Source organism: Sminthopsis crassicaudata, chromosome 2 (assembly GCF_048593235.1).
Source record: "Sminthopsis crassicaudata isolate SCR6 chromosome 2, ASM4859323v1, whole genome shotgun sequence".
In the NCBI taxonomy this organism is placed as follows: domain Eukaryota; kingdom Metazoa; phylum Chordata; class Mammalia; order Dasyuromorphia; family Dasyuridae; genus Sminthopsis; species Sminthopsis crassicaudata.
Window position 1 is genome coordinate 325,520,609 of NC_133618.1, and position 69,418 is coordinate 325,590,026.

At 33.6% G+C, this 69,418-nt stretch overlaps 1 protein-coding gene and 1 non-coding gene across 14 annotated transcripts; both read left to right on the forward strand.

Annotated features, from left to right (window-relative positions):
- Window positions 1-11,242: 11,242 nt before the first annotated feature.
- PCNX4 (pecanex 4) lies at window positions 11,243-59,445 on the forward strand. 13 transcript variants are annotated; one of them, XM_074290271.1, is made up of 13 exons: window positions 11,453-11,734; window positions 12,050-12,160; window positions 16,747-16,839; window positions 22,520-23,265; window positions 27,933-28,112; window positions 28,275-28,789; window positions 28,975-29,075; window positions 29,233-29,355; window positions 35,868-36,231; window positions 44,137-44,240; window positions 45,660-46,699; window positions 53,865-54,051; window positions 58,618-59,445. In XM_074290271.1, exons 4-13 carry the CDS (start codon window positions 22,577-22,579, stop codon window positions 58,867-58,869), a joined length of 3,555 nt encoding a protein of 1,184 aa, XP_074146372.1. In that variant the 5' UTR covers window positions 11,453-11,734; window positions 12,050-12,160; window positions 16,747-16,839; window positions 22,520-22,576; the 3' UTR covers window positions 58,870-59,445. The 13 variants fall into 13 exon arrangements, with proteins under 13 accessions (XP_074146376.1, XP_074146369.1, XP_074146372.1 ...); XM_074290267.1 differs by lacking the exon at window positions 16,747-16,839 and adding an exon at window positions 22,219-22,356; XM_074290269.1 differs by lacking the exon at window positions 16,747-16,839 and adding an exon at window positions 19,851-19,999 and having other exon boundaries at window positions 12,114-12,160.
- LOC141559178 (U6 spliceosomal RNA) lies at window positions 51,272-51,376 on the forward strand. Its single transcript, XR_012487260.1, has one exon. It is a non-coding gene; the product is annotated as a U6 spliceosomal RNA (small nuclear RNA).
- Window positions 59,446-69,418: the final 9,973 nt, after the last annotated feature.

Sequence of the window (69,418 nt, forward strand, 5' to 3'; positions counted from 1 at the left end):
GAAAAAAAAAGATTGAAATATTCTAGAACCATAATTAGAATCATATTAAAATCTACCAGTGGCTACATTAAAAGACTTCAGATCTTGGAACACTATTTATTGAAAAACAAAAGAACTGAGGCTATGGCCAATAATTTCATATTCAAAGTGAAACATAATCCTGAATGGAAAAAAGGATATTCAAAGAATTGCAAGACTTTCAGAATTTTTGTTGTAAAAAGGCCTGAATCTAATAGAAAATTTGACAAATAAGATCCAAGAGAAATAAGAAATAAACATCAAAGACTAATTACAAGGAACTCAATAAGAACAAATAGTTGACTTTTTATATGTGGAAATGTATAAGCCATATATCTAAGATTGTCATTAATAAAGAAAGATTGAGAGTAGAGTATAATGTGATTCTAAAACACAAAACAATGTAGGAAAAAGTAAGAAGAGTAATTATCTCATACAATGAGGTGCAAGAGGAAGAACTAACAGAATTAGATGAGGAGAGCTAATAGTTCTGGAACCTACTCTCATCAGGAATGGACTAAAGAATTAGAAATGCTAGCCTCGGCAATAAGACTCGAGAAAGAGATTAAAGGAATTAGAGTAGGTAATGAAGAAACCAAACTATCACTCTTTGCAGATGATATGATGGTATACTTAGAGCACCCCATAAATTCTAATAAAAAGCTATTAGAAATAATCCACAACTTTGGCAAAGTTGCAGGATACAAAATAACTCCACATAAATCCTCATTTTTATACATCACCAACAAAATCCAACAGCAAGAGATACAAAGAGAAATTCCATTCAAAACAAATGTCGAGAGTATAAAATATTTGGGAATCTATCTACCAAAGGAAAGTCAGGAATTATATGAGCAAAATTACAAAACACTTGCAATAAAAATAAAGTCAGATCTAAACAATTGGAAAGACATCAAGTGCTCTTGGATAGGCCCAGTAAATATAATAAAGATGACAATACTCCCCAAACTAATCTATTTATTTAGTGCTATACCAATCAGACTCCCAAGAAACTATTTTAATGACCTAGAAAAAATAACAACAAAATTCATATGGAAGAACAAAAGGTTGAGAATTTCAAGGGAATTAATGAAAAAAAATCAAATGAAGGTGGCCTAGCTGTGTCCAAAATTGTCTGTTCATATCCTTTGACCATTTATCAACTGGAGAAGAAAATTTTGATTACATCATATTAAAAAGCTTTTGTACAAACAAAACTAATGCAAACAAGATTAGAAGGAAAGTAACAAACTGGGAAAATATTTTTACAGTTAAAGGTTCTGATAAAGGCCTCATTTCCAAAATATATAGAGAACTGACTCTAATTTATAAGAAATCAAGCCATTCTCCAATTGATAAATGGTCAAAGGACATGAACAGACAATTTTCAGAGGATGAAATTGAAACTATTTCCACTCATATGAAAGGGTGTTCCAAATCACTATTGATCAGACAAATGCAAATTAAGACAACTCTGAGGTATCATTACACACCTGTCAGATTGGCTAAGATGATAAGGAAAAAATGATGAATGTTGGAGGAGATGTGGGAAAACTGGGACACTGATGTGTTGAGACCCAGTCAGGATAAGTAAAAGTCTTTATTCTTGGTCTTTTGGGGTCACTGTCAGGAGATCAGATATAGGAATCTCCACACCTCCTTCCTCTCTCTCTACCACCAAAGAATGAATCCTCTTTCTCCTATTCCACCTGCTGATCTCTCCTCCCTTCTCTCACCACACCCACAGATCTAGCCATCATAGAGCTGAGTAGGGTCATCCTCCAAACATATTAATAGAGAATTGTCCATTTGGTAATTAGCCTTAAGTGCTAGATTAAGTGCATCTGCTCAATTCTAGCCCTTTATACTGATACATTGTTGGTGGAGTTGTAAAAGAATCTAACCATTCTGGAGAGCAATCTGGAATTATGCCCAAAAAGTTATCAAACTGTGCATACCCTTTGATACAGCAGTGTTACTACTGGGCTTATATCCCAAAGAAATACTAAAGAAGGGAAAGGGACTTGTATGTGAAAAAATGCTTGTGGCATTATAATGGCAGGAAACTGGAAAATGAATGGATGCCCATCAATTGGAGAATGGTTGGATAAATTATGGTATATGAATGTTATGGAATATTATTGTTCTGTAAGAAATGACCAGCAGGAGGAATACAGAGAGGCTTGGAGAGACTTACATGAACTGATGCTGAGTGAAATGAGCAGAACCAGATCATTATACACTTCAATAACAATACTGTATGAAGATGTATTCTGATAGAATTAGAGATATCTTCAACAAAGAAAAGATCTAATTTACATCCAATTGATCAATGATGGACAGAATCAACTACACCCAGAGAAGGAACACTGGGAAATGAGTGTAAACTGTTTGCATTTCTGTTTTTCTTCCCAGGTTATTTTTACCTTCTGAATCCAATTCTTACTGTGCAAAAAAAAATCGGTTCTGCACACATATATTGTATCTAGGATATACTATACACATTTAACATGTATGGGAGCCTGCCATCTAGGGAAGGGGGTGGAGGGAAGGAGGGGAAAATTCGGAACAGAAGTGAGTGCAAGGAATAATGTTGTAAAAAATTACCCATGCATATGTTATAATTATAAAATTAATTTTTAAAAAATTGGCTTTCCCTGCTCCAGACTTTCTGGTAAAGGGACTGCCCCGCTTCTACAGAGAATAGAAATAAACTTTCTGTTTTGTATCATGCTTTTAAGCAGTCAATTTGAGTAAGGATCTTTGCATCCCACACACAAGGAATGGATAATTGAGTGGATGTCCTTTATGGGAACGCCTGAATAATTTATAGTATATGAATATAATGAAATGTTATTGTTCTATTAAAAATGATGAACAGGCTGATTTCAGGGAAAAAAAACGGAATTGATGAGTGAAGTGAGCAGAACCAAGACAACATTATATACAGTAACAACAAAATTATGTGATGATAGACTTAGTTCTTCTCATCAATGCGATCGATCCAAGACAATTCCAATAGTTAGGATAGAAAATGCTATTTGAATCCAGAGAGAGAACTCTGAAGACTGAATCTGGATCAAAGCTTACTGTTTTCACCTTTTGTTTGTTTTTTGTTTCTCATAGTTTTTCTCTTTTGCATTGATTTTTGTTTCACAACATGAATTACCCAATATGAAAACATGTTTAAAATGATGCTGCATGTATAATCTATATCAGATTACTTGCTGTATTAGCGAGGAAGGAGTTAAGGGAGAGAGGGAGAAACATTGGAACTCAAAAATCTTACAAAAATGATTGTTGAAAACTATCTTCACACGTAATTGGAAAAATAAAATATTGAGAAAAAATAATAAAATGGAAGTGTTGAATCCAGTGATCTCTAGGTCCTTTTCCATATTAAATCTATGATCTTATAATCCCAGATGAGTGATGCTGAATTATATTTCCCTTCACTTGGGAGAAAGATGATGGGCTATAAGTGAAGACTGAGACATATATTTTGATATACAAAATATGTGTGCATTTATTCTCCTGACTATACTTATTATAAGAAAAGCTTATTATTTGGGAGGTAGATGATTTATGAGAGAGGGGTATGGATGGGTTACATGAAGCAAAAAACATCATTGAAATATTTTAAAATGCATAAAAGTAAGCAGGAAAAATTCAAAAGATTATATGCATAAAGGACAATAAAATCTAATACTTAAAAAGTTGTAGTTAACAGATTTACTATTTCAAATGTAATCCTTTTTTTCCTCTTCCTTGTATATAGCAATGTTCATTTTTGTTCATTTTCAGTGAATTTCATAATTTATAAATAAATCAATAAATAAAATAATTATGATAAAGATAAATAATAAGTAGAAACGTTAATCCAGGTTTTGAATTCCCCTTCGATGCAAAAAGAAACAACCAATGCTATAAAATTGGCAACTAAAGACTGCTGTCTTAAACCATCTTGATATTCAGTATGAGTCAATCTTTTTCTCTTTTTAAGCCACTTCACAGATTGTAATCACATTATAATGGGAATGGTAGACAAAACTATCAAATTCTTTTCAAAGCAATCTTCTTGGTTCATCAGCATAGACAATCATTCCTTTCACTTCTGCAGTAATAGGGAAATTTTAAGCAATATCTTTTGATTGGAGTTGGTCTTGAAAATGACTTAGCTGGGGGGCCTTACTTTAAATGCAACAAGACTGAAATGTAAAATGCCATTTACCCTGCAGTCTGAAGAAAGAAAGAATGAAGCAAGCACTTGTCACAGTTTTCTTAATGGTCTCTGATTGCTGTTTGTGTAGCCTGGGCACTTCTCCTTCTTCAAAAATCATCTTTGAGGGTTCCAGTACTTTTTCTTGCTCTGTTTTTAATCAAAAGGGGCTAAAAGGGAAATCATTTGACCCTTACAACAGCAGGGGTCTTCACATTTCAAGGTCTGAAAATGTTGTTTATTTAACTGACCTTAAAGAAAAAAACCCTCAGAGTATAAAACAGTGACTTAAGGTGACTACTATTGTTAATATTGTGTGCTAAATCCTTGATAGAAATGATTATCATTAGAAAAGTGTTCACTTTCGGAGAACTACTATGGGAGTTATAATTAATTAATCATCTTTATTTTTAAGTTTGCTCTTTAAGAAGGTAAATATAATTTTTATGCTAAAAATAATGGTGTCTTAGAATAGAGGAAATAAAATGCTATACTCCACCAGCTGTACACATCCTTTTGTGACTTTGGCAAAGCTTTTATCCTTTATGAGTCTGGATCTTCTCATCTATAAAAGACTAAAAAATAATACCTACTTTATAAGTATTGTGAGCAAAGTACTTTGTAAATTTTAAAGTACCATATAGATGTGAATCGTTAGTATAATTAAACCTAAAATACATCTGTGGCTATATACATATATATGAAATAATGGATAATTAAGTGCACTTGGAGTGAGAAGATCAAGGTTGGGACTACCAGTTTTGTAGCTTACTATCTGTATAAATCTGTAAAGCTATTAAACATCTCTCTAAGACTTCTTTTCTCCATAAAATGTGACTAGAGGCTTGTGAAACAACAAAATGAAATAATATCTCTGAAGCATTTATACAAATGTTAGCAATTATTAGCATTTTTAGTTATAATACTTTTTAAAAATAGCTTCAATCTATTCCATAAGATGCCCTTTATTTAAACCCTTAGTATACTTCGCAAGACACAAAATCTAAAAATCAAAGTGATTTAGAGATCCTTTAGTCTAATTCCCTAATTTTACAGGTAAGGAAGTTATTTCTCTCAAAAGCTATCTATGGTTTACAACAGTCACATGGTAAATAAACAAGAGTTCTAGAATTTTAACTAGGTTTTTTGACTTCTATCCCATTGTACTTTGTACTATATGTCACAGGTAGATTAATAGCACTGCTTTCTTGATCTTTCCTTATTTATTTACATTTATTCCTTGAAAATAAATTAGGATTATTGGATTTCCTCCTAAAGAGTACAGGAGATTGAGATGGCTACCTTCTGGGGAGGCATGAAGAAAAAGCAGGTACAATAAAAGAAATAATGTAGAGAGAACCAAGTATCTCAGAATGGAAGTGATGTTTTAAAGAAGGACTTCTTTGGTCTCTGAAACAATTAGAATGTTTCTGCTGGGGGATGGGGAAAGGGAGCTTAGAATGCTGTGTGGAATTGCCTAGAATCAAATGAAGGAAGAAATCTATGGTTTGGGGGCCTATGTTGTTCTTTAAAAACATTTATTTTCTTGATGCAAGACCTGTTTTTTCTGTATTTGAGACAAGGAAAGGAAGAAAAATTACAAATCAGTATTTTTTTAATATGCTGTATTTTTAAAAATTTGTGATACACACATTAATTGAACTTTTGTGATAGGGAAAAGGGCATGGGAAAAAATGACAATAAGCAAAGTTCTGGAAATCTTTGTTTCCATAAAACATTTGAAAAATATGTAACCCTTGAGTTTCCTTAGCACAGTTTAGTACATTTAGACATCTTGATGTTGTACAAAGAAATTTGGGGAGTCAAATATCTCTACCTCCAAACCAATATGGATCATTCTTAATACAAATACTTTCATTTGGCTTTTGAAAAAATGAGCCTCAGTATTCAAATAGTTCTGAAATGGGTTGAGGTTCCTTTAAGAAACTGTATTTCCTATTGATCTGTGATTTCTTTCAGATTCCCAGCCCCTCCTGGCTGAGGCATACCCTCCCCAAACAAGTTGTCTTTCCAGGATGCCAGAGCCTTTGATTCAATTACAAATCCTGGTCAAAAGCATCCCTTTGAATTCCAATAGGAGATCCTGGCTTATCCCAGCCCCCACTGCATCTGAGCCAACTTGGGCTCTCCCAGTCCCCACCAAGACATCCAATATAATAAGTTTCCATCAACTAAAGTCTTTTCAGATGGACTTTGGCAGCTCCCTTTTCTGCCAGCACTTCTGTCCACTGAGAACTGCATTCTCAGTGCAAAACTCCATTTTCCATAGATCTGTCCACTGGAATATTCTTTTCCAGTGCCACCCTCTCTTTACCCTCACCTATTTCCCTAACCAGAATTTATGCCTTACTTCCAAACGCCATAATAAACCTTTTTATCAATCTAGGTTTTCGGGTCTGTAAATTCTTTTACAGAGAACCTCTGTGCCACCAGAAGGGAGACCCCCAAACTCCCTACTCTTGTGCTGAATCCCAAGGGAGTACAGGGGAGCCAAACCTCTCCATTTGGTTCCCTGAGCCCTGAACCTGCCACTAGATCTTATCATTAAAGTCCCTGACCATCAGAAACCCTAATCTCATTTTGGTTCCCTAAATCTAAACCTTATCAGTTTCATTAAATGCATGAAAAAAGAAAAGTATGCACCCCATCTCTTTAGAAGAAAGCTTCCTTGTGAATCATGTTTTCTTGAATATTTAACATGGAAGTGATAAATAATAGCAAGAGGAAAATTTCATAGACCATGATGTTGTCAAAAACAGAAATGAAAGATATTCTCCAAATATTCTCAAAATAGGATGTAACACGAATGTCCATGCAGATATTGTCCTTTCCTATGTGCTGTGTCCATTTTTGTTATTTTTGCAAGTTAATAAGAAAAAATTAAATCATTGTAAAAATCAAAATTTATGAATCTAAGTTAAAATGTGTACATACTAAAGACATTCTGCTAAAGGAAAACCATATCTTCCTAATTATGATAAGGACACAATATAATTTTAGTCATTAATGGTATATTAAAACATGATTCTTGCGTGATTTTATAAATCTTACAAAAGTAAATCCAGCATAGTGTTCATCACAATTTTATATATAATAACAGTACATCTAAAATAATACAATAAAAAAGCTTCCATATAAACTTCATTCCCTAATCCTCTGCAGAATTTGTCACCAACAATTTAGCAAAGGTTACTCTAGTCTATTAAAAAATTATTTCCAGGTTTAAAGAAGAGTCCTATTGATATTAGAGTGTAAAATTAAATTATTCAGCATTTGAGTATTTTTTCTCTAAACTCTTTAAAGCACATTAATCTGTCATACTACTATTTTTAATTGAGCTGCATTACTAATTCTAAGATGGTTGTAACCATTCTCCTACTCATTTGACTCTGTTAAATACTGATTTTATTAAGGCATTCATTTTCCAATGATTTTTCTCAATAAGAATCAATTATATTCCTCAAACTATTTTCTATAAAACATACTAGAACTATAAAAACCATATTATGTCTATACTCTTTCCTGAGTTAAGAGCTGAAAGACTCTAAAAATTGCATGGTTCCTTGCTCTAACTGTATAAGAGAAGGAAACTGAAATCTAGACAATGACTCTCCCAAAATCACACATTAAACTGAATTCAACAAACCTTTTTGTGCCAGGTATTGTAGTATTCAGGACAGCATGTTGGTGCTAGGTGGAATGAGCACTCAATGAAGAAGACTCATGTTCATCAGTTCCAATCAGGCCTCAGACACTTATTGTGGGACCTTAAGTAAATCACTTAACTTTGTTGCCTCAATTTCTTCATCTTAAAATGAGGAAATGGCAAACCACTTCCGGTATCTTTGCCAAGAAAACCCCAAATGGAGACCTGAACAGCTATACATGACAGAACAATAACTATGCTAGTCACTGCAGGTGGGAATTTGAATCCAACCTTCCAATTTCAAAAGAAGCACTGGATACTTGCTGCACTGGTTCCTGGAGATATTTTACACATAATGCTTTAAGAGAAAACCCTAGACATGAGATTAAAGCTTGTCTCAGAGCAAAAAACTAAAGAATGTGAGAAAAAGGGAATCTATCTCTACTTGCTTTGGAGGCCATGCTCTCCCAGAGCCAAAAGCAATTGTGCAGGACCTAGTAAGGCCTGTAGGTATCAAACAATTAGTTCAATAACAATTAGTTAAGGCCCTAAGTCAGTTTGATTATTCAACAATAAATAACCTTTTTTCTACTCCATGGCCCCCCTTTACTAGAACCCAATTGGATACGGTCTTGGGAGACTTGGTCATCCAAGTAGAGGTAGGCTCCCTTTCTTCACATTATTCAATTCTTGCCCTGGGACAATTACCTATAGTTAGACTATAATATTTACAGGTCTTCCTCAAAATCTGGGAGTAGAAAAGTACTCAAAATAAAAATGACTCAGGTATGGGACATACATTAATTTCCCACACACAAAAATAATACCATACAAGCACCCATTAACGATAGGAAATCTTCTGCTGACCAGCAGGGTTTAAGCTTCTTTTGGGAGTCACAGTTCTTTCCCACTTTAGGAAGGGAAGAAGCTAAGAGAAGAATTGGATTTGGGAAAGAGGGTAAGATATAGCAAGTGGGATCCCTTGAAAAGGAAAGAAGAAAAGCAATGTGGCTTCAAGTGTGACTGGTGGCAGACATCTGCAATTCCTTAATCAAATTTTAGTTTACAAGGAAGACCACAATGGTGAAAGAGACGAGTTAGAAGTAATTGGCTGGGAGTTTTTTTGTTTTATCTTTTGGATTTTTAAAGATTTTTTTTAATCAAGTTGGTAGAGCCACAAGAGAAAAATAGATATGAGGTGGTTCTTCTCTTGGCTCTTCCTCTTCTTTAAGTAAGGAAATGTCTCCTTTTATTCTGATTAAAGTAGAGCATCTGAATAATTAAGTTTTATTTCTCATCCACACAAGTGGCAGAGTAAGTTCTTGTTCATTTAAGATAAAGAAAAAACACAGAAGCAGAAAAGGCAGGCAGGCAGCAACCTACGTGCAAGGTATGCTGAATCATCATGTCCTTGTCCCCCAGAAATTCCCAAGGGATATACTGGATCACACTCCCTGAGATAATTCCTCTAAGACAATTCAACCTGTACTACACTTATCTCATTCCATCTTTGCAATTACTAAGTAAAATAGATGTCATAAATATTATTATTCCAACTTGACAATGAGAAACTAAGATTGAGAGAATCAGTGACTGGTCATGAAGTGAAAGGCAGGTTTGAATTTGGATCTCTCCTGACTACAAGTCCAATAGTCTTTCCACTATATCATATTTAGGTGGTTTTCTTATACTATTGCAGCATATTTATTAATTAATATTATTATGTATAAATATTATTATAAATATGACATATTGATTGATGTTGATATGTTAATATTATGCTAATAACATGACAATGATTAAATAATGTGACCTTTTTATTGATTTTCAAATCTGATTTTGAGTCAAATGAATTGAGTATCATTTAACATCATTGTGTTACTTCTGAACAAGTATTATATGTGACTGATGCTTCCTTTTTGCAAGTCCTAACTGGAAGGGAATCCCACAAGATAACCTGTAAGTTAAGTCAATGTAGATTTTACACAAATACACTAGAATAAATCATTGGAGAGGATCTTTAAATGAGCTGCAACTTCTTTATTCTATCTTTAAGCCAGAGACTATTTTGCTATTTACTATTTTATTCAAGTATAATAACTTCCCCACTAAATCACCAGGGCCCTTCCGAGACAGAAACACACATGTGGAAACATTTTACGTATATCAAATGAAAACCATAAAATATTACAAATAAATTTCCAGGAAAACCTCTTAGTTAGATTACATATTATAGCCATTTTGGTATTTAACCAAACTATTTCACAGATTGTAATGTTAAATTAAATGCAAACAACTGAAAAAAAAATATGTAATTCCTGCAACTTGCTGTTTTGGGATGTATATTAAACCTCCAGCACCTATCCAGCACACTGACATTAATGTAGAAGAAAAAGTACATGGGCTTCCAGCAATGTGATGGGGCATGAATGTATTCCCCAATAAACATTTTAGAAGAACAAGTACTTTACCTAAAGGCAGAGCTATTCACATAGCAGAAAAATTTGAAAGTAATGCTAAAAATAATAATTTTTAAGAAGACAAATCAAGTTTGAAACACATTAAATTTTAATTTTAGATTTAGACCACACCATTATTAGAAACAAGAGAAAGCATAGCTATTAATAGAACTGACAGAAAAAAAGGTTCAAGGATTGAAGAGAATTGTGCCAGGAACCATGAGGCTAGGGGTAGGGAAATTAAAAAAAAAAAAAAAAAGATAAAAGCATAAACGTGATGCAGTGTGTAAATGGTGTGACAAGTGTTCTATGGTAATACCACGAAGGAAGAAAACCTTTTTTCCCGCTGAAAGTCAAGCTTATCTCTACTGCCTAGCCTTTCAGCTAAAAGGGACTAAGGAAGGCTTCACGGACAAAGTGTCATTCAAGCAGATTCTTGAGGGGTGGGTGGGAGTTCAATAGGCAGAGATTAAATAATAATAAAAAATTGTGCGCTCCCGAAGGAAGTAAAAGGGAGAACAACGAACGAGGCCTCGGATCTGTTCTGAATAGAATCCACAGCATTTTGGTATAAAGACAAAATCGCCGCAGAATCTCAGATTTAGTCTGAGAGAGATTGATCGTAAAGAATTGTTGACTTTAGGAGCAATAAAGTAGCACGTAAATGTTACAAGTTAAGCGGCACTTTTTTCCCGTCGTGATTGTTCTGGATTTGGGCTTTGTTTGTTTGAGCTCGTGTGCAGTTTTTTGAACACCGCTGTCAGTCTGATATTTCTAAGTAAAAACACGCGGCGTTCAGGAGACGCTCAGCTCCCAGCGAGGTTCTCGGCATCCACGTGACTGGCACTGGGGAGGAGAAAAAAGGGGAGGGGAGCCACAGGAAGCATGGGGGGAGAAGGAACGTAGGGCTTTGTCTTCAAGGAGGTAACACTCTGAAGACAAAGCACCACTGAAGGAAACGAGAGGAGAAAAAAAAGAGCAGAAAACCTAGTCAGCAGAGGAAGGTGAGAGGCCGATAGATAGGAAAAGTAGGACATGGAGGCCGCAAATGTACCCGCCCAGCCTCTAGCCCCACATTAGGAAAACGTCGCAGTCGTCAGGGCAACGACGTCGTGGCGCGTCTGGGTGAAAGGTCAGAGCTGGCATCGTCACGGCCTCCTCGCTCGGCTGCGCCTTATCTCCGCCCCTGTAAGACTGTGACTCCCTCTTCACCCCCTGAACTCCCGGGGTGTGCACCCCACCGCGAGGCTGGGGCGGTAGGCAGAGAAACAGCCGGGCGGGGAGAGCAAGAGGGTGGGTCCAGTGTGTCTCCTCAGCCCGCCTCGGGTCTCGGGGAAGCGCGGCGGCGTCCAGGAGCTCGCTTCGTTGGCGGTGTGTGTGGGCTGTGTCTCCCGGGGATGCTACGGGATGGGGGCGGGGAGCGCACTCTGCCGGGACCGGAGCGTGGGCGCGGCCTCCCCGGAGGCTGGCGAAGGCGTGGCCAACGCTGCCCTGAAACCTGGCAACGCTTGGACGCGACCAGGGCCTAATCGAGGTTCAGTCTGTTTGAGCTATGGAAACGAAGCTCTTTTGGGGGATGGGCCGTAGAATTGGGGATGTTCCAGATCGTGTTGTTCGGAGTGTATTTGTGTCTGTCATGCGAAGTGTGCAGGGTTTCCCCTCCCCCCTTCTTCCTCCGCCCTGCAGGTCGTTGCTACCCGTGAGGTGAGAGCTCCCAACCCATCGCTAAAATTTAAATTTAAACATGCAGCCTCCTGGAGTCCTTGGCCATGCTTCTTCACTGGCATGAGAAGAGAGGTACGTTCCCTTCCACCCCCGTGGAACATACCTTTATCGCTTTTTTACTGAGCGGATGGAGAACCACACTGGTCCTGCCTTTTGGAATCTCCACTTCGCATCATTTGCGGCCTCTCATCCCGTTCCTTTCATAGATCTTGGTGCATATTTCATTTTTAAAAGAACGTGTAAAACCCGTTTCCTAATATAAATATAATTCCTGTGATTCAGGTGACTCTAGTTTTCATCCCATTGGTTTGCCAAACTCAGATTCATTAATTTGTTTCGTTCAACATGTGTTATTTGTCCAGTAATTATTTTCTTGACTTAGTTAAGTTTTAAATTTTGTTTGCAAATTTTTCGATAAAGCATTTAAACTGATCTTGCTGTTACAAATTTATTTTCCTCTGAGAAGCCTTCCATTGCAACTGTTTGTTTGGTTACTGACTCTTCCTTTTATAGACTCCTGTTTTTCTGCTTCTCGATTTTCACGTGCCATTTTCTTCATTAAGAAAACTCTCTTCTATTTTTTGCTTTTGGTCCTATCTTTCTTTGAAGGCCTAACTTAAGTCTCTGTTAGTGGGCATATTAAACACCTACCCACTCCAGGCTGAGAACTTTGCACTATATATACAGCAAATATACATATTTGCTGTATTCTAGGGATACAGATACTAAAATGAGATTGATTGTCCCTGCACTAGAGAATTTTTTTATCCTGCATGTTCACAGATAATTAAATACAGTATGAATACAAAACAACAAAAAAATTGACTTAGAAGGGGACACTATAACTTATCCTATGCTTACAAGGCAGTAAGTAGAGCCTAGATTCAAACTCTTTAATTTCTAATCTGATATCTCTTCTTTCCACTATTACGATTTTGCTTTCTCTGAACTCACTTATCTTTAAATTCTGGATTTTCTTAACTCCTATAGCATTATTTTCTGTATCAATCATTTGACCTGCACAACTCTATTGTGTTTATTTTTTTGTTATTCTCAAGTTGCCTGGCTCAATACTTAACAGTCAATAAATAATAAATATTTGAATTTTATTAAGATGTAGGCAACACAGAATTTCAAGTATAAGGACTACTGTTTTAATACTTGAATTGTATTACATTTGTATTCATCAGCAGTCCATGGTACTTGTTCTTATATAGAATAATTTTTAGAAGCACCAGATCTGTCTCTAGAAATTCCCTAGGGAATGTCGAAAAGCAAAAGAAAGTAAGTCTTTCTCATCTTTCAAGGAACCTGTCCCTATGGGCTAAGTTCTGCTCAGCCTCCTTGATCCCCTTTTTGGCGTCTGACCTTGAGACCTGTTCTTCCCCACTAAAATTTGTCCTGCTCCTCTCCCCCCTCAAATCCAAGCATCCTTTTCTCAAAAAGCAATATTTTGTAACAAAAAACAACTGTTAGAAATTGGGAAAAACTTGGCTTCTCATTCTAGTACTACCAGTGAGTAACTAGCAGTAATGAGTTTGGACCAGTCATGAAAACTCTGGATCTCATTTGCCTCATCTTCAAAATGACATTGGACCAAACGTTCTAAGTTTCCTTTCTACTCTATAATTCTTTGTTTGAAGTCTTAATCATGATTAGAAAGGCCTTTCTAGTCTTTCTAACCCATACAACTTGCCTGTATCTTAAGTTGTTCCTATTCCATTTTTCCACAGATAATCCGCTTGCCATAAATTTCTGGGCCTGTTTTGGAATCGTCCCACTTTCTACCTAACTAAAGACTAGAGTCTGCAACTACAATTTCATTAGCATTCTCCCTTTCTCTTGTCTTTTTTTTTTAACTTAATTTTTCTTGAGTTTTTATTTTCATTAGAGTGGGAGATCTATGTTTTCTTTCACAACTTTAATTTTATGGAAATGTTTTGCACATCTTCATCTAACTTCACTTTGCATAACTTTCTTAATTGTGGATAAGAATAAACGAGAATACCTAGAACTCAAAAATATTAAAAAACAAATGTAAAAGAAAAAAAATTTTTCAGCATAACTGGGGAAAATATTAAATAAGTCAGATATAAAATGAAACAATTTCATTTTAACTGATATAGCCCTTATGTAATTCCTAAGTCTTAAATGATTAATCAACAAACATTTATTAAACAGTTGCCATATGAAAGACGCTACACCAAACTCTGGGGATACAAAAGAAAATAGTAATAAAGCGTAATCTCTGTCCTCATGGAGTGTATATTTTAATGAATTAGACAACATATACATACATCCAGAATTAAATGGATAAACTTAGGGAAAAAAGAGTATTAGATCCTGAAAAGACGAGCAGAAGATATTACTTGAGCTGAATAAAGGAATCCAAGCATTTTGAGAGATGTAGTAGAGAAGAAAATGGTGTGAACTCCTACTTGTTTCTTTCCTTTCCTTTCCTTTTTTACTATACCTATATCCAGAATTTGGTTTTGTTTGTGATACTCTTCTTTTTTCTACTCTACCTACTATCTTAAATCCCACTCCTTTTACATTATTATATTTCTATACTATACTTTTTTGTTCCCTTAATCTTTTCTTCCCTGGCTCTAATACAAATGATGTTTTTAAGATTTCTGACTTCTCTCCTCCCCCCCAATTAAAAACTTTGCTTCTTCCCTCCTTTCCCCATCTTTTCCCTTTTAAACACACACATCCTCAGTCTGAGATTCTTCCTTATGTTCTTCAAGAGCTGTCTCTTATCTTCAGTTAAGATGTAAAGACTTCATTGTCATGTAGTCCTTTCACATTGCTTAAACTTGTTCATTTTCCTAGAATTTTTTCGTTTTCTCAGAAGTAATAATTGGAAGTTATCTCTTCTATTAAAGATTCATATTTTTTCCTTGTAGGATGATACTCTGATTTACAAGATAAATTATTCTTGGTTTTAGGTTTTTCTCTTTGCTTTTCAATACATTTTATTCCTAGTTTTCCTTTCCTTCATAACAATTGCTGCATAATCTTATAAGAGCCTGACTGGACCTTTGATCCTTTTTTCTTACTGCTTAGAAAATTTTTTTCTCTTTGACCTGAACACTTTTAGGAATTTGTCAATTTTGAATGTGTTAAATTTGAAGTTTTTTTCAGGTGGTAACCTTGTATGGATCCTTTCTGTTCCCTAGTTCTGAGTAGTTTTTCTCCCTTAAAATGTACTATTTTGATATTTATTTGGAATCAATAGAGTCTTAATTTAACTCTCCTTGCCCTGTTTTTCAGTTCATTTTTAAACAGCAAATCTACCTCATGTGTTCTATTATTTTACCTTTATTTGCATTCTAGTATTGTTCTTTCATTGGGTTTTGAGTTTTGTTTTCATTGTTCTTTTTATCAAAGTGTCAAAATTTTTTTCAACTTCTTGTTTTATTCATTTTCCTTTTTAAGTTTTTCCTCAAATGTCTCGATCTCTTCCTATATACCTCTCCTTTCCTCTCTCAGAGTCCTTGTAACCAATTCATATTTTCCCTCCTAAGGTCACACTTTTAATTATTGCTGAATTGTTTTCTTCTTAAATATTTTTTTTCTGGAATTTTATCTTGGGAATGTTGATCCATAGTATGTTTTCATTGTTTTAGGAGTTTTCTTCTATTTCCCTATAGTGTCATCTTCTCTGCTAGAGTTGACTGGCAAAAGGTCTGTCTCCTATCTATTTCTTTTGAACTTCCCTTTTCCTCTGCAATTTCTGGAGTTACTATTCAGATTCTTCAGTGCTGGACGAAGGATAGAAATGGATAAATTCAAGAAACCATTTCTTTCAAGTATTGGAATAGGTCAGCTAGCAAAACTGGTTCATAATAGTCTCTTAGCCATATGTGCTTTAGCATTTTTGTGATGAGGTTCTTCACAAGGCAGAGAGTTGTGGGAACCCCTTCTGATCAGCGCAGATCCTTCGTAAAATAATTTACGAACCCGAAAGCTAGACTGGCAAAAAAAAAAAAAGTTTATTGTTGGCACTGAGAAGTCAGCCTTTGCTAGGAAGATTGACTTCTTCAGTGGTAAGGTCCTGACAAAGATAAAGTTCCTAGCAGAGAAATCTTGGCAGAGAGAGATAAACAAGGGGTGTAGAGAAATCCTGACAGAGAGATAAAGAGGGGTTAATGCTGAAAAGAGAATGTCAATAATGAGGGAAAGGAAGGGGGGAACCTCGTTTGTCGGCGCATAGATAATCCCATGAGGCGAAGTGTCCCCTGTAAATGAATTTACAGGCCCGAAAACCTAGATTGATAAATAAAAGGTTTATTGTAGAAATTTGGAAGTAAAGTTCAGTTAGAAAGATGCCAGGGCCAGAGGTGGCCACTGGGCGGGCAGGAACCCTTACATGGCTGGAAGGATACCATGTGTTGGTGGGGAGGGCTTCTGCAAAGGGAGTGCTCCGGCTCGTTTCTTGTATACCTACAAGATGATGGGCGGTACCCCTAAGTTCTTGGCAGTCTTTTCAGTTAGCTCAGATCAGGTGAGGGCTGGGGGAAGCTGAGCTGATAGTGGGGGCTGGGCCCGGATATTCAAAGGGTGCTTTTGACCAGGATTTGTAAATCAAAGTCAGCCATGGGCAGTCAGCAATCTTAAAGGGACCTCAACCCCCATCATTTCTCATTGGACAGGAAGGAGGTCCTCAAAGGCAGCTATGCCAAGTAGAGGGAGAGAGGTTTCTTGGCATGGCATGTTCCTGCTTTTGGCTCTCTGCAAAGAATTGAGTGAGTACATGCCCACTTTATCTTGGCTTGGAGCTGGGGGTTGGGGCAGCTCTAGCCAAAATCAGACTGAAATCAGACCGAGATCTTCAAATGGAATAGAAATTTTTCAATTGAATGAGTAGTCCTAAACTAATCTTCAACTCACTAAAGGGTATAATCAGTGGTGAGTATAGTCAATGGGGGGACGTGGGGGTGGGGGGAGTTGTGGGCTCTGGTTTCCTCAGGATAACCGAATGAAACTACTTATCTTGATTCCCTGGGGTAGGTCCCTCCCAGAGGCAAGGGCTCAAGGAGAATTTCTTTCCAAGGAGTTTCCCAAGCACTCTACCTCATGGCTCCACGCCAAAGTCAGGGAGAGACAGTTTCAGGGATCCCCCATCATTTCATCCAGAATGCAGAAATGGAGATCATGGTCCAGATTGGGAGCCTAAGTCTGAGATCCTTTTGTTTGTGGCCTGTCTCCACTATATAGTACTAGACTGGCATTCTATATGGGAGCAGAACTTTTTTTTCCATTCAGAACCTCAGATGGTGTGGTTAAGCCTTGGCCCTCCCCCTACTACAGTCATGAATGGGTTGGAGGTTCTGGAAGCCAAGGTTTCCAGAAAAGACTCCTTTTGCCTAGAGTGGTCTTCTAAATATTGATTTAAATCTAGAGCTCATCATGTGGTCTAAAGTTTTAATTTTTTTTAGAGGAGTGGTGAATACCTCAGTGATATTTCTCTCACTATTCATTTGATTAGTTTGAAGATATTGTCAGTTTTTAGGTAATTATGAAGGAGTTGGGCAGAAGTTTCCCTTAATCAATTGTTTTCTTTCTAACCTTATCATTAAACCTATAGAAAACACTTAGATTCTGGTTTCATTTTTAAAATTGAATTTGGAAGAACTATTAATTTAACATTTCTTAAGGAGTAGTGAAAAGTAATATTTATTATCTTTGAATTAGCATAAAAGTTTGCATTTTTAATAGTATTTTAGCATTTTACATTATATTATGGGTGTGTGTGTGTGTGTGTGTGTGTCCTATCACCCACTGGACTTGGAGCTTTATGAGGAAAGATATAGCACTTAGAATGTTACTTTGCACATAGTATATATACTTGTTGGATGTGTAAATATATAGGGTAGAAAAAAAGGGGAGAGATGTGAGAGGTCTTGTAAATATAAAAACAAAATTTGGCAACTGGATATAGATAAAGGAGATCCTCAATATAAATAAAGCACCTTATTTATTCATATAATTTCCTCTGCCTTCTCCTATTACCCACTAAATTAGAAAAAAAAAAGAAGACTTATATAGGTATCTATGTTCTGTTTTTTTTTCTGGTAAATTTTACTTAAGAAAAAGAACCAATAAGTTGTCATTCCAAGCATTTATTAACAGTCTCCTATGTGCCAGGCACTGTACTAGGCGTGGAGGGTACAAATATAAAAAATAAAACAATGCTTGCCCCTCCAAGTAGAAAGATGTGTTAGGAGAAATAGACTTCTCCATTCACTCCTCACAGAAGCTTTTCTAAACCTTCTCTTTCCTCCTCAAGGCATCCAAACCTTTCCTTAACACTTCTGTTATAATTGAGGACCTTGCCTCTTACTTTAAAAAGTCTCTGACAAAAGGGGGTCCTTCTGGCCAAGGTTAATGTGTGGGCTTAATTTCTTCCCTTTCCTATCTTCCTCCAACTCATTGCCCCATCATACCTTACCTTTAGTCTCTAACCTTTCCCTATGTATTGGTTCCTCCCCTACTGCCCTGATATATACCTAAAATCTTTCTCTTATTTGAAAAAATGACTAGATTTTGCTATCCCTCCTAGCTATCATCCGTAACTCTCCTTTCCTTGAGAAAGCTATTCAGTACCTCCACTTATTTTTTCTTCCTTTTCTAACCTGTCTGAAATTTGCTTTCTGGCCTCATCATTCAAATGAAACTGTTCTCTCCCAAGTTGCTGATGATTTCTTAATTGCCAGATCTGTTTTCCTTTTTTCGTCTCATCGTCCTTTTTATCTGCTTTGTTTGAAACTAATGACTGCCTTCATTTAGTTTTCTGTATTTCATAACTTCTCTGTGTTTTCATCCATAACATGTTCCCTAACTATGAGTATTGCCTAAGGTTTTGATCCAAGTCCTCCTTTCTCTTTCAGGAATTCTTAACTTGGAGTCCATCAACTTGATTTTTAAAAATATTTTTAAACTGTATTTCAGTATAATTGGTTTTCATTATAATCCCTTGTATTTATTTTTAACGATTTAAAAATTCATGACAAAAAAATAGTCTCTCTCTGTCAGAAGAAGAGAAGAAAAGAGGAAGGGGATAATAAGTGTTTATGTAGGGCCTATGTTCAAGGAACTGTGTTAGCACAGTAGCTCTTTACAAATGTCTCATTTGATCCTCAAAACACCCCTGCAAGCAATGTACTGTTTTTACTCTCATATAACCTTTGAAGAGACCGAGGCAGGAGGCAGGGTAGGGGATAGAGCTTTAGAGACTATGTGGAAAAGACAGGTATAGAAGGAAGAAAAATGAAAGAAAAAAGAGAAAGAATATATTAAAGGGGGAAGAGAAAAAACAATATATATAGGATATAGACAGGTACAGTTGAAATTTGTTGTGAAAACATTTTTATTAATTTCATAATTATAACTTTTTTTTGACAGTACATGTGCATAGGTAATTTTTTTTTTTACAACATTATCCCTTGTACTCCCTTCTGTTCCGAATTTTTCCCCTCCTTCCCTCCAGCCCCTCCCCTAGATGGCAGGCATTCCCATATATATATATATATATATATATATATATATATATATATATATATATATATATATATAAAATATCTTATAGTATATCCTAGGTACAATATATATGTGCAGAACCGAATTTTGTTGTTGTTGTTGCAAAGGAAGAATTGGATTCGGAAGGTAAAAATAATCTGGGAAGAAAAACAAAAACAACAACAACAAAATGCTCACAGTTTACACTCATTTCCCAGTGTTCCTTTTCTGTGTGTAGCTGATTCTGTCCATCATTGATCAATTGGAATTGGATTAGCTCTTCTCTATGTTGAAGATATCCACTTCCATCAGAATACATCCTCATACAGTATCATTGTTGAAATAATGATCTTCTAGTTCTTCTCGTTTCACTCAGCATCAGTTGATGTAAGTCTCTACAAGTCTCTCTGTATTCCTCCTGTTGGTCATTTCTTACAGAACAATAATATTCCATAACATTCATATACCATAATTTACCCAGCCATTCTCCAATTGATGGACATCCATTCATTTTCCAGTTTCTAGCCTCTACAAAAAGAGCTGCCACAAACATTTTTTGCATATATAGGTCCCTTTCCCTTCTTTAGTATTTCCTTGGGATATAAGCCCAGTAGTAGCACTGCTGGGTCAAAGGATATGCACATTTTGATAACTTTTTGGGAATAATTCCAGATTGCTCTCCAGAATGGTTGGATTCTTTCTGTTGTGAAAACTTTTTAAATTCCTATCTAAATTTCTTTAAACTTAATTATGTGTCAATTGGCAAACATTTATTTTTTCTGATTTTTTTTTGTCATCGGAATGAACAACAAAAAAAGAAAGAAAAGAAAATCCTGGAGCATGGTTAAGCAAAGCCAATTTAATTATGTCCAAAAAATGTATCTGCATTTTAAGTTAATTACATTCAGGAGGGTTAGCATGTTTCAACATCTTTGGAATTGGAGTTTGTAATTGCATTGATAATAGCTCTGAAATCTTTAAAATTTTAATTTATAATATTTTATTATATAAATTGCTATTTTTCTGCTCATGTCATTCATCAGTTGACATAAACCTAGGTTTCTCTGAATTGTCCATTTTATCACTTATGAGTCAATCACATTCAAATATCCGTTTTATTTTTTATGGGTTAATGACATTCAAATATCATAATTTAGTTATACATTCATTCTACAATAGATAAACATCCACTTAATTTCTAGCTTTTGCTTACCATGAAAAACCTAAATAATAATCCTAGTAGGGGTAATCACTGGGTTAAAGAATATGCAAAGTTTAGTGACATAATTCTAAATAACTTTACAGAAAAGCTGGTCTAACTATTTATAATTAACCCAACTGTTAATTAGGCTGCCTGTTTTTCTGAAGCCTCCTACATTTGTCATTTTATCATCTTTGCCAGTTTGATAGGTATGAGAAAGTACCTCAAAGTTGCCTTAATTAAAATTTTTCTAATACCAGTTTTGAACATTTTATGATTATAAATATTTTGGATTTCTTTCCTTGAGAAATGCCTGCTATTATTCTCCAATTATTTGGGGAATGACTTTTGTTCTCATAAATGGAAGCAATTCCTTGTATAGTTTATATATAAGGCCATTATTGCAAATATTTTTCCAGGTTTCCCATTTTCCTTCAAAAGTTAGGTGGTTTTGTTTTGTTTGTGCAAAACTTTTAAATTTTAATAAAAATTGTCATTATTTTCTTTGATCCTTTCCCTTATTTGATCATGAATTGTTCATTTATGTATAGATAGATCCAAAAGAACATTTCTTCTTTGGTCTTCTAATTTGCTTAAATTGTTTCCATTTTGTCTGTCATGTATACATTGAAGTTTATTTTGGTAAAGAATATGATAATGATTTATACCTAATTTCTTCCAATTTACTTCCCATTTTTCTAAGCAGTTTTTGCAAATACTTAGTTTACTCTAATAATGAAAGTCTTGGAGTACATTGAATATAAAAAATTCTGTGTTCAAATGCTTGCATATATCATATACTTAATTTCTCTATTGAACACATTATTTTGAAATTTTTTTCAAACTTCAAATTTCCGTATTAGCCATATCTGAAAATGTATGTCTGTTTCTACATTTTAAATTCATTATTTCAACCAGGAAATGAGTAAGTTCCTTTTCATTCCTTTGGTCTCATGATTTATCATTGCATTGATCACAGTTTAAAGTCTTTTAAAGACTTTTCTCTGTGATGTTATTATATAAATTGGTCTCTCAATTGTTTTACTCATTCTGCTCTTCATCAGTAAAGATCAATAAGAAGAATCAATAAGAAATATCTTCTTAATTTCCTGTGAAATTTTCCATTTTATCATTTCTTATGACATGATGTTACCTCATTAAATTCATATACCACAACTGTTTAGCTCTTTCCTAATTAGAGAATACTCCCCACCTTAGTTTCCAATTTTATGCTCTTATGAAAAGTGGATATGGCCTTCCTTTAAATCTTTTTGATGGTTTGTGGATTCCAGTGCAACACTTGGTTTGTCTAGCTATTCTCTCTCCTACTTCCTACATGATTGTCATACCTCCTTTTTAAGTTTTATATTTCCTGATACCCTTCATACCACTTCTTTTTTCATAGTGTACCACTAGAAATATGTTGCAGCTGATTTAAACCTCATATTCTTCTCTCTGTTCTCCGTTGAGTTAAAAACCACTCTGATTCTTCAGCATGCTACTTCAAGATTTGCTGCCATACAGCATCACCAGGAGAACATTTGTAGGTTTTTTTTTAAAAAAGATTTTTAAGATATTGAATCACTTACTTTAGTACAATCTGAAATGATAAATATTATTAGAAAAATATATACCAATAAAAATTTAATTACTTTTAAAGTTACAAATATGAAATTTTCAAATATTGACCTTTTTTTCCCCCTCAGATTGTGTTCCATATGACTGGGAAGATGAGACTTTCACTATTTTTCTAAGTGAAAAGAATGGGTCCAGATGTACCTTTGCTGAACGATTACAAAAAGGACTTCTTTCTGAAGCGTTTTCCACAAACAGTTCTTGGAGGTCCTCGATTCAAATTAGGCTATTGTGCCCCTCCTTACATATATATTAATCAGATAATTCTTTTCCTGATACCATGGGTCTTGGGTGGAATAGGAACACTTTTGTACCAGTTAGACATTCTGAAAGACTATCATACTGCAGCACTTTCAGGTGGATTAATGCTTTTTGTTGCATTTGTCATCCAAATGACAAGTTTATACGCAAGAAAGAAATCAGTGACTGTAGAACGAATGCTGAATCCAGATATCTTGACAGATGAAGATGAATATGAATCTTCAGGTTGTGCAGATGCTGAAACAATCAAGTTTATAATTCCAGGAAAGAAGTATATAGTCAACACTGTTTTCCATTCTGTACTTGCTGGAGTCACTTGTGGACTTGGAACATGGTATCTGCTTCCCAACAGAATAACCTTATTATACAGTAATATAGGAGGCACTGTTGTGATATTTATCTTTGGATGGCTGACAGTATGCATAGGAGAATATTCATTAATCATAAATACAGCCACTGAGACTGCTACTTTCCAAACGCTTGACACTTATGAATTTACAGCTCTCATGAGGCCTCTTTATATTATTTTCTTTATTGCCGTGGATCTTGCACACAGGTAAAAAAAATTATAAGTTCTTTTATGCCATCAGTTGCTTTAGGCAGATAATATAAATTATAAAAGAGAAAATTTTAAATAATAATTCAAAAACCTTTATATGACCATAAAATTAGGTTGTAGACTAACTAAAAACCATTAAAATATAAAACCGGTCTTGAATAAAGAAATATGCTAGAATTAAAGTAGTTATCCATGTAATCATGGAAGAGGGGAAAAAAGGTTTTTTTTTTCATGATTTGATTAATTGCTTCAAATTTTTTACTCATCTCAATAAGGTGATTAAAATCTGTAAGAATTATTCATGTCATTTTAACATGAAAAGATGAATTATTTTTATTTTTGTTGGAATTTTTCTTAAACAATAGGTTCTTCAGTCTCTCTCAATATCTCCCTTTGTTCCCATTGAACAGAATTGTTGTGTTTTTTTTAAAAATCCTTTAATATATTGCTGCATAGTATGGCAAAATATTCCTACATTAGCCATGGCCAAAAATGTATGTTCCTTTTGACTTGTTAAAGTCATCACCTTTCCATCAGGAGATGGGTGAAGTGTTTTATCTTCATGCTTTTGGACTTATATTTTATCAGTGCATTGATTAGGGCTTTTTAAAAGTCAGTGTTGTTTTTCTCAATAATGTTAACATTGTAGTATTCTAACAATGCTCACTTTTCTCTGTACCAGTTCTTAAACATCTTATTTCCCTCTGAAATTGCCCATTTCATCATTTCTTGATGAACAATCATATCCCATTAAGTTCATATATCATGTCCTTGTATGTAGTTTCCAACTTTTGCCTCCCATGAAAAAACTGTTATAAATATTTGTGTTCATATAGATCCTTTTTCTCTTTCTTGGATTTTTTAGGGCCATAGGCCTAGTAATGGCATAATTGGGGTCAAAGGGTTTGCAGAATTTGGCAATTTTCTCACTTTAGTTCCAAATTGACACTCCAGCAACAGTCCATCAATATACCTGTTTTTTCAGAGCCCCCCAACCTTTGTCATTTTCCTTTTGTATAATCTTTGCCAGTTATAGTAATGGGATAATACTTCAAAATCGCTTTAATTTGCATGTCTATTAATTATTAGTGATATAAAACTTGTTATGTGATAGTTTGATGGCTTTAATTTCTTTGAAAACTTCCCATTCATATCTTTTTAACCATTTATCTATTGAGGAATAGTTTTTAGTCTCATAAATTTGAATTAATTCCTTATATACCTTACAAATAAGATCTTTATCAGAGAAATGTGTTACAAAGATTTTTTCTTGTTGACTTGTTTCTGTGTACAATATTTTCTTAAATAATGTTTTAAATAGATGAGATTTAAAATTGATAATGTAACTAATACCAATTTATAAAAGAGCTACACATGAATCTTTTGATGAAATTAGCTCTAATACACAAAAAAATGTGCTTAGTTCCCTATAATTTGTATGGAAAATTTACTAAACGATAATTATTTTTGCTTGTTCTCCCCTTAGCTTGACTCTTATTTCTCTGTTTCTATAGATTGCAGCTTTCTGTTCTCCAAGTTCATATTCAGGTAGAATTATAACAGGCATTTATATATTTTTAGTCAGTAAAATAAAACTGACTTACTCCTAGTGCCTTTCATTTTTTTTAATATAGTCACTCTAGTTATACTACATATGAACAACACTGACAATAGTATTTATATAGTCTTAACATCAAATATAATGTGCTAATGACTTTAGAAGAAAGCATGCTTACATGGTGGTCTCTTTTCTGGTGCTATGATTGCAAAGTTAATCAGATATATTGTACTTGAATACTCCTTTTAAAAAGTTGTGAAGAAATGGTGTTTCAACATATATCTGTATATATACTCCTTTAACCAAAAAAAAAAAAAAAAAAAAAAAAAAGGATTTTTTTTTTCTTTTAAAGAGGTTTTCTTTCCAGAATTAATAATTTACAGAACTGTTTTTTTTTTTCTTCTTTAGCCTATAACCCATTCCTTGTTTTAAAATAGTAATTAGAAACCTGATGACATATATCCTGATTTACATTTGGAAGGTCAGCTCCCTGAATAACATCCAGCAGAGATTTAGTGAAAGAAAAGTATAAGTATAACATGATTACTATTCTTCATGCCTTTTGCATATTACTTACTCTTAAACTAACATTAAGATAAATTTTTTGCTAAAAACTTGACTAGATTTAATAGCTAATGTACCTTTTATTAAATTAATTTTTTACTTTGACATATTTCTTTAAGGGAAAAAAAATTCAAAGAAAATCATAAAATACTTCCTCTACTATCTGTGTCAGTGGAAAGTAAAAATTAGCATAAATGTTGGTCATTTCTGCTTAGTTAATTAAGAGTTTTGGGAAATTAATAAACAAAAATGATTTTATGAGAATATTTTAAAATGTTGATTGATAATATTTTAATATTTAATAATTTTTTAATTTGCACATATCTCTTCAATTGAATGTTGTTGTTTTCTGAAGCACTCTCTCTTAAGATTTGATTATAGGACATCTGAAAAGCCAAAACAAATAATATTCCATCTCTTTTTAAGATACAAGTGATTGCTTTTTTTTTTTAATACTTCTTTACTGTCATCTTGTTTAATCATCCTAATTAGTAAGAACTGAATATTTTTTATCAGCTTAAGTTGATTGTTTTAAAGAATATCTAATTTTTTATCATTTTAAGTTGATTCAGTTATTTTCCATTGGTATATAAATATTATATATTTTTCCTTAAGTATGCCTCCAAGTTGTTTCATTTATATTTACATAGAATTCTGAGATTTACAAAGTCCTTTTTTTTTTCTCACAACAATAAAAAAATAGGAAGTACATGCTTTATTATCCTTTTTTTTTTTTTACAGATGAAGTAACCAAGCCCCAAGCAGCTAATTGGCTTAACCAAGGGCTAACAGCCAGTGAAGCAAGTTTCCTTATTCCAGATCTATTATTTTTTCTACTTCATATGACCCAGTTTGATACTTTTCCACAAGGTTAACAAATTTTCCCTTCCCGAAACATTATCAGAAATATTTTCTTGAGCGAATAAAAATAAAAACAAATATTTTCCCAATTAAAAAGAGAAAAAAGATATTACAAATGCAAATTATAATACAACTGAATTTCCTACTAAAATAGACTTAATTCATTATTAATTAGTCATAAAATTAATCCTGCTTCCACACATAGAGATGATCTTACCATGCCATCATTGGATATTTTTTTCCTTTGGTCTTAATATAAACAACATTGGATTAAGTCATGATCTAATATGTGTGTGTGTGTGTGTGTTATACACACATGCACAGAACACGACATTTTAAGTAGAATGGCTTTGAACAATATAAATAATTATTTTTCCTACACAACTATGCCTTTTCATTGACTTGTTTTAGATAATTTTGTTTAGATAATTTTAGATAATGTTTTTTTGTGACTAAAATGTTTTCTTCTAAGAACTAAATGAAATTGGTTTTTAAAAAGTTAGCACTGATGACTGCACTCAAATTGCTTTCCTTTTTCAAGAGGGAAGGTAAGGAGGCAGAAAATTTGGAACTCAAAATTTTAAAGAGCAAATATTAAAAAACTTTTGTTTACATGTAAAAAAATTGAACACCCATTCCCAAAAGATTTTAAATTACAACTATAGTAACTATTGACAAATAATTAAGCATTATACTGCTAACCTTAAGGTCATTTTTCCTTTGTTTAAAAAATACAAAGGACATGCATTCTTCTATTTCAGAGGAGGTGTTTTAATACTTGTGCAGTACACTCTTTCTTCCTCTCCTTCTATCTCCCTTCCTCCCTCCTTCCATTGTCTGCCTGTCTCTCTCTCTCTCTCTCTCTCTCTCTCTCTCTCTCTCTCTCTATCTCTCTCTCCTCACAAGAATGCATTTATTTCTATAATTTCTGTGTTCTTCAATAGTAGAATTAGTAGTGTTATCTTGGCTTTTATTCATTGAACTCAAGGTCTTCAAAACTCTGCTATGGTTCTCTTTCATGTTAAAAAACTAAAGGGAAAGGATCTCTTGTATTAGCATCTTTGCTTCGGAATTGAGCTCAATTAATTGACTTTTAAGAATAATCATTCATGAATAATTCATGTTAAGATTATTTATCCTTCTTAAATAATTGAATGGTGCTATATATGTAGATTTGAGGAAGATCTGCTACTGTTATTTGTATTTGGGTTTCTTTTTCTGGAAAGAGCCTTCATAATATACCTTGGTATAAGAGATCACCAAAAGATTAAGTAAGAGTCAGGACCTGAGTTCTAATTCTAATTCTAGCTCTGCAATTTATTGGTTCTGTGACTTCAATTAATATTGTAAGCTCCTTGAAGTCAGGGACTGTCTTTTGCTTCTTTTTGTATCCCCAATCCTTAGCATAGTTCCAGTTCTACAGTAGGTACTTTAAAAATATTTATCAAATGAATGAATGACCAATTCAGGTAATCTTATCAGAGTCTCTTCTATAAAATGAGAAGGTTGGAATAGATAATTCTAGATCAATTCAATTTAGCCAATAAGTGTCAACTACATTCTGGGTACTGTGATGGAGATACAAGACAAATTAAAGCCATTCTTACCTTCAAAGAACTTATATTCTGCTGAAATATCATGTAACAACTTATTTTGGTATAATTTTAAATTTTTTTTGTAGGTTTACAGTTAATTTGCCAGCTATAGAGCAAATCAATCAAATTTTGCACATCTTCTTTGTATTTTTGCCCATTCTATGGGCAATGGGGACTCTGCCCCCACCTGATGCACTTTTTCTGTGGGGAATGGAGCAGGTTTTGGAGTTTGTCCTTGGAGGTTCACCTATGTCAAGCCACCTAAGGTAAAAAAAAAAAATTTTTTTTGGAAAATGTTGGAAAAGCTATAACATTTTTTTTAATTTTATTAATGCTTTTAGCTTTTATGTTGCATTTATTTCCAAATAAATATGAACCTTCCTTTGGAACAAAAGTTACAGAAATCTTTTTTTTTCTTTTCTTCACAGGTTAATAGTAATGTTTCTTGTTTCTGCTGGAACAGCTATAGCATCCTATTTCATTCCCAGCACTATTGGTGTGGTACTTTTCATGACTGGATTTGGATTCTTACTAAGTCTTAATCTAAGTGTGATTGGTCATTCTGTGCTTTCAGGCAAAATCAGACAGAGAGCACCAGACAAATATAAGACTCTACATAATAATTCAAAAAAACAGTTTGGGTGGCGGGATTATCTTTTTTATTTCATTTTACTAGTTTTAGCACTAGTTGAAGCTAGCCTTCTGCATATCTTTGTTGGTTTTTCAGCCTTTACTAGAACCAGCCCCCAGACTATTGTTAGTTATATTCTGATGGTACTATTTATAGTAACGTGGCTGCTTAGGGAAATTCAGAGTGTATATATATTTGGAATTTTCCGAAATCCTTTCTATCCAAAGGATACAAGAACTGTGACTGTCTTCTTGGAGAAGCAAACAAGACTTGTGAAAGTTGGTGTTGTCAGACGAATATTGCTAACTCTAGGTAGGAAAATCAATTTAATAACACACTACTAAATTTCTGAATTTTATAATACTTGTTTAAACAATGATTTACTGTCATAATTTCTCAGTTACTTGAATTATGCAGTTATCTCAGTTTTCCAAATTAGATTATGATAGAAGGCATTTCCCATGGCTAAGTTTAATTTTTGTTCATTGTTATTTCAGTGTCACCTTTTGCTATGATCGCATTTCTTTCACTTGACAGTTCCTTACAAGTACTTCACTCTGTATCTGTTTGCATTGGATTTACAAGAGCTTTTAGAATGGTAACTTTTTTGTGTATTTGAAGTATTTTCCTTTTGCTATATTGAGGAAATGTTTGACTTCTCTAAATATGTATAACCAATGAAGTCAAGGAGATTGTATTTTTGTTTAGAAGTAGTAATTTTTTCCTATTAAAAATTGTCAATGTATTTACTACAGGTATGGCAGAATACAGAAAATGCATTATTGGAAATGGTAGTTGTATCATTGATGCAGTTACTCATATACAATAAGGACTTGTGGTGGAACAGAAACCTGGACACAGGAATCAGACTTCTTTTGGTAAATTTTATTGATTTTAATAACCTACAGCATGGTCCTTTTCTCTTTTTTTTTTCCTCTCAGTTTGAGAAAAGACATTATGTCATTTGACCAATCCTGTCTTTGATTAGAAGTTAGGTAATTTACTTAGGTTAAAAAGGTTTGAGAATTGTAAATTTTAAACTATTTAACTATTTAACTATTAAGTTAAAAAAAAAACAAGCAGTCTTGTGCACACCTTTAAATGAAGGTGGAGAAAATAAGAAAACTATGCTGATTAGGTCCACAACAAATTGTGTTTTACAACTTCATTTGGGTATTCATTACTAATCTTTCTATCTATATTTGCCACATAAACTTACTATCCCACTTTTCAGAGCAACTTTTCCAAGCCTTTTCATTCTTCAAATTTCCCATAGGTTCCTCCTCCCAAGATTCTCAGCTAAGAATTTTGCTTTATTTTTCACAGAAAAATTGAATTCTTTATCTTTCCCCTCCAAAAAAACCTTCCTCCTCCTGCTCTTTCTTTATTACTATAGAGGGCAATACAATCTTCCCAGTCCTTCAGGTTCTTAACCTAGATGTCATCTCCCATATGCACTATGTTGCCAAGACCTGTCAATTTTATTTCTGCATTGTCTCTTCTATATACCTCTTTCCTGCCTCTGACATGGTTACTACTCTAATACAGCCCTTCATCACACTTGGACTGTTGCCATAGTTTGCTGGTACTTCTACCTGCCTCAAGTCTCTCTATTTCAATCCACTTTCTATTCAGCCACCACAGTAATTTTCTTAAAGCATAAGTCAGACTATGTCAACAGTTACTCATACTCCTTTGATATTCTATCACTTTCAGGATCAAAGAGAGAATGCCTTATTTAGCATTCAGATCTCTCCAAAACCTATCCTTCTCCTATTTTTCAGTCTTCTTATACTTTATTTAAACACAAAATAGTTATAATGGCCTCTTGGCTGTTCATGAATTGCATGCTTTATCTTATGGCTGTTAGCATTTTCATTTTAAGCTGTCTTCCAGTTTATCATTTACATCCAGATAATTGAGGAACTTCACTATCTGATGTCACCCCAGGTAAAGTGAACAGTTCCTTTTGCAAGCATATGGTTTAGAAAATTCAAGATTTATTTACAAGTCCATGAAAAGAAATAGAAACTATATTAATTAACATTATCTACCAATGAATTTTTCCTCAGAGACCTGTATAGTACCATCTGCTTAATTATATACTAAGCAGAAGACCCAATAATATCTTCCATTTTATTCCAAGATAAGGAAATATTTATTTTCTGGGCAAACAAGATTAAGAAATTAGCTTTTACTTTGGGAATTGACTAAAAATAATAAAGCAGTAAATAAATAATTCTGTTGATTGACATTCATGTGCTCATAACTTGAGAAATTCAAGGGGGGAATTGAATGACCAATTGAAGAAGATGATTAAAGCAATGACTGCAAAGTTGTTTAGAATGAGAAAAGGTTTTTCCTTAGATTTCATATTTCATTTTCTCTATAAGGTCAAATAACTACAGCTGTTTCTCTCCCTTCCTAGCTTCAAACAGAAGTTTTAAGGATTAATGTAAAAACCCGGGGGCAGCTAGGTGGCACATTGGATAGAGCACCTGCCTTGAAATCAGGAGGACCTGAGTTCAAATCTGGTCTCAGACACTTAACACTTCCTAGCTGTGTGACCCTGGGCAAGTCACTTAACCCAGCCTTAGGGGGGGGAAATGTAAAAACCCACATAGTTTATAAAAAGGCATGTGTTACCAATATTCACTGTTTACTCAAGCATAACCTAGCAATAAACATTGAGAAGGGGAAAGAAGGAAAAGGAGAGAGAAAGGTTTCATTAGTGCTGTTATTTACCAGGTGCTTACCAATATTTGTGGTAGATGCTGGATCATCCCTAGTTTACCACTGAGGAAACTAAGGCAGATGGACTTAAATGATACTCAAAGGCTATTAAGTACTTGAGGATGGATCTGAGTTCAGGTTCTCCTGACTTCAGGCACAGTGCTTTATCCCCCGAGCCCCATAGCTGCTGATAGGAGGACAGACATAGAAACAGAAAAGCACTGTTAACTAGAACAAGCCTTAAAAAGTCTATTTTCATTTTGCTTTTAAACAATATCTGTGCATTTTCATGGCATAGTCCATCTAACATTTTTAGTACCTGTCTCCAGGAGAACAAGTAAATAGGTTTTAAAACAGTTCTTTTTTTCTCCTCCTTTATTTATTGTTTTTTGCTTTTAGTTTTTTTTTTTTTCAAAACACATGCATAGATAGTTTTCAACATTCACCTTGCAGTAGTTTTCAACATTCACCTTGCAAAATTCTGTTCCAAATATTTTCTGCCTCCTTTCCCCCATGTCCTCTCCTAAATGGCAAACAATCCAGTGTATGTTAAACATGCGCAATTCTTCTACACATATTTCCACAATTATCATGCTGCATAAGAAAAATAAGATCCAAAAGGGGAAAAAATGAGAAAGAAAACAAAATGAAAACAACAGCAAAAAAAAAAAAGTGAAAATGCTATGTTGTGATCCACAATCAATCTCCACAGTGCTCTTTCTGGGTGCAGATGGCTCTCTCCAACACAAGATCGTTGGAATTGGCCTGAATCACCTTGCTTTTGAAAAGAGTTACATCCATCAGAATTGATCATTGTGTAATCTACTTGTTGCTATTTACAATCTTTTCTAGGTTCTATTCACTTCACTTAGCTTCAGTTCATGTAAGTTTCTCTAGGCCTTTCTGAAATCATCCTGCTAATCATTTCTTATAGAACAATATTATTCCATAATATTCATATACCATAACTTATTCAGCCATTCTGCAACTGATGGGCATCCCACTCAGTTTCCAGTTTCTTGCTACTACAAAAAAGGGCTGCTATAAACATTTTTGCACATGGGCTCTTTACCCTTTTTTATGATCTCTTTTGAGATACATGTCCAGTGAGTAGATCAAAGAGCCCTTTGGGCATAGTTCCATATTGCTCTCTAGAATGGTTAGATCAGTTTACAACTCTATCAACAATATTATTAGTGTCCCAGTTTCCCCACATCTCTTCCTACATTTATCATTATCTTTTCCTGTCATTTTAGCCAATCTATGTATCCTAATTTGCATATCTCTGATCAATAGTGATTTAGAGCATTTTTTCATATGACTAGAAATAGTTTCAATTTCTTCATCTAAAATTTGTCTTTTCATATCCTTTGACCGTTTACCAATTATAGAATGGCTTGTATAGATTCAAGCCAATTCTCTATATATTTTACAAATGAGCCCTTTTTCAGAACCCTTGGATATAACATTTTTTCCCAGTTTGCTATTTCCCTTCTACTCTTGTTTGCATTGGTTTTGTTTGTATAAAAACTTTTTAGCTTAATATAATCAAAATTACCATTTTGCATTCCATAATGTTCTTGGCCACAAATTCCTTCCATCTCCACAGATCTGAGAGGTGAACTATCCTTTTGTTCTTCTAATTTGCATATAGTATCACTCTTTATGTCTAAATTCTGAACCCATTTCAACCTTATTTTGATATAGCATTTTAGGTGTTAGTCAATGCCTCGTTTCTGTCATACTAATTTCCAGTTTTGCCAGAAATTTTTGTCAAATACTAATTAGAAACTCTAATTAGAATTAGAGTTCTTAACCTGGGATCTATAAAACTAAAAAAAAAAAATTGTACCCGCTATTGTGTCTCAGTTAAATTTTAACTCTGGAGGGTGAGTATTGTTAATTCCAGGGTCAGCACTCTATCCACTGTGTCACCTAGCTGACCCTTGCCACTTAGCAGCCCCTTATATTAATTAATTATATTTCTTTCTATCAGTTAATATGTATCATGTTTTCTTGAATTTTTCATTTTCATGAAAGGTATAAGTAATTTTCTAGAGGTATAAGTAATATTCTATTACATTCTTGTGCCAAAGGTTGATTCATAATTTCTAGTTAATGGGTACTTGCTTTGTTTTCAGCACATAAAGTTCTGTTAGGAATATTTTATAAAGGAAGGATCTATATAAATATGTGGCCAGACCAATATTGGGCCAAATCTTAATAAGATCAAATTAAATAGATATAAATGTAATGTTTCACTTGTATAACTAGGTAGCAATTCATTTGACAACTTGTGAGCTCTCATGCACTCATATCTATTGTATCAAAGTTATATTACACCAAATAAAGTTCATGTGCTCATACATTACCATAAAATATAATTTCCAAGGATAAGAAGGCAAGGGTCAAGTCAACAAGCATGTATTACTTAATAAATATATTTGCTATGTGCCAGGCACTGTGTTAAGCAGTAGAGATAAAAAAGAAAGGCAAAAATAGTTCCTAGCCACTATGAACTCATGATTTGCTGGCTAAGTCAGCATATAAATAAAGCAACAGATACCCATACATGAATTGAAGGCAAATGCAGAGGGAGAACACTTATCATTGAGGGATGCCAGGAAAGTCTTCTTCCTGAAAGTAGGATTTTAACTGAGATTTTAAGGAAATCAGAAGCTAGAGAAGGGAAGAGAGAGAATTCCAGGCCTGAGAGGCAAGTAACCAGTGAAAATGCCCAGATTAGACAATGGATTATTTTATTTAAGGAGAGTGAAGTATAAGAAGATTGGCTTTAAAAGCCAAACAGAGGATTTTATATTATATCCTGGAAATAATAGGAAGCCACTGGAGTTGATTGTTAAAGGGGTGACAAAGTCAGAACTATGCTTTAGTAAGGTTATTTTGACAATTGGGTGGAGGATGGACTGAAGTAGGAAGATACACAAAACAAGCTATTGCAATAATTTAAGTATGAAGTGATAAGGAAGACATGTGCCAGGGTAGTAGCAATATAGGAAAGAAAAATGAATGTAAGAAAGATTTTAGAAAGGTAGGAACCACAGGAAGGGTACAGTAAAGCAAGGAGTCAAGGATGACACTTAGGTTAGGAGCCTGAGTAAGTGGAAAGATGGTGTGCCTTTAACATTAAAAAGAAAATGAGGCGAGGGAAAAGTTTAAAGAAAAAGTTCTATCATATGCTCTGTAACAGTTAGATCCTGTTAGATTGTACTACTCACGTAGCAGAACAACATTTAAGGAAAGGCATGTATAAGCTGGAGAATGTCTATGAGAAGGGTTCATTTTGGGTTGTATGGGACAGGAATATCAATATGCATGTTAAAGTCCCTGAGTGTGAGGCTAGAAGATAGAAAGGAGAGAAGAAATTCAAACTAGGCACTAGACTCATGGAGGAAGGAGAATGCCCTTTTGTTTGAGTTATAAATTTGTGTAGTATGAACTTCAAAGGAAAGGATGGCAGGAGAAGGAGAAACTGGAAGGAAGGAGCAAAGTAAAGTCTGGCATTTGGAAGGAATAAGAAAGGAAAAAGTATAAAAGAAAAGGAAATTAGATAATTATATCACTGGCATTCCAGAGAACTCAGAGGAAGGGGGAGACAGATTTGAAATGGGAATTAGCAGAGTAGAATTAAGATAGATAGACATAAAGAAGTTAAGAATTTACCATGGAGAAGGGGATTTGTATACTAAGAAGTATAAAGGAATAAAAGCATATTAACCATTGAGCAGTATAAATTTAGGGAAAGCAGAAAGAGGTCTGTTGAGGAACTCAGACATTACATTGTTTAAGGTTTTCCCTTGAGTTTCACAATCTTGGTAGGTGGTGGTAGTGTATTTTATGAGACTACCTACCTCTGAGCAGGCTGGGTGGAGTGGAGGAACCTCAGGAGATGGCAAAATAGCTTTCTTGTTCTGGAGAGGGCCTTGGGATACCTCCTCAGAAAGTGATTCAGATCTGGATGTAGTTCTAGGGCAGAGTCAAAAGAGAGAACTACACCCCATCCCCACCTTACCACAGACCCCTGTGGAAAAATCCTTTTTTTTTTTTAATTTTTTTCCCTCTAACCTCTTCTAAAATCCTAAAACCCTTGACACTGGGAAAAGTCCATTTACCTTCTGTGTTTTAAATGTTTAGTTTGTCTGTATAAAGAATGTTAACTACAGGCTTTTTTTGTGTGGTCATACTTTTTGAAAAGTGAAGCTGTGATGAACCAGTTACAGAGAAAATGACCACAGAGATGTGAGAGTTCTAACTGACATATTTTACTAGAGCTTGTCTCTGACTGGGATTGAAATTCAAAAGAAGAGGATTATAAATCTTTTGAAAGAACTTCCCATAACAAAGAAGGGCTTCTATACCAAGAAAGACATCTAAGTAAAAAGTCAGTGGAAAAATGGAACTAATAGGAGTAAAGAAACAATTCCGCTCCCCACAGCCAAGACTTGATATAAGAAAATAGAAACAAAGCCATCTAAAATGAAATGTGTTGCCTTGGAAAGTAGTAGATTCTCTCTAAATTGCAAATATTCAGGCAAAGACAGTCTGTTAAGTCTGAATTAGGCCAAATGTTCTCTGAAGTCTCTTCCAATTCTGAGATTCTGTCAAATAGTTTTTATATTTGTTTTTATATTTGCAGGTTGGCATGATTCGTGATCGAGTACTACAGTTTATCACCAAATTGCAGTTTGCTGTAGCTGTTCTCTTGACATCATGGACAGAGAAAAAACAGCGTCGAAAATCTACCACCACTTTAATTACCCTCAATATAGTGTTCTTGCCAGTTGTAATGTCCTTCATAGTTCTTTCTACACTACTTTCTTCTCCTTTGCTTCCTCTCTTCACCCTTCCTGTATTTTTGGTTGGGTTTCCAAGACCAGTTCAGAGTTGGCCGGGACCAGTAGGGGCAACAGCATGCATTTGTCCAGATACAGTTTATTATGAACAAATGGTTCCTAGTCTGAGTGCTGCACTTGGATCTGCAATGGCAGCTGGTAGTTTAGGTAAGTGATTTATCTGTATTTGAGCATTTTCATCTCTAAATTTAGTTTAAACAACATTCTAAAAAAAAGATTATCTTTCTCAAGGGGAAAAAAACCTTGAGCCTTTTGAATACACTAGCATGTAAAAATTAAATTAAAATAAAAATGATAGACCAGAAGCAAAAAAACAAGTTTACCTTTCCTTATTGAGATGAACAAAATTACCAAAGTGTTTAGCATCTTTATTTTTATTAAGATAACAAATGATAGTGGACAAATTAAAAGTATTCATCTTACTGATTGAAATTGATTTGTGAACTCTATCACAGTTCAAGATTCTGTCCTGTAATCAAAACACAAATATTTTTAAAAGATTTGCATGAATCTGAGGCAATAGAGAAATTAAAGTACCTGGGAAGAATTAGATTTTTAAAGACAATCAGCATGGTATTGAAAATTTATTCACTCAATCAGTGAACATGTTTTAAATATCTACTGTATGACAGGCACTGCATGCTAAGTACTGGGTCTATAAAAAGAGACAAAAGATCTTCACTGCCCTCAAAAAATAAAATATGAACAAACAAGCTATATACTAAATAAAAAAGGAAATAACTCAGAGAGGAGAAGTGTGAGAATTAAACTCCTGTAATTTGTAAAGGCTTTTTTGTAGAAGATGAGATTTTAGTTGGTATTTGAAGTATCCTCAAGGAATTGAGGAGGGAAAGTGTGCCAAGCATAGGGGACAGCCAGCAGACTTTCTCAGAGCCCGTAGATGGAATGTCTTGTTCATGGGACAATTAGGAGGCCAGTGTTAGTGGACTGAAGAACAACTGGCAGGAAGTTAGAGGTAGGAAGATTGGAAAGAGAGAAAGGGCCTAGGTTTTCAAAGGCTTTGAGTTGCCAATAAATCACTTTGTATTTGATCCTAGAAGTGATAAGGAACCTCTTGAGTTTATTGAATGTAGGTGGTGACATGGTCTGACCCATACTTTAGGAAACTCAATTTGGTAGCTAAAGCAGAGGATGGATGCAGGTGGGGAGAGACTTGAGGCAAGCAGGCCCACCAGCAGCCTATTGTCCAGCTATTTGATGATACTAATAGTCTCAGAGTTGGAGGAAAGAAGACAGCATTTCTAAGAGATAGTAGAAAGGTAAAATTGACAACAGTTTGGATACCTGCAAGTGAAAGTGAGGTGAGAGATGGTAAGGTTCCAAGATAACTCCTGGGTTAGGATCCTAAGGGACTGAGAGAATGTTGTTGCCCTCTACAGTAATAGGGAAGAGAAGAGTTTAGGGAGAAAGATAACAAGTTTGCTTTTGGACTTGAGTTTAAAATGTCTGTTGCACTTCCATTTTAAGATATCTAAAAGGCAGTTGGAAATGTGAGATTGCAGGTGAGCAGAGAGATTAGAGCAGGATAGGTGGATTTGAGATTCATCAGCATAGAAATAGTAATTAAAACCATAGGAACTGAGGAGATCACAAATTGGATAGTACTGAGGGAGAAGAGAAAAGGGTCCTGGTGTCCTGTCACATCTATGGTTAGGGTAAGTGTTCTATATGAGGATCTAGCAAAGGAAACAGTTAGATAGGTAGGAGGAAAATCAAGAGAAAGTAGTGCTTTGGAAACCCAAGAGAAGAGAGTATCAAGGAGGAGAGACTGCAGAGAGATCAAAGAGAATGAAGGCTGAGAAAAGATTTGGCAGCTATGAGATCATCAGTAATTTTGGAGGGAGCAGTTTGGGTAGTATGATAAGATCAGAAGCCGCATAAGAAGAGAGCAAGGGGATAAAAATGGAGATATCTATTGTAGCTAGCCCTTTCAAGGAGTTTAACCACACAAGCAGAACAGAGGATAAAAGTTAACAAGGAGGGTTTCTTCAGGATAGGAGAAACAGGCAGTTTTGTAGGTGGGAGGGAATGACCCATTAGACAATGAGATATTAGAAATCAATAGGAATGATAAAGAGGAGTCAGAATGAAATGGGATCACTTAAGTGAGTAGAGGGTTTAGTCTTGTTAAGGAATAAGGCCACATAAGGTAGAGTGAAGGAACAGAGATGGCAGAAAGCATAAGGGTTCCATGAGACAAGAGAAAAGAGGGAGCTTTTGGCAAGATGTCTTTGATTTTTTAAACATGAAGCAGTGATGCCAACTGAGAGTGTGGTGAAGGGGGGAGCTGTGGGAAGTTTGAGGAAAGCTGAAAAAGTGTGGAAGAGTTTGTGGAGTGGGGGATAGTGAGTGGACAAGGCAAGTATAAAGGGATTATCTAATGGCAGTGAGAGCCCCAGTGAGATGTAACATAAATGTGTAATGGACTCAGAACAGTCTTGATATTCTCTACCTTTGTACACTAGCAAATGTAAAGGAATGAATAGTAGTGATCCAAGATTGAGATTTGGAAGGGAATATAGTAAAAATTAGAGAATATAGTAAATATATTTCTATATAGAAAATATGTTCCTATATTACGAATATAGTAAAAACTAGGGCCAGGATACCAGGATAGAGTAGCAAGACAGTCTAGTTGGCCTAGAAGAAAACTTACTGGTTGAGGGATGGCCGCATCAAGAATGAATAAATAGCAGGGAAGCCAACGGGGAGCTGCCTTTGCAGTGAGGAAAAATGGAGAAGAGGGACTCATACTCATGGCCTTGTTTTTTTCTTATAGTTGAGTTGTGGTTGTGGAGTCAGGAAGATGTGGGTTCAAGTCTTCTGCCAGACATTTTGCTTATGGATAAGTCATTTAACTACTCTGAGTTTCTGTTTGTTTATCTGTACCTCACAGGGTTGTCATAAAGATAAAATAAGATTGTAGGTAAATGTTCCCTAAAAATATTATGTAAATATGAGTTTTTACTAGTATTGTTATTGTTATTTTAATGGGAAAGGAATGGGAACTGACCATATGTCATATTGAAAAATATAAAAAGTTTGTGTGACCAGGTTGTTAAGGGATGAAAAATAATGCTAAAGAAATAAAACTTCTTTTTAGGTAATTTTGTCCTTTGTCCTTAGCACTCCTATCCTGTCCCCCAAGTAAATATAATACTAAGAATAATGATTTTTAGGAAGAAAATTGAATATTTGGTGGAAATGACCTTATTATCCTCAGATAATATGGCTGCATTGCAGATTTTCCACCTTGTACTAATTGTACAATAATTCTCAAGTTCATTTTGAAGAAAAGATATAAGCTACTAGCAGATATGTAGGCTCATTATATTTAAATACTACTGCTAACTTTCTGGCAAGTTGATTTTAGGCATGAAAAGATAATATATTCTCTACTCTGGTGAAAAAATTACTTAAAATTTCTCTAATCATGTTGTAAAAGAATTTGGAAAAAAAAAAAAACTTATAGAGAAACAAGAACCAAAATCAGTCTTGGTATCAAATTGCTTTTGTCAAAAAAGAAAAAAAAAAAAAAGCTGAATTAATATAGTGATTGCCTACTTAATTTCCTTTTTAAAATATATTAACTCAGTTCCTACTTTGCTGTACAGTTTAAAAAGATTATCATTATAATAATTGAATAGTTCTGGGTAGGATCTTTAGTGATAGGATTGATAATAACAAAATGATAGGGTAGGGAGAAAGATAAGATTATATCGTCTAAGGTCCAGTTTTTTAAACTGTGGGTCATGAATCCATATGGGCTCTCAAATAAATGTGGGGGGTGCAAAATTATGATTCATTACCAGTAAATATTTGATTTGTATACTTACATAACATGGGATCAAATAAAAATTTCTTGGACAAAAAGGGTTGCCCGGGAAAAAGTTTTAAAAAGCCCTGCAATGGTTTCCAAACTTTATATCATGATAATTCCTCCTTTTTTATAAGAAAAAAATCATGCCCTCTCCCCATTTTTCATAAAAGAAATCTATAAAAATAATTTTCTTAGCTCATTTTTCATTTAAATAAATTAATATTTTACTACAAGTGTATAACATCAAACATTGAATATACCACAAAATAAGATACATAGATATTGTTAATAACTGAGCAGATAGGTGCTATAGTGCCTAGTTTCTTAAACTGTGATTTAACATGGAGTTGTAATCCCATGTGGGATCTTGTAACTAAATGTGGGGATTGCAAAATTGTGCAGTAAATGTTTTATCTGTATACCTATTTTATATCCCTGTATACCCATGATCACATAAAAATTTCTCAGGTAAAAAGGAGTTACAAATTTAAGAAGCCCTAGAATGGATAGACTTCTGGGCTTGGAATCAGAAAGACTCATCATCTTGAGTTCAAATCTATTCTTAGGGTTTTAATAGCAGTATGATCCTGGGCAAATCACCTAACCTTTCTCTTTGCCTCAGTTCTTCATCTTTAAATTGAACTGGAAAAAGAAATGGCAAATCACTCTAATATATTTGCCCCAAATAGGCTCTTGAAGAGTCTGACACAAACCAACTGAACAACAACATTTGTTAAAATCATTCATAATTTTTATATTTTATGGCAGTTATAGTAATGTTATTAATGTGATAGGTGGAATTTTTTTTCCCTTAACTGTTTCCCAAAACATGATATAATAACATTGCTCCTCATAATTCTTTTCCAAAAACTAATTAAGAACAATATTTTATCTTTCAAATAACTTTTTTATTTTCTTATTAATTTTATAATTATAAAATTTTTGACAGTACATATGCATGAGTAATTTTTTTAATAACATTATCCCTTTTATTCATTTTTCCAAATTTTCCCCTCCCTCCCCTAGATGACAGGCAATCCCATATGTAGTAAATGTGTTACAGTATAACCTAGATACAATATATGTGTGTAAATCCAATTTTCTTGTTGCACGTTAAGAATTGGATTTCGAAGGTATAAGTAACCTGGGTAGAAAGACAGTAGTGCTAATATTTTACATTCAATTCCCAGTGTTCCTTCTCTGGGTATAGTTGTTCTGTCCATCATTGATCAACTGGAAGTGAGTTGGATCTTCTTTATGTTGAAGATTTTCACTTCCATCAGAATATATCTTCATACAACATTGAAGTGTACAGAGATCTTCTGATTCTATTCATTTCACTCAGCATCAGTTCATGTAAGTCTCTCCAAACCTCTCTGTATTCATCCTGCTGGTCATTTCTTACAGAGCAATAATATTCCATAACATTCATATACCATAATTTACCCAACCATTCTCCAATTGATGGACATCCATTCATTTTCCAGTTTCTAGCCACTACAAAAATAGCTGCCACAAACATCAAATAACTTTTTAAAGGGAAAATATAGTGGGTGAAGTCATCTTCACAATGACTAATACAAGCGGGGATATAACATAATAAATGCTTGTGAAATGAATTTCATTGTTTATATCTAAACCAGAAAGATTACATGTGGGCCATAGCAAAGCTGTCTATAATAAACGCCTTCATGGTCCATATCAGAGTCTTAAAAAGTACTTTCAGATGTACTGATTGTAATGCTGGTAACATTTGATATCTGTAACATGATCAGTTAAGCTTTCAGCTATGTGCACTGCTAAATATAGTAATCTGAATGATATTTTTTAGGGCTTTCTATCAAACTATGTTGTAATTAATGCAATTATAATTGTTTACAGCTTTGGATAAATCATGTGTTTTATAGTTTGGAAATCAAGACCTAGAACAGAGATTTGAAATTGCTATTTAGAACACTTGCTCAATAGGAATTGATAATTGTTCTTAAAGTTTCCAATTCTGTGTGGTTTAATGACATACATTTCAACAACTTGAATCCCTTCCCAGACCTTCCCCCTGCCCCACTTCCCCATCTATTTCCACTGTTTGTCAAATGAAACACCTATTATTCCATGAGTTTGTCTAAGATTTCTGAAATATCTCTCAAATAATAATAAATTATCAAGTTCAATTTTCTGTCACAAGACAGAAATTAGACCAAAATTACTTTATATCCATAGCAAATAGATTCCTTTTTCATTTAGAAATATGTTGGCCTTTAAAGTAAAAATTGCTTCTATATACTAGTCAAGTGATAGCTGAACAAATATACTTTCTTGTTTCATTTGCAAGTCAAATACTTTTAAAATTGAAAATGAATTATATAAATTGCTAACTTTTCTAAAACTATCTTACTGACTTATAAGTATGAATTGGAGAATATTGAATTTATTTTAAATATTTAGCTCAGAAATATTCCCCAAACATGCAAACTTCAAGAGATTTTATACTATAAAAAGAAATTCCTTTATCTTTTATCTTTAATTTTATTGCTTTAAAAGGGGGCAGTTTCTTTCTTTTGCTTAAATACTCTTTGAAAGACTGGCTTAAGAAAGGCAGTATTTTTTCAATGATATAGAAGTACCTTGTGATATGCTCCCATATTTCCAAAAAGTCTTCCTTTTAATGCACCATTTTTAGAAGTTTATTACTTTTGTAACAATTTTAAAAACTGTATCTTCTTAGTCGTTTCTCAACACAGAAGACTGATTATTTATTAAGCATTCAATTTATCCAAATTATATTAGGGATTTTATTTTTTAACTAGTGCTATAGATTTGCATTTCATTCTAACAGTAATTGACATTGTTATTTTCTAGCCCAATGCAATTATTTTTTATATCATTTTCATTAAAATTCTGTTATATTGAAATTTTATTAGGATTTAGCCTTCTCAATAGTTTGCACAGTCCATCAGTAAGCATTTATTGTTTCCTTTTTGCTGAAAGTTTGGGCTACAAAGAAAACAAAAAATAGTTCCTGCCATCCTAGAGCATACATTCTAAAAAGGGGAGAGAACAACATATAAGTAACTATATTCAGACAAGATCTTTACAGAATAGATGGAATGTCATCTGAAAGAGAAAATGTTTTTGCATTAAAAACTGACAGGACTAGGGGAGGCCTGCAGAATGTGAGTCTTAAGACAAGCCTTGGAAGAAGTCAGGGAAACCAGGAGATAGAGGTAAGGAAGCAAAAGCACAAGAATAGGAGATAGAGTGTTCTTTTTTGAGGAACTTCAAGTTAAGTCTCTGTCACCAGATCTTGAGATGTCTGTAAGGGAGTAATAATGTGTAAGAAGATGGAGAGGGTCTGGTTCTAACAGGTGTTGGAATAGACTAGACAAGAAGCAATGAAATTGCTTCTTGGGTAATGGTTGTTTGAGTAGTTAGTCAATAAATATTTTCTGAGTTTGTGTGCCAGGCAGTCTACCAAGTGCTAGAGATAAAAGGAAGGCCAAAATTACAATCTCTATCCCCATTCTAGTGAAGGTAAATCACTATGAAACCTATCATAGTGGGCAGCCAGTACAAGGGCACTGAGAAGGAGATACAGTATTCTCTTTGGTAGCAGGTAAGTGGAGGGTGGTAGTAAGATGTAAGAAGAGAACTGGAAAGATAGGAAAAGCTCAGGTTATAAAGAGTTGTAAATGCCAAATAGAGGACTTTATGTTTCATAAGGTAATCAGGAGTCACTAGAATTCATTAAAGCAGGACATGACATAATCCAGCCTATACTTTAGAAAAAGAACTCTGGCAGTTACCTTAAGAGGATAGATTAAGAGTGGGGAGAGATTTAGAAGATTGTTAGAAGATTTTTCTAGTACTTCATGTGAGTATTGATCGACCTGAATTAGAGTTGTGACTTTGTAAATGGAGAGAAGAGGATGCATATAAGAAATGTAGTAAAAGATAGAAATTTGATACTTGCTTCTAGTTTTGTTTTGTTCCCTCTGGAAATTTGAAAACACTTTCATACATAGCATAATGGTAAATTAAATCATGTTTTAACTGATTTTAAGGCCTTTCCTTGTACAAAATAGTGGTTTATTTTCTATTTTTAACAAAAGGGTAGCAGGAGTTAAAAGTCAGTCTCCAAAACTCTCCCATAATAAAAATGAGCTATCTAAATTGCACATAAAAATAATTCACCTTTTTCTATCCTATTTTAGGTCTTCTTTTACCTGGGTCACATTATTTATGTCGCTTTCAAGATCGACTTATCTGGATTCTAATTCTAGAACGAGGATATACCTATTGCTGTATTAACATTAAGGTCAGACCACTAAGTTTCTCTTTAGAGTTAACATGTTACATGTAAAAATGTTTCTGTGATCAATTTAGTAGCTATTAAATACATAGCAACTTGGAATAAATCTGCTTTGTTTTTTTTTTAATTTGAAAATACATATTTTAAAAATGAGAAATATTGATATCATGTAGTGTTATCCGATTATTAGTTGGCAAAGAAGCTACATAGATAGTCACCTCTTTTCTAAGTCCCATTCTCTGTGATTTTTGTTCAACCAATCAGCTCTAGAGTATAATTCTGTAATAGTGTTTGGCTTAAGTAGACAAAGTAAACATTGTACAGAGAACAGTATAGTATGAGCTTTTTTTAACGTAATACAATAGGTTCAAAATGTTCCTGATTAAAACTGTCACTAACAACCTTATAAACAAGAATAAACAGAAAATCATGTCATAATATTAGAATAATTCTTCCTTCTTTGATGTACAGTTAGTATATGGTATTGAAGTATCATGTAATATGCTACTAGACCATTCTAAATAGAATTTCTTTGGCCTTAATTTTTTTTTACCAGTTAGACAATTATTTATGTTTTTTTATAGCAAAGTAAAAAGCTTCCCTATGCAAATAATTTGTTAGCTTAGCCTATTTGAAATCAGTATGTTTAATAGAGGGCATTGATTGTTTTGAAGAAGAAAAAAAGATTTCCAATACTAGAATATAATATTCTAGAAATTGAAGTTAACTATCTAGTTAAATAGAAATATGTATATGTATAAAATTAAATTATATTTAAATAATAAATGATATTTGAATGTTTAAATTAAATATATATGTAGAAGTTATTAAAAATATAATTGTGCTCCTTCAAATGTGGTCTTTCAAGTTTTTATGATTGTCATAAAAGTAAAATTGTTATTCATATTTCTCTTTGTTTGCCCATAATGTCCCTAAATACATGTAGGTGGAGAAACTAAAGCAGAGAGATTAACTGACTTACCTAAGGCCATACAAGTACTGAATTGTAAAGCTAGGATTCAAATCTGAGGTCTTCTAAATAAATCCCTATCTTCTTTTACCATATCTTGCTGTCCCTAAATTTAAAAAATAAAGCTCTTGATTTAGAAGTGATGCTATATTTTTATTAAGAATACATAAATATTTTTAAATTACTATCTTTTTATGAACAACCCAAAACCAATAACATTTTATTAAAAGCCTACTATGTGGGGATTACAAAAAAGATATTAAATGCAGTCTATGCCCTCAAGGAGCTTGTAGTCTAAAGGGGGAGACAACAAGCAAAGACAAAGAAATACATATAAAGAAATTATAATACAGGATAAATAGGAAAAAATAGAAGACACTAGAATTAAGAGGGATTGGGAAATGATTTTTGTAAATAGTGGAATTCACTCAAGAAGTTTTTGTTTCTTCTTTCAGGGATTAGAATTACAAGAAACTTCGTGCCATACTGTTGAAGCTAGAAGAGTTGATGAAGTTTTTGAAGCAGCCTTTGAGCAAGAGGAATATGCAAGAGCACTTCCCCTCAATGAACACTTTGGAAACATCTTAACACCCTGCACTGTTCTACCTGTGAGACTGTACTCTGATGCCAGGAATGTTTTATCCGGTATCATTGATTCTAATGAACATTTACAAGCATTTAAAGATGACCTCATTAAAGTACTTGTGTGGATACTTGTACGACATTGCTATAAAAGAAACAGAACACCAAAAAAACTTGATGAAACTAAAAATAATGGTATGCCACCTCTAATCAGGCAGCCTGAGTGGAATAATTCACCATACCCACAAGACCCCAATGATTCAGATAGTTTAAATTTAGAAACATTTGATGAGTGGTCTGATAATGACTTTTTTGATGATGAGTCCACCACCAAAAAAGACAAAAAAGAAAATGGGCAATTGAAAGTTTTGCCAAGTCCAGTTTTACCTATTCCAGGATCAGTGGAATCTCAGAGCACAGATGCTAATTCAACAGAGACAATTTCAGAAGATAAACTATTTAAAGCAGTTGCATTGGGCCTTCCTGCTGTTGACAAAGGAAAGCAAGTAGAGATGACACACTTTCCTCTGTTGGAATTTAGTTGTTCTCATTCACAGCTGTTAAGTATACCAGAAGAATGGAGGTCTAGTTGCTTGCCCAAATCCAGAATTAATGAGATGAAACAGTTATTTCCAGAAGACTGGTACAAGTTTGTTTTAAGTCAATTGGAATCTTTTCATCCAAAAGAAAATCTTTCTAATATACTTGAAGACATAACAAAGGATGAAGTTTTGAAAGACTTATATATTCATGCAGTGATGTCTTGTTATTTTAGTTTTTTTGGAATAGACAGTGTGGTCCCTAGCCCTAGCCACATATTTAGAGCTTACAATAGTGGCATTAATTGGTCACTTGGTTTGGACTGGCTAACTGAAAAACCAGAACTGTTCCAGCAAGCATTGAAAGCATTCAGGTAAGAAATAATTTAAGTTCCTTTATGCCATGGTATTCCTTGAGGTCCTATTCTGAGATGTTGTATTTGGCAAGTAGCCCAGTATTTTTTAATTCTATTAATGTTGTAGAAAAATAAGTTTTTAATTTTTTGGTTTAACATAAGACAGGTCCCACTAAACACCCCCAAATTCCTAAGAAATACATTTCTTAAAAAGATTTAAACAAAGCTGCCAAGTAATGTCATTGCTACTAACTTTATAAATCACTGTCCACTTTTAGAGTTTGCTGATTGTTAGAGGAAAGGAAGGGCATGTGCTTGAGCTTTGGTAACATGGATCAACTATCAATACAAGAAAATTCAAGTGGATGAAGAATACCTGTTGACATGTAACATGCATTTCAATGGACAAGCTATACAGTGTGTCAGTCATTAATATGCCTTGGACAGACACTGCAGATTTGACAGTGAGTTGGATGTTGAATTGTACAGGAAGAGATGGGCAAGCTGAGTTAGTGCTCTCGACTCAAGAGGCAGATGGCGGTTTAGTGGAGATAGAATGCTGGACCTGGAGTCAGGTTGAGTTTAAATTTGGCTATAGATATTAGCTGTGGGACCCTAGGCAAGTCACTTAACCTCTGCCTGCCTCATTTTCCTCCATCATAAAATGGGGATAATAATAGCATCTATCTTGTAGAGTTGTTGTGAAGAACAAATGAGATATTAGTATTTTAAAACATTTAACAGTGCCAGACACATAGGAAATATTTAAGATAATGTTGTTCAATGGAATATAGAGGTGCATGGTAAAAAGCCATGCACACTATAACACATTACAAATTAGAGGTAAAACAGGAAAAGCTATACGTAAAGCATAATCAGTTAATACAGTAATAACAGAAAAACAAATCTTGAAAGACTTGAAAGAACTTTGATCCATGAATTGGCCAACCATATAATTATACGTATTAAAACCAAAAACATCCAGAGCTGCATAATTATTTCAATAGACAGAAAAATATTTGACAAAATAAAATATTTATGAGAAAGTATATTTACTTATGCTAAGACAAAAAACCCTAACGTATAGACATAGAGGGGTCTTTTTTTTAATATCACAAAAATAGTTGTCTAAAACCAAAAGCAAACATTATTTGCTATAGGATTACATTTTCTACTTTTCCATTAAATACGATAATAAAGTAAGGATTCCCACTTTCTACTATTAATTGACCTAATTGTGGAATAATAGTAATAAGGATAAGAGAAGAGAAAGTTCAAGAACAAATAAGACTCCATGTTTCCTGCTAATATTATAGTTTACCTAGAAAATTCTATTTTCAAAGTGTTCTTTTAAAAAAATAACTGGAGTAGAGCAATATTCATTGCTTATGTCTGAGTCATGCTAATATATTAAAATGACAGTACTGTTAAATGTTAATAAAGTTAATCTTAAATTTTATGGCTATACCAGTGAAATTCTCACAAGAATACTTTATAGAACTTGATACAATAACAAAATTCATGTGGAGAAATCAGGGATCATCAAAGTAAATTAATAAAAAGATATAGGGATGAAAGGGGAATAGCCCTTCTAGACCTTAGACTATATATGAATGAAGCAAAATTATCTGACATTGGTTAAAAAATAGAGAGATAAGTGCATATAACATACTAGATAGAGAAAGAGGTAACATAAATTGTGGAATTCAACAAACTAGTTTCCAATAAACTAGAAAATGCAAATTATTTAGGATAGTATTTTCTGTTATCAAACAAAAAGTACTATTTTTTAGGAAAGCAGTCTGGCAAAAAATAGACTTAGATCAGGAAAAAAGCAGACCATAAGCTTTTCACATCAAAGTCTTACATGTTACATACATTTTAAAACTGTTTCCATGTATTAATCTTTTTATGCTTTTTAAATTTTTAAAAGAGATACTAAATTGTGGTTATGTTTTAAAAAGAAAATACTTCAATAAAATTTTATTTAAATAATAATAAATTAAAATAATAAATAAATAAATAGAAATTATTTTTATGCTTTGAAAAGCAAGTTCTACATCATGGGTACTCACACTTTCATATGAAATCCTCTCTAGACTATATATGGACATGTTCATTTTATTTGACGTTTGTTAACAACAAAAAATAAAATGGAGAGAAAAAATGAAAGAAATTACCTAAAGAATATCATTACATAAATATATGACCAGAAAAGAAAGAAGCTAGTCACAAAGCAAGAGTTATGGAAAACATATGGATAGACTGTTGTTATTTAATTGTTTTTCAGTTGTGTCTTGACTCTTCATGACTCCATTTGGAATTTTCTTGGGAAAGATTCTAGAGTAGTTTGCGATTTCCTTTTCTTTGTTTTACATTAGAGAATGGCAAATAGGGATAAGTGATTTGCCTCGTCTCATACAACTAGTAAATTATCTGAGCCATATTTGAACTCAGGTCTTCCTGACTCCAGACTCAACATTTATCCACTGTGCTAATTAATTGCCCTGCAGACAACCTATGACTCCTTAATTGTATGTGTACAATGTTAAAAGAACTCAAGGAAGGCCTCAACCCATCACATTGAATATATTCCCTGTGGTGTATTTATAAGAGGACAAAGACAGTAATTATGGTGTGGGCAGTGTTAAAAGTGGTATTTTAGGGGCAGCTAGGTAGTGCAGTAGATAGAGCACCAGCCCTGAAATCAGGAGGACTTGAGTTCAAATATGGCTTTAGACACTTAATAGTTCCTAGCTATGTAACCCTGGGGAAGTCACTTAATCCCAATTGCCTCAGGAAAAAAAAAAGTGGGATTTTAAGAGCCAAGAATGATTTGTTAAGAGCTATTTTGTTATCTATCTACCACTTTCATAAAGTCAAACTATACTTAAATATGAAAATATCTGTAATTCTTAAGAATGTTACCATTTAGTAAAGTATACCTAGATAGAAGACTTAGGAATGAACCTAAAGAATAAATAAAAGTTGGTATGGAGAAGTAAAATAGGGTAATGATCTCATACAAATGAGGTATGAATAGAAGAACTACTAGAATAGTGGGTGGGAGGAGGTAGAGGGCTGATAGTGGCAACCTTATTCTCCTTAGAATTGGTTTGAAGAGGCAATTTACATCTAGAAGGTATAAAAATCTTCTTAGCTTACAGAGAAATATGAGGGCAAGGGGATTGGATAAGTGAGGGACTCTTAGAAGACTGTATAGATCAAGAAATAAGAGGGTAAATGGAAAGGATAAGAGAAGGGTAGATAGAATAAGAAATAGGAACAAGGGGAGAGGCCAAAGGAGGAGTTCTTAGAAAGGATATGAGACAGTGGTCAGTAGTAAATTTGACTGAGTTAATGATGGGGTGAAAATAGAGGAATAGAAGGATAAATAAAGAGGAAAAACAGGATGGAGGGTAATACACAAATAGTAATTATAACTTTGAATGTGAATGAGATGAACTCATAAAATAAGTAAGTAATAAAATTAAAAACCAGAATCCAACAACATGTTGTTTACAAGAAGCACATTTAAAAATGAAAAATGAAAGATATGCATGAGTAAAAATAAAAGAGTAGAGTAAAATTTATTATACTTTAGCTGATACAAAAAAAATTACAGCAGGGTTAACAAATGATGTCAAAGTTAAAGCTAAAGTAGATTTTTAATTAAAAGAAAAGCAGAGAAACTACATTGTGAAAAAAGTAACAAATAATAAAATAACATCAGTACTAAAGATATATGCACCAAATGCTATGGTGGAAATAGATGGCAAAACTATAATAATAGGGTATTTCAATCTTTCCTTCCAAGAACTATATAAATCTACCTCCCCAAAAAATGAATAGAATCTTAGATAAGCTAGATACAATAAATATCTAGAGAGAATTGAATGAGAATAGAAAGGGAAAAAAACTCAGTGACACATGGTACCTTTATAAAAATTGACCATGTATTATTAGGTCATAAATACTTTATAGTTCAGTACAGAAAAGCAGAAATATCAAGTGCATCCTTTTGAGATCATAGTGCAATAAAAAGATATATGATATATAATAATATGTAACATATAAATATAAAATATAATCAAAGACTATGAAAACACAGATTTAAACACAATATTTAAAATGAATTATTTAAAATAATAGGCAGAGAGGTCCCCACCAGACTCCTTTTACAAAATAAATATGATGCAAAAACAAAATTATAGACCAATTTTGCTTATGAGTATGGATACAAAACCCCTACATAAAATACTAAGTAGAAAAAACTACAGCAATATATCATAAAAATTAACCAAGTGGAATTTATACTAGGCATACAGGGATGATTTAACACCAAAAAAACTATTAACATAATTGATTATATCAGTAAAAAAAAAAATCATGATTATATTGATAAAAGCAGAAAAAAACTTTTGATAAACTGACATTCATTCCTATTAAAAACACTTGAAAGTATAGATATAATTGTATTTTTCCTTAAAATTATAAGCATTTACCTAAAACTATCATCAAGCATTATTTATAATCGAGATAAGCTAGAAACCTTCCCAATAAGTTCAGGAGTGAAAAAAGAATGCTTGAGTGCTTGCTTTGGCAGCACATATACTGAAATTGGAATGATACAGAAAAAAACATGGTCCCCTTTGCAAAGATGACACACAAATTCATGAAGTGTTCTATATTTTAAACAAAGGATGCTTATTATCAACATATGTTATTCAATATTGTGTTTAAAAATACTGGCAATAGCAATGATAGGAGATAAAGAAACTGAAGGAATCACCTTGAAGAATGTGGTAATAAAATTATCTCTTTTTGCAGACTATATATTACCTACTTGGAAATTCCTAGAGATTCAATTAAAAAGCTAGTAGGAAACAATAATTTTAGTAAGGTAGCAGAATAACATCATATCAGCAGTTCTATAGATCATCAGCATAGCTCTACATAAAGAGATAGTAATACATATACCCCAGACAGCATTAAACGCTTCAGAGTATCTGCCAAGACCAACCCAGAAAGTCTTGAGAATAATTATAAAATGCTTTTTATACAAATAAAATCAGATTTAAATAATTGAAGAAATATCCATTGCTCATGGGTGAACAGAGCCAATATAATAAAAATAAACTCCTACCTATACTAATTTTAATTCAATGCCATTCCATTAAATTACCAAAAATGCTAGAAAAAAAATAACAAAATTCATTTGGAAGAATAAAAAGTCAGAATATTGAAGAATAATAAAAAATATAAGTGAGGGAGATTGAATTATAAAAAGTATCTGGTACTAAGAAATAGAAAAGTGGATCAGTGGAACACAGTAAACATACAATAGACAATAGTAACTGACTATAGTAATCTTGTGTTCGACAAGTATAAAGATTTTAAGCTTATGGATAAGAATTCACTATTTGATAAAAATTGTTGGAAAAACTGGAAAACAGTCTGGCAGAAATTGCATATAGATCAATTTCTTGAACCACTACCAAGATAAGGTCAAAATGGGTAAGTGAACCTAGATATAAAGGAAGATATAAGTAAATTAGAAGAACATAGATCATCATACTGCCTGTCATTATGAATAGAAGAATTTATGAAAAGCTAAGTAAACAGTATTGCAGTGTAGAAAATGGATAATTTTGACTTTTAAATTGAAAATATTTTATATAAATAAAATCAACGTAGCCAAGATTATAAGGAAAACAGAAAAGTGGGAGAAATATTTTATTTCCAGTTTCTAACATAAAGATCTCTCATCTCAAATGTGTAGAGAACTTTGTCAAATTTATAAAAATGTTAGTTATTCCACAATTGATAAATGGTCAAAGGACATGAAGTTTTTCAGTAAAGAATCAAAGCTATATGCCAGTGGTCCTCAAACTTTTTAAATAGGGGGCCAGTTCACTGTCCCTCAGACTGTTGGAGGGCTGGACTATAGTAAAAACAAAAACTTACACTCTGTCTCTGCCCCTCAGTCCATTTGCCATAACCCTGCGGGCTGCATAAACATCCTCAGCGGGCCGCAGTTTGAGAACCCCTGCTATATGTAGTCATATGAAAAAATACTCTAAACCATTATTGGTTGGAGAAATGTAAACTAAAACAACTTTCAGATATTATCTCACACCTATCAGATTGACTAAAATGATAGGAGAAAATGACAGTTATTGGAAGGGACGTGGAAAAATTGGAACCTTGTGCATAGTTAATGGTACTGTAAATTGATCCAACAATTTTGGAGAGCAATCTGGAATTATGCCGGAAGAGTATTTTTTTAATGTATATACTCTTTGACACAGCAATATCATGATTATAAAGCCTATTTCCTAAGGTGATATAGGGAAAAGAAAAAAATAATAAATGTTTTAAACTATCTGGCAAACTGGAAATGGAGGCGATGCCCATCAGTTGTGGAATGATGAAATACTAATATACTGTAAAAAATGATGAGCAGGTTGATTTTAGAAAAACATGGAAAGATTTGCCTTGGAAAAAAATGAAATGAACAGAAGCTATACTGATATATATAGTAACAGCAATATTGTTTGGAGAATAACTGAACACCTCAGTTATTCTAAGTATTATAAATACTCAGATCAGTTACAGAGGATCTATGAAGGAAGATACTATCCATCTCCAGAGAGACTAATAAATAGAAGTATTTATTGTATGATTGCATGCATGCGTGTGTGTGTGTGTGTGTGTGTGTGTGTGTGTGTTGTGAAATGATGGTCTTCTCTAGTATGCAGTGAGAAAGGAGTGAAGAAGATAGTTCAGAACTTAAAATGTAACAAAGAGATAAATTTTTTTAAAATATGCATTGTTGGTAGGGATATCCACATCAGTGATGATTGATTAGCATTATAGTAATGGAATTGAAAAAAAAAATCCTCTAATTAAAAGTGCTTAAAGTTCTGGTTCCTTTGTTAAAATTACATTAACTTGTGCTTATATTTTGGGTTGTCTGAAAACCTTTTTTTTTTTTTTTTTCATATGGCCTAATGTGGGTTTTGTTTTTTAACCACAGATAAGTTAAATAAATTCTCTCTAATATGTTTGCACAAAATGTATGTAATTCCATTGTAGCCCCTGAAGTATTGGACTAAATTCATTTCATTAATAAGATTAATCAAAAATATAACAAAAAGACTTTTGATTCTATATTTTTCAGGTATGCCTTTAAGCTTATGCTTGACAAAGCAAGTTTAGGCCCAATAGAGGACTTCAAAGATCTGGCTAACTACTTAGAAGAATATGAACATGACTGGTACATTGGTTTAGTATCTGATGAAGAGTGGCAAGAAGCAGTTTTACATGAAAAGCCATACCTTTTTTCTCTGGGGCATGATCCTAATATGGTAAGGGCCAAAATTTCAAAAATATTTTTGTTGCTTAAGTCAAGGTTCACTCCAAGAATCAGTTATTTCAAATATTATATTTCATATTTTATGTAGTTTTGGCATATTCATTTGACAAAATCCAACACCCATTCCTATTAAAAACACTAAGAGAGTATAGGAATAAATGGAGTTTTCCTTAAAATGATCAGTAGTATCTGTTTAAAAACCATCAGCAAGCATAATATGTAATGGAGATAAACTAGAACTATTCCTAGTAAAATCAGGGGTGAAACAGGGTTACCCACTATCAACATTACTATTTAATATTATATTAGAAATGCTAGCTTTGGCAATAAGAGAAGAAAGAGATTAAAGGAATTGGAGTAGGTAATGAGGAAATGAAATTATTATTCTTTGCAGATGATATTTTGGTATTCTTAGAGAATCAACTAAAAAAACTATTAGAAACAATTTACAACTTTACAAAAGTTGCAGGATCCAAAATAAAGCCACATAAATCAACAAAATCCAATATCATGTGATACAAAGAGAAATTCCATTTAAAATAACTATGTAGATAATATAAAATATTTAGGAGTCTTATCTGCCAAGGCAAAGTCAGGAATTATATGAACACAATTACAAAACACTTTGCACATAAATAAAATCAGATCTATCACATGCTCATGGGTGGGCTGAAATAAAATAATAAAAATGACAGTACTACCTAAATTAATCTACTTATTCAGTGCCATACAAATCAAACTTCCAAGAAATTATTTTACAGAGCTAGAAAAAATAACAACAAATTTCATCTGGAAGAACAAAAGATCAAGAATTTCAAGGGAATTAATGAAAAAAAAAAAAAAATGAAGGTGACTTAGCCATACAAGACCTAAAACTATATTATAAAGCAGCAGTCATCAAAAACCATTTGATACTGGCTAAGAAATAGAGTAGTCGATCAATGGAATAGGTTAGACTCACAGGACAAAATAGTCAATTTGAGACTATAGTAATCTAGTGTTTGATAAAACCAAACATCCCAGCTTTTTCAATAAGAACTTTTTGGAATAAAAACTTCTGAGAAGGGACAGCTAGGTGGCGCAGTGGATAGAGCACCAGCCCTGAAGTCAGGAGGACCTGAGTTCAAATTTGCACTCAAGACACAACACTTTCTAGCTGTGTAACCCTAAGCAAGTCACTTAACCCCAATTGCCTCAGTAAAAAGAGAGAGAAAGAGAGAGAGAATTGGAAATTAATATGGCAGAAACTAGGCTGTAACCCATAGCTAATATCCTATATCAGGTCAAAATGGGTTCATGATTTAGACATAAAGAAGGATACTATAAGCAAATTAGAAAAACAAAGGATAGTTTACCTCTCAGATGAGTGGAGAAGTAAAGAATTTGTGGAAAAAGAAAAAATGAAGTACATTATTGAATACAAAATGGATAATTTTAATTATATTGTTAAAAAGGTTTTATACAAACAAAATCAGTGCAGACAAGATTAGAAGGGAAGCATTAAACTGGGAGGAAAACGTACATTTAAGGGTTACAATAAAGTCTTTATTTCTAAAATATATAAAGAATTGAATCAAATTTATAAGAATTCAAGCCAAAGGATACAAACAGCCAATTTTCAAAGGAAGAAATCTAAACCATTTCTAGTGATATGAAAAGATGCTCTAAATCACTATTAATCAGAGAAATATAAATTAAGACTTTTGTGGTACTACTATACATGTCTCACATTGACTAAGATAAGTGAATAAAACGATAATGACAAATGTTGGAGGGGATGTAGAAAAACTGGGACATTAATATATTGTTGGTTGAGTTGTGAACTGATCCAACCATTCTGGAGAGCAATTTAGAGCTGTGCCCAAAGGGCTATCAAACTGTGCATACCCTTTGATAGCAGCGTTCTACTGGGCTTGTATCCCAAAGAAATTTTAAAAAAAGGGTGGGGGGGGAGGAATGACTTATGTGTGCAAAAATGTTTGTAGCAGCAGGATGATTTCAGAGAGGCCTGGAGAGACCTACATGAAATGATGCTAAATGAAATGAGCAGAACCAGGAGATCATTTTATATTTAATTGTTGGTCAGTTCTGATAAACGTGTTTCTTCTCAACAGTGAGATGATTCTTGTGATGGAGAGAGCTATCTGCATTCTGAGAGAGATCTGTGGGGACTGAGTGTGGATCACAACGTAGTGTTTTCACTGTTTTTGTTATTGTTAGCTTGCATTTTATTTTCTTTCTCATTTTTTTTTTCCTTTTTGATCTGGTTTTTCTTGTGCAGCTTGATAACTGTGAAAATATGTATAGAAGAGTTGCACATGTTTAACATAAACATTTGTTAAGTACTTACTACAAAGTACATAGACACTGTGTTAGGGATACAAATACAATAAATAAAACAATCCCTAACTATCAAGAAGCTCACCTTCTTTGGGAAGGTAGATTAGGGAGTAAGATATGAATGGGATATAGAATCTCAAGAAGGAAAAAGAGAAAATAATTGGCAAGGCAAGATAAATAAAAGATAAGTGGTCAATAAGAATAAAGCAAATTGGCATCAGTGCATTAGTAGGTAGAGTAGATTTAAGAAAGGAGAAGAGGTTGGGGGCTAGATTGCAAGGAAGTAGTGGGGTTATGAACTTGTTGAGCACAAGGAATGGAAGTTGAAGGGACAATCGAGTTATTTATTTAGAAGTGGTGGTAAAGGTTTTAACCAACTATTTAGGTTAACCAAAATACCTTGTATTCCTTACCTCATATTTAGTGAAGATGTGATTTTGTAAAGTGTTAAGAATTATGGAAATACTCTTTGTTATACGTTTAAAAAACTCTTCCTCCATAGAATCATATCCCACCTTTTCCACACCTCAATAGATAATCTTCCTGAGTTGTTATTATGGTATGGCCAGGAATGGGGGTTGGGTGGCAAGAGGGAATGGAGCCTCAGAATCTAGTGATTAACTTAAGAGTTTCCTCAAACTTAGCCAGCAGCTTGTATGCATTTTGTTTCTAAGCTTGTTCTCAAAACTTTTCCAACTTGGTAGAGCTGCCCAAATTTGTGCTCCATTGGCAAAGCAAATGGTCTTCTCAGTAACACAATAAAGTATCAGAGAAAGGGCCTATGGAAGAAATCAATTGTTAATAACATATGTTAATGAACTGATGCTGAGTAAAATGAGCAGAACCAGGAGATCATTATACACTTCAACAATACTATATGAGGATGTATTCTGATGGAAGTGGATATTTTCGACAAAGAGAAAATCTAATTCAGTTCCAATTGATCAATGATGGACAGAATCCGCTACACTCAGAGAAGGAACTCTGGAAAATAAGTGTAAACTGTTTGAAGTTTTGTTTTTCTTCCCAGGTTATTTTTACCTTCTGAATCCAATTCTTCCTGTACAACAAGAAATTCAGTTTTGTATACATATATTGTATCTAGGATATACTATAACATATTTAATATGTATGGGACTGCTTGCCATCTAGGGGAGGGGGTGGAGGGAAGGAGGGGAAAATTTGGAACAGAAGTGAGTGCAAAGGATAATGTAAAAAAATTACCCATGCATATGTACTATCAAAAAAAAGTTATAATTATAAAATTAATTTTTAAAAAATAACGAATGTTAATGAATTGGAGAGGCAGTGAGACCTCTAACTTTACAAGTTCTGGATGAGTTAGAATCTACATAAGTAGAAGAAATTTTCACCCATTTCTGATATATTAATATGAAAATGAACTAAACACTTAACAGAATACTTGTTTGGATTGTGACATGTAGATTGATATAACTCGTATTCTTAAGACCATTTAACCATTAAATTCTCACTGCTTAAAAATAATAGTTTAAAGGTCTCTGCCATAAACAAATGTTTTAGAATCTATGCTAATGCTAGTTTAAATTTAGCTACTAAAAGAAAAACTATTTGAATTATGTACTTAGGCCTTTTGCTGACAAATTAACTCCATGATTAACAAGCCAGCTCAGACATATATGGTTAAGTTATTAATTTGTAAGTGTTCACAGTAACATTCCTTTAAATCACAAACTACCCAATGTGACTCAGTTGAATTCTGGGTAATTGCAATACCATTGAAGATCCTCAAGAATACTTCTTGAAATATATTTTTCCTGTTAGGAAATAAAGGGAAGGCAGAAGACAACTAGAATATTGTATACACCACTGGTGTGGAATCACCATGTTTTTGATTATTTTTTTTAATTGTTCCAAGAAAAGATTCAGTTTGTGAAGAGAGGTTGGAGTAATTGTTTTCAAGGGAAAAAATGTCAGTAAAACTTAAAATATGAGTTTTCAGCAAAGGCTAGATGACTACCTGTTTAGTATGTTACAGTGGGAATTCATGTTCAAAAATGGGTTAAGCTAGATTAGATTGTCACAGAGTTCCTTTCCAACTTAGATTCTTTGATTCAAAGTAGAAAATTTGATGTGCACTTTTTAAAATATGTTTATTGTATGTATACTTGTATATGTAATTAATTTTCAATGTTAAAAATGTTGATTTTTCCCCTATTTTTTTTCCTTTTCTTTAAAGGGAGTGTACACTGGAAGAATCCTTACTCTTCAGGAATTGTTGGTTCAAGTTGGGAAATTAAATGCTGAAGCTGTCAGAGGGCAGTGGGCTAATCTTTCATGGGAACTTCTCTATGCCACTAATGATGATGAAGAACGATACAGTATACAAGCTCATCCAGTACTTTTAAGAAATCTTACTGTACAAGCAGCAGATCCACCCCTGGGATATCCAGTTTATTCTTCTAGACCTCTCCATGTGCCTTTGATCTAGAACTCCTTTTTTAATTTGTAATTTTAATGTCAAAGAAATCTTTTAATATTTAAATCTTAGAAGCAGCATGTTGTTTAGATTTATGTAGCTTCATTGGAAATTTTTAGAAAACCATCTGAGAAAAAATAAGCTGCATGAAGTTAATCCTTTGCCCATAGAAATGATAGAGTTTCATTAGCCCATTACTTTGGAATTTGGAATGATTTATCTAAAATGTATGATATGTGGACTCTGGTAGTCTTATTGGAAAATATGATGAAACCTAAGCTTGTTTTTTCTACAGTAACAACTTTCTACTAGATTACATAATGAACTTTTTTAATCCTTTCTTAAATATGACAGGTAACTTGCATTTCTCAGCAAGCTACAGCTATATCTGTATCAGTGTTTCTAAATGATAATGGACCCTATAGTAGGTGACCAAATTGTATATACACATTTTATTTAAAATAAAATTTTGATATTTTGTTACTTCATATTGTGTTTAATGTTAATATTTTGCTGTTTTTTTACATGTTTTTAAATAAAAGCTTTAGGCTGTCATTTAATAAAATATTTTTCATCCTTGCTAAAGAACTTTTTTGGTAAATGTGAAAGAGAACAAGTGTGTTTTATTCTGGTACAGGAATATCTACAAAATTAGAAATAGTGGAAAGAGGGAAATGAAAAATAAAGGGAATGGGATAAATTTTTCTTAAAACTTGGTTCTCAGCTTCTTAATAATACCCTAAGTTTATCAACTAGCATTTCTATGCTAGAAGAATACATGTGTATCAATTAAAAATACTTCATCCTCTATTTTGGATTCATTTTCTGTAGCATTCTCTGGTGTTGGAGAGAAATGGAATATGATAGTTGAAAGAACACCTCAGACAGTCATGAGACTGTTAGGAATCAACTGTAATATCTTGTTCAAGCCACTAAATTTCTTTGGTTCTCATTTTCCACTTTTATAAAAGGGAGATAATTTTTAAGGTTCCTTATAGGTCTAAAATTCTCTGACTCTTATTTTATGATCGTTTATGGCTTATTTTGAACTATTGTAAATAGTGTTCTCAAAGCATCTAGAAGGCCCTGAAGTCAAGAGGACCCAAATTAAAATCAGGATTCAGACACTTGACACATTCTAGCTAGCTAGTGTGACTCTGGGCAAGTCACTTAAAGCCTATTGCCTTCTCCCCCCCAAAAAAAAACAAAAACAAAAAAACAAACAGGAATCTCAAGTTACTTTAAAAAAAAACAGTTTAAACCAATATTTTCCTCAGTAGACTTTCCATCCCTGTATAGTTTTGTCCTTTTAGAATTATGTTTATTCATAATTTATATATTTAATTTTGTTTTCTGTTTTTAAGAGATGCAAGCAAGTTTGTGAAGAGAGATCACTTTCAGCTGATAAACTTATTTTCAAGTGGAAGATTGGCATGGTTATGGGCAGAAGTTCAGCTTCTTAAACTGTGGGTCACAACCCCATATGGAGTCTCATGACTTGAATGTGGGTCATAAAATTATGATTCATTAGTAAATTTTTTATTTGAACACTATTTTGTGTACCTGAGGTCTCATAAAAATTTCTCAGGCAAAAAAGGGTCACAAATGGAAACAGTTTAAAAAGCCCTGCTATAAAAGACAAATTGAAAAGAGAAGCTGAACACAAAAAGGACAAATGAGAAGCTATTAAATAGATTCCAATATGCAGAGTTAGAAAGGACCTTAAAGCTCTTTCCAACCTTTTTTTTTCTCAATACTATTTTATTTTTCTAGTCACATGTAGAGATAGTTTTCAGCATTTATTTTTGTAACATTTTGAGTTCCAAATTTTTTCATTCCTCTTTTACTCTTCCCTCTCCAAGACAGCAAGCAATCTGATACATTATACATGTACAATTAGTTTAAACATTTCCATATTTGTCATGTTGTGAAAGAAAGGGGAAAAAACATTTTTAGAAGAAATGCTAGCTTAAATTTGGCTCCTAAAAGAAAAATTACTTAAATTATGCTTAGGCCTCTTGCTGACAAATTTACTATATAATAACAAGCCAGCTAGGCACATGTGATAAGTTATGAAAACCATTTTTCTATTAGTAAACAAAAGTATTTAAAAACAACCACCAAGGACTTCCAGCCAAGATGGCAGAGAGGACACACACAACTATTTAAGCTCCGTCTTTGCTCTCAAAATTTATTTCAAGGCAAGGCCTCGGAATTAATGCTTGACTAAAAAAAAACCCACAAATAATTACCAACAGAAGATATCCTCAAAATTCACCAGAAAAGGTCTGTTTTTACTCACGGGTAGGAATGGTTAGATTGAGCACAGGCTGAAGGCAGATAGTGGCAGCACAGCAAACAGTGAGAGTAAGGCAGGCAGCTCACACTGAGGAAGGGGTATGGGGTGTGATTTCAGCCATTTCTGCGAGGAGAGCTCTCTACCACAGTGTTGGCTACTTTGCCCTGGCAGCAAGCCAGTAGACCAGCAGAGAAGCTGTAAACACAAGGGGCAAAGATTATAACCCAGAAAAGCTAGGGTCTCTAGGGACCTGGCCACCTGCACCTGGACTCAGCACGTTCTTAGAGCCTCAGAGGACAGACACAGCTCAGCCATTGCTGTCCTGCTAGTGCCTCACTGCTGCTCCCTGCAGTCTGTAGAGGAAGCTTGGTACTACCATTCAGTCCCCACCCCACCCCCCAAAAAAGCAGACTGCATTTGTGTTTTTTGTTTGTTTTCTTTGATTCTTTGACAAAATAAGCAAAAAATTAAAACAGACTAACTACTGATAGCTTCTATATGGATAGAGAGCAGACTTTAAACCCTGAGGAGACTAAAAACAGACTGTCTCCAGATGAATCCCCAAAAGAGGATATGATCTGGTCCTCAACATATAAGACTCATAGAAGAAATTAAAAAGGCTCTCACAATAAAGCTAGAACAAAAATGGGAAAAGGAAAGGGAAGCTTGGCAAGAGGGTCTGGATAGGTCATTCCACACATTTGAAGATAGAGTGGATGAAGAAGTCAAATCCTTGAAAAACAGAATTAGTGAATTGGAAAAAGAAAATAGCTCTCTAAAAAATAAAATTGGTGAAATGGAAAAAAATTCCATAGAACAAAACAACTCACTTAAAAACTTAATTGGACAATTAGAAAAAGATATAAAAAAGTGAGTGAAGAAAATAATTCATTAAAAATAAGAATCGAATAAATGGAATTGAATGACTCAAGAAGACACCAAGAATCAGTCAAGCAAAACCAAAAAAATGAAACAATGGGGAAAAAATGTCAAATACCTTCTTGGGAAGACAACAGATCTGGAAAATAGATCTAGGATAGACAATCTGAGAATTATTGCACTTCCTGAAAAATATGATGAAAAAAAGAGCCTGGACACTATTCTCCAGGAAATTATCAAAGAGAACTGCCTAAATGTTATAGAAATAGAGAGTAAAATAGACATAGAAAGAATTCATTCATCACCTACTGAAAGGGACCCTAAAATCAAAACTCTAAGAAATATAGTGGCCAAATTCCAGAACTATCAGATGAAGGAAAAAATATTGCAAGTTGCTAGAGAAAAAAAATCAATTCAAACATAAAGGAGCCACAATAAGGATTACCCAGGATCTAGCAGTGTCCACATTAAAGGATCGAAGGGCCTGGTGATATTCTGAAAGGCTAAGGAACTTGGTTTGCAATTTGCCCAGCCAAACTGAGCATTTTTTTCCAGGGAAGAAGATGGACATTCAACAAAATAAGTGAATTTCATCTATTTCTGATGAAAAAACTGGAACTAAACAAAAAGTTTGATCTACAAATATAGAACTCAAGATTAACCTAAAAAGATAAAAAGAAATCTTAGGAACTATATTTCTGCTATAAGGATATATAAAGAACACATGTATACTTTGTTCTAGAAACTAGAAGTGGGAAGGAAATTTTACCAGAAAAAGGGTAAAGGGGGGTGGTACTACATCTCATGAAGAGACAAAGGAAACCTATTACATCTGGGAGAAAGAAAGGAGGGAGATAAACATAGTGTGTATCTTACATCAGAATTGGCTTAAAGAGAAAAAATAGTAGACATATTCAATTTATGGTGAACCTTCTCCCACCTCATTGAAAAGTGGGAGGGGAAAAGTGAAAAGGGAAGGAATAAGCTAAGCAGAAGGGAATACAGAAATTGTGAGGAAAAGTTGTAAGATAGGGGGAGGAACTTTAAGGTGGAGGGAGGGATATTAAAAAGGGAGGGATGTGAGAAGCAAGTGGTGCTCACAAGTTTAACACTGAGGAGGGGGTAAGAGGGAAGGAAAGGAAAAGAGCATAAACAGGGGTTAACAAGATGACAAGTAATACAGAATTGGTCATTTTAACCATAATTGTGAATGGCATAAACTCCCCCATAAAGAGGAACCAGTTACAATTAAAAGCCAGAATCATACAATATATTGTTTACAGGAAACATACTTGAAGCATAGCGATACATACAGAGTAAAGGTAAAAGGTTGGAGAAGAATCTATTATGCTTCAGGTGAAGTTAAAAAAAAGCAGGGGTGGCCATCCTGATCTCAGATCAAGCAAAAGCAAAAATTGATCTACTTAAAAGAGATAAGGAAGGGCATTATATCCTGCTAAAGGGTAGCATAGATAATGAAGCAATATCAATATTAAACATATATGCATCAAGTGGTGTAATATCTAAATTCAGAAATTAAGAAAGCTGTAAGAAGAAATAGACAGCAAAACTATAATAGTGGGAGATCTCAACCTTGCACTCTCAGAATTAGATAAATCAAACCACAACATAAATAAGAAAGAAGTCAAAGAAGTAAATAGAATACTAGAAAAGTTAAATATGACAGATCTTTGGAGAAAACTAAATGGAGACAGAAAGGAGGTCACTTTCTTCTCAACAGTTCATGGAACCTATACAAAAATTGACCATATATTATGACATAAAAACCTCAAATTCAAATGCAGTAAGGCAGAAATAGTAAATGCATCCTGTTCTTTCTTTCTTTTTTTTTCTGCTTATGTGTTGCTATTATTTATTTATTTTTTTTAAATTTTATTTAGAATTTTTTCCACAGTATATATGCATGAGTAATTTTTTTTATAATATTATCCCTTGTATTCATTTTTCCAAATTATCCCCCCCCTCTAAATCCTCCACCTGATGACAGGCAATCCCATACATTTTACATATGTTACAATATAACCCAGATACAATATATGTGTGTAAATACCATTTTCTTGTTGCACATTAAGTATTAGATTCCGAAGGTATGAGTAACCTGGGTAGATAGACAGTGGTGCTAACAATTTACATTCACTTCCTTGTGTTCCTTCTCTGGGTGTAGTTATTTCTGTCCATCATTGATCAACTGGAAGTGAGTTGGATCTTCTTTATGTTGAAGATATCCACTTCCATCAGAATACCTCTTCATACAGCATTGAAGTGTACAGAGATCTTCTGGTTCTATTCATTTCACTCAGCATCAGTTGATGTAAGTCTCTCCAAGCCTTTCTGTATTCCTCCTGCTGGTCATTTCTTACAGAGCAATAATATTCCATAACCTTCATATACCATAATTTACCCAACCATTCTCCAATCGATGGACATCCATTCATCTTCCAGTTTCTAGCTACTACAAAAAGAGCTGCCACAAACATTTTGGCACATACAGGTCCTTTTCCGCTCTTTAGTATTTCTTTGGGATATAAGCCCAATAACAGCAATACTGGGTCAAAGGGTATGCACAGTTTGATAACTTTTGGGGCATAATTCCAAATTGCTTTCCAGAATGGCTGGATTCTTTCACAACTCCACCAACAATGTATCAGTGTCCCAGTTTTCCCACAGCCCCTCCAACATTCATCATTATTTGTTCCTGTCATCTTAGCCACTCTGACAGGTGTGTAGTGGTATCTCAGAGTTGTCTTAATTTGCATTTCTCTGATCAGTAGTGATTTGGAACATTTTTTCATATGAGTGGATATAGTTTCAATTTCATCATCTGAGAATTGTCTGTTCATATCCTTTGACCATTTATCAATTGGAGAATGGTTTGATTTCTTATAAATTAGGGTCAGTTCTCTACATATTTTGGAAATGAGACCTTTGTCAGAACCTTTAACTTTAAAAATATTTTCCCAATTTGTTACTTCCCTTCTAATCTTGTTTGCATTAGTATTGTTTGTACAGAAACTTTTTAGTTTGATGTAATCAAAATCTTCTATTTTGTGATCAATAATGATCTCTAGTTCTCCTCTGGTCATAAATTCCTTCCTCCTCCACAGGTCTGAGAGGTAGACTATTTTCTGTTTCTCTAATTTATTTATTATCTCATTCTTTATGCCTAAATCATGGACCCATTTTGATCTTATCTTGGTATATATATATGGTGTTAAGTGTGGATCCATATCTAATTTCTGCCATACTAATTTCCAGTTTTCCCAACAGTTTTTTTCCAAATAATGAATTTTTATCCCTAATGTTGATATCTTTGGGTTTGTCAAAGATTAGATTGCTATAGATGTACCCTTTTTTGTCCTTTGTATCTAATCTGTTCCACTGATCTACTGGTCTATTTCTTAGCCAATACCAAATGGTTTTGGTGACTGCTGCTATATAATATAGCTTTAGATCAGGTACACTTAGACCACCTTCCTCTGACTTTTTTTTCATTAGTTCCCTAAATGCATCCTTTTCAGACCACAATGCAATGAAAATTACATTCAATAAAAAGCCAGGGTAAAATAGACCAAAAAATAATTGGAAACTAAATCTCATCCTAAAGAATAATTGGGTGAAACAGCAAATCATAGACATAATTAATAACTTCACCCAAGAAAACATCATACCAAAATGTGTGGGATGCAGCCAAAGCAATAATAAGGGGAAATTTTATATCTCTAGAGGCCTACTTGCAAAAAATAGAGAAAGAGAAGGTCAATGAATTGGGCTTGCAACTAAAAATGCTAGAAAAGGAGCAAAATAAAAACCCCCAGTCAAACACTAAACTTGAAATTCTAAAAATAAAAGGAGAGATCAATAAAATTGAAAGTAAAAAACTACTGAATTAATTAATAAAACTAAGAGTTGGTTCTATGGAAAAACCAACAAAATAGATAAACCCTTAGTAAATCTGCTTAAAAAAAGAAAAAGGAAAATCAAATTGTTAGTCTTAAAAATGAAAAGGGAAATAAAAATTCTATCAAACATTTAAAGAACAATTAACTCCAATGCTTTATAAACTATTTGAAAAAATAGGGATTGAAAGAGTCCTACCAAATTCCTTTTATGAAATAGACATGGTACTGATACCTAAACCAAGTAGGTTGAAAACAGAGAAAGAAAATTATAGACCAATCTCCCTAATGAATATTGATGCTAAAATGTTTGTTTTTAATAGTTTTTATTTACCAGATATTTGCATGGGTAATTTTACAACATTGACAATTGCCAAACCTTTTGTTCCAATTTTTCCTCTCCTCCCTCCCCCACAGCAGGTCAATCAATACATGTTAAATATGTTAGAGTATAAATTAAATACAATATATGTATACATGCCCAAACAGTTGTTTTGCTGAACAAAAAAAAATCGGACTTTGAAATAGTGTACATTTAGCCTGTGAAGGAAATCCAAAATGCAGGCAGACAAAATTAGAGGGATTGGAAATTCTATGTAGTGGTTCATAGTCATCTCCCAGAGTTCTTTTGCTGGGTGTAGCTGGTGCAGTTCATTACTGATGCTAAAATCTTAAAATAAAATATTAGCCAAAAGGTTACAGAAAATCCCCAGGATAATACACAATGACCAAGTAGGATTTATAGCAGGAGTGCAAGGCTGGTTCAACATTAGGAAAACTATTAGCATAATTAACTATATCAATAACCAAATTAACACAAACCACATGATCATCTCAATAGATGCAGAAAAAGCATTTGATAAAATCCAACATCCATTCCTATTAAAAACACTTGAGAGTATAGGAATAAATGGACTTTTCCTTAAAATAGTTAGGAGCATATATTTAAAACCATCAGTAAGTATCACATGTAATGTGGATAAACCAGAACCTTTCCCAGTAAGATCAGGAGTGAAACTATCCCACTATCACCATTATTATTCAATATTGTATAAGAAATGCTAGCCTCAGCAATAAGAGTTGAGAAAGAGATTAAAGGAATTAGAGTAGGTAATGAGGAAACCAAATGATCACTTTTTGCATGATGGTATACTTAGAAAACCCCAGAGATTCTACTAAAAAGCTATTAGAAATAATCCACAACTTTAGCAAAATTGCACGATACAAAATAAATCCACATAAATCCTCAGCATTTTTATACATCACCAACAAAATCCAACAGCAAGAGATATAAAGAGAAATTCCATTCAAAATAACTGTTGTTGGCATAAAATACTTGGGAATCTATCTACCAAAGGAAAGTCAGGAATTATATGAGCAAAATTACAAAACACTTTCCACACAAAGTCAGATTTAAGTAATTGGAAAAATATTAAGTGCTCTTGGATAGGCCGAGCGAATATAATAAAGATGACAATACTCCCTAAACTAATATATTTATTTAGTGCTATACCAATCAGACTCCCAAGAAATTATTTTAATGATCTAGAAAAAATAACAACAAAATTCATATGGAAGAGCAAAAGGTTGAGAATTTCAAGGGGATTAATGAAAAAAAAAAATTGAATGAAGGTGGCCCAGGTGTACCTGATCTAAAACTATAAAGCAGCTGTCACCAAAACCATTTGGTATTGGTAAGAAATAGATTAGTTGATCAGTGGAATAGGTTATGTTCACAGGACAAAATAGTCAATAACTATAGCAATCTAGTGTTTGACAAATCCAAAGATCCCAACTTTTGGGATAAGAATTCATTATTTAACAAAAACTGTTGGAAAAACTGGCAGAAATTAGGCATTGACCCACACTTAACACCGAACACCAAGATAACATCAAAATGGGTCCATGATTTAGGCATAAAGAACGAGATCATAAATAATTTAGAGGAACATAGGATAGTTTACCTCTCAGACTTGTGGAGATGGAAGGAATTTGTGGCCAAAGAACTAGAGATCAGTAATGATCACAAAATATAAAATTTTGATTATATCAAATTTAAAAGCCTTTGTACAAACAAAATGGATGCAAACAAGATTCGAAGGGAAGCAACAAACTGGGAAAACATTTTTACAGTTAAAAGTTCTGATAAAGGCCTCATTTCCAAACTATATAGAGAATTGATTCTAATTTATAAGAAATAAAGCCATTCTCCAATTGATAAATGGTCAAAGGATAAGAACAGACAATTTTCAGATGATGAAATTGAAATTATTTCCACTCATATGAGTGTTCCAAATCGCTATTGATCAGAAAAATGCAGATTAAGACAACTCTGAGATACCACTACACACCTATCATATTGGCTAAGATGACAGGAAAAAATAATGAAGAATGTTGGAGGGGATGCAGGAAAACTGGGACACTGATACATTGTTGGTGGAGTTGTGAACGAATCCAGCCATTCTGGAATTATGCCCAAAAAGTTATCAAACTGTACTTACCCTTTGATCCAGCAGTGTTACTACTGGACTTACATCCCAAAGAAATACTAAAGAAAGGAAAGGGACTTGATTGTGCCAAAATGTTTGTGGCAGCCCTTTTTGTAGTGGCTAAAAACTGGAAACTGAGTGGATGCCCATCAATTGGAGAATGGTTGGGTAAATTATGGTATATGAATGTTGTGGAATATTATTGTTCTGTAAGAAATGACCAGCAGGATGAATACAGAGAAGCTTGGAAAGACTTACATGAACTGATGCTGAATGAAATGAGCTGAACCAGGAGATCATTATACACTCAACAATACTGTATGAGGATGTATTCTGATGGAAGTGGATATCTTCGACAAAGAGAAGATCTAATTCATTTCCAATTGATCAATGATGGACAGAATCAGCTACATCCAGAAAAGAAACACTAGGAAATGAGTGTGAACTGTTTGCATTTTTGCTTTTCTTCCCAAGTTATTTTTACCTTCTGAATTCAATTCCTCCTGTGCAACAAGAGAATTGTTCGGTTCTACACACATATATTATATCTAGGCTATACTATAACATGTTTAACATGTATAATCTTGCCTGCCATCTAGGAGAGAAGGTGGAGGGAGGGAAGGGAAAAGTCAGAACAGAAGTGAGTGCAAGGGATAATGTAAAAAATTACCCATGCATATGTACTATCAATAAAAAGTTATAATAAAAAATATATAAAAAGCTATCTTTTACACATAGTTTAAAAAAATGCTATTAAGTAAAAAATAAAACCAAAAAAACCCAACAACCAAAAGTTAAAGGTTAATTACGTGGTAAAATGTTGAAATATCCTGAGTTTAATTAAAGAAATTGTTCAAAAGCCAAAGATATATTCCTTAGAAAAGAGGAGAATTAGTAGTATAGGAAGTATTAAATGGGATAAACTGAAGACACCTCATAAAAATAGCCTTGACCTATGCCTTAATAATAGGTGCTAT

Bases quoted from the DNA above. Each gene is read 5' to 3' on its own strand.
- PCNX4 (XM_074290275.1), top strand. From the start codon at position 22,577: ATGGGTCCAGATGTACCTTTGCTGAACGATTACAAAAAGGACTTCTTT. The intron at 28,790-28,974 runs GTAGGAAAATCA...TTGTTATTTCAG, and splicing joins ACGAATATTGCTAACTCTAG to TGTCACCTTTTGCTATGATC. The intron at 44,241-45,659 runs GTCAGACCACTA...TTCTTCTTTCAG, and splicing joins ATTGCTGTATTAACATTAAG to GGATTAGAATTACAAGAAAC.